The sequence below is a fragment of the Mobula hypostoma genome, chromosome 1, assembly GCF_963921235.1.
Source record: "Mobula hypostoma chromosome 1, sMobHyp1.1, whole genome shotgun sequence".
Lineage (NCBI taxonomy): Eukaryota > Metazoa > Chordata > Chondrichthyes > Myliobatiformes > Myliobatidae > Mobula > Mobula hypostoma.
The window spans coordinates 107,474,703-107,535,650 of NC_086097.1; the positions used below are offsets into that span (position 1 = coordinate 107,474,703).

General features: G+C 49.8%; 1 pseudogene; it reads left to right on the forward strand.

The window, feature by feature from the left end:
• The first annotated feature begins 20,072 nt into the window (after positions 1 to 20,072).
• LOC134342593 (basic proline-rich protein-like) lies at positions 20,073 to 60,704 on the forward strand (annotated as a pseudogene).
• Positions 60,705 to 60,948: the final 244 nt, after the last annotated feature.

A 60,948-nucleotide genomic window follows, 5' to 3' on the forward strand; every position in this document is an offset into this window, starting at 1 on the left:
TGTCTTAATTTTGTCTGGGTTCTTCACTCACTACTGTAATATCTTCATTCTGTCTGGGTTCTTCATTGACTACTGTAATTCTTCATCTTGTCTGGGTTCTTCACTCACTACTGTAACTTGTTCTCGTCTCCTTGCATCATCACTGGGACACTGTGACACTAAAAGATGGGTTGATCTATCAAGTTCAAGTTCATTTTTTGTCATTTAACCATACAGATGTATACCACCAAACAAAGCAATGTTCCTCCAGTCCAAAGTGCACAACATAGTACAGATAACTCACACACATAAAGTAATATTACCACAAATAATAGGAACCACCAGGTTCAAGACAATTACTGCCCCTCAACCATCGGGCTCTTGAACAAAAGAGTTCTATTGAGATGTTCTCACACCCAATGACCTCACTTTAAGGACTCTTTATCTTGTTATTTCATGCTCTTGTTATTTATTGCTATTTATTTATATTTGCAGTTTGTTGTCTTCTGCACTCTGGTTGATCTTTCAATGATCCTGTTATAGTTACTATTGTATAGATTTGCTGAGTATGCCCACAGAAAAAAAGAACCTCAAGGTTGTATGTGGTGACATATATGTACTCAGATAATAAAATTTACTTTGCACTTTGAAGCCTGTGACGCAAATGCAGCATATTACTCATTCATTTATTTGTTAAACTGGGTACCATGATAGCGTAGCGGTTTGTGCAATGCTATTGCAGCTCGGGGTGTCGGAGTTCGTCATCTGTAGGGAGACTGTACATACTCCCCATGGAATTCATGGGTTTTCCCAGGGTGCTCCAGTTTCCTCCCACAATCCAAAGACAGACTGATAAGTAGGCAAATTGGTCATTGTAAGTTGTCTCATGATTAAGTTAGGGTTAATTTGGGGGTTACTGGGCAGTGCAGCTCAAAGAACCAGATGACCTATCCTGTGCTGTATCTCAATAAATAAGTAAAATAAATACATAATGAAAAGTAAGCAGTATAATGCCATTGGCTCTTCATTTGTGATGAGAGCTGGGAGGTGGCAGTGAGTTCAATAGTCTAATGAAGAAGCTGATTCCCATCCTTACAGTTCCTGTCTATAGTACTACCTGGCCTGCCTGGTGGTAGGGGTCAATATGACTGTTGGACAGATCAGACGGGTCATTGAAAATGCTAAGGGCCCTAGATGCACAGAGCTCCTGATAAATATCTCTGATGGATGATCCTGGTCACTTATGCTGCCTGAACTAGGGAATGACTTGGGAGAGGAGAATATGGCAGAATTCCAGATCTACTACTATGGAATGCCAAAGAGAAAAAAACACCACACCATTAAGTGCATGTTAGCTTGAAATGGTGTTACTGTTCTCATATCCGTGCGCACCATTCTGAACAAACCCTCAAACACATAAATTCTTATTCCAAAAATAAACTTTATTCACAAAAATGTATAACAAGAAATACAAAAAACAATGTAAACCCACATGATGAAATACAGTATAACATCAATGTTGAGTTTAATGATATTAAAAAGGCATGGGGTAAGATCCACATGCCACCAGTTTAAAAGAAGAGAAAGAAGACTGTTAACATGAGAATTACAACGCGTTAGCTGAGCAAGTGAAAAGGGAAAAGGAAAACTGTGACAAATTATGAATCAGTGTGACACATGCACTAAAAAGTCTTAAGAGTAGATTTGTGCATTAACTGAGTGAGGGAACAACAGAATAAGTGTAATCAGATTGAAATGCACTGTGTGACACTCAGGGACAAACTGAAGCAGTATAACATAGCAAGGACCTCAGAGAGGCGGTCCTGTCCCTGGTCCTCCTTATCTTGACACACTCCCTACATTGGTCAATAATCTGAAGCAGTGCCACCATGTGACCTCGGAGGCACTCCAGGATGGACATGATACAGACTCTACTAAACCCTTGAGTAGCTCAAGTGAAGGTGTTTGTCACAACTTGCCCCAGCAAGTGAAGCCACACAGATGGATTCTATGAAAGGAGGCAGATGCTTTCTTACCAGCCATTTGAACTGGGTAAAAATCGATAAATGGTCCAAAAATCGAAAAATGGTCCATACCGTTCCGACTGAATGGAAGTGCACTGAGAACGGTAAGTGTAAAGGAATTGGGTGCTTACTGTTCTGGCTAACAACAGATGGTTCAATCCGGGGTATATTACGATCGAGGAACGTGTTTGCAGACTGGGTATTGAACTTTTTACTGTTGGACTTCGGCCACATTCCACCGTAATACAACACTTGGCGGCACGGGAGGTCGTTCCTGCCTGTGGCCATCGAACGTGCAGCTCCTCCCATGGAAGGTCAGACACCCTGAGCCAATAGACTGGTCCTGGACTTATTTTCCATCTGGCATAGTTTGCATTTTGGTGTTTGATTGTTGGGGTTTTTTGTATTGCTACATTTATGCTCTATTCTTGGTTGGTGCGGCTGTAACGAAACGAAATTTCTCTCAGGATTAATAAAGTATAACTATCTATCTATCTATCTATCAAAGAGGTCTGGTGTTCTAAAAAACAAAATTCAGAGATGAAGGGTGAATTTTAAAGTACTGTATTAAGAACTTATACAGCCTTTCACCATATGATGACATTCAGATTCGGGCTACTATGTTGTCTCCTTGGCAAATGAGACAGTTAATGTGAACAACAAATTTGGCTATGTGATAGCAGTCTTAACTCAAGAACATGGAGATCAACAGCATCCCATTGGCCACTACTCCGCTGTATTGGAGGGGTCGTGACTGTCTCGTGACAGCACTGCCCATTTACCTGGTCGAAAGACGCACCACCTGCCAATCAAGGTTTGATCCCTCCTTGCCCATCAATGTACACCTAACCATTGGCCCTTTAATTAGCCTTGTACTTGACCTTGGGTAATTGGCCTTTGTAATCAGCTTGACCCTGCTGGCACCAAGAGCCATTGGCTTCCCTGTGAATCACCTGGGCTGGGCTCATCAGCCCTGCCGCACTATAAGGGAAGCCACGTGTGCTTGACCCTCTCTCTTTTTTGCTACCTCCGAGGTACCACCCTGCCGTTGGTGAGTTGTGCATTGAATAGGGTTAGGGGTGTCGGTATCATCCCTAATATCTTAAGAGCCGTGCCCGCACAGAGTCAAGGGTGTTGGGTGTCGTAGTGACTTTTCCCTTGGTTGTGTGTGTGTGTGTACTTTGTCCCTTTACGATTTTATTAATTGTCCGCGTGTGTTTTACTGCTGATTTAGATTTAGATTATGAAGACACGCAGTCCTCTTTTATTGTCATTTAGTAATGCATGCATTAAGAAATGATACAATATTTCCTCCGCTGTGATATCACAAAACACAGGACAGACCAAGACTGAAAAAACTAACAAAACCACATAATTATAACATATAGTTACGACAGTGCAACAATACCATAACTTGATGAAGAACAGTCTATGGCACAGTAAAAGAGTTCAAAGTCTCTCAAATGTCCCACATCTCCCGCAAACGGGAGAGGAAAGAAAACTCTCCCAGCCATGCCTGACCACATTCTGATTCTGAGTCGTCCGAAAACTTCGAGCCTCCAATCAGCCCTCCGACACCGAGTACCAAGCGCCATCTCTATCCGAACGATTTGACCTCAATCTCGGTCGCCAGCAGCAGGCAAAGTCAGGGATTTTGAGGCCTTCCCTCCGGAAGATTCCCGATTGCGCAGTAACAGCAGCAGCGAACTGGCGTTTCAGAAGTTTCTCCAGATGTTCCTCTGTGCTTTCACGTCTGTCTCCATCAAATCAGAATTGTCCATGGCCCCTATTTAACGGAAACAATATCATTTTCACCGGAGGGCTGGGCGCGCGTGTGTGTGTGTGTTGCTTCTGTTGCCATTTTCCCACGTTTGCCTTCTGTAAATAAAATTCTTTACTACCAAGACTGTGTCCAGAGTTCTCGCCTTTGAGACCTATCGAATCTGTTTCCTCACTGACAACATCCGCCAAATAGGATAATGTAGCCCAATAAGATGGGGGTCTGTGTTTGTGAGCAGGGCAAGCAACAGTCTGGCAGTCATAGCTGTTTCTAGCATTGTGCTCAATCAGGTTTTGAACGTCTGATGTTCTTGCTCAGTACACCTTACTGGCAATGAATAGTGCCTATCAAATAACAGCTGCTCAGTGGTCCAAATGGTCACTATTCTTGAGTCACCTCACATCGTCCTCCAGCCACTAGTCCAGTGAATCCAGTTACACTGTTTCTCTTGGACATGGAGGACTATGATTACCATAACTGTGCAAGAATTATATAATGCCATGAAGATGCAAACCACCAGAAAGAGATGTCTCCAATCCACATCCAGCTCTGATTCTGTTCACTGATGACTCCTCAACAATTGTGGGGGGATGGAGTCAGAATGGCTAAATAGGCATTGATTCTGAAACTGGAGTACTGGTATCAAGAAGTATTGCTCCTGGTACCTCTGCCCAACAGGCAGAGTTAAAAGCCCTGTAAGATGGCAGAAGGAAACCCAGCTAACATTCATATGGATTCTCAATTTTGGCTTTGTTCATATCTTTGGAAACATATGGAGGCAAAAAAGATTTCTTAAGGCTGTGAGAACCTCAATCAAGAATGGCCAAACATTTGAAAACCATGGAAATGCAGCAAGAAGTAGCAAAAAAGGTGACACAGAAAGAAGCAAAGGAAGCTAAAGAAATGAAAGAATTACAAGTACGAGGATAAAATGAAGTGAACCCTTCAGGCGAAGTTATGGAAACACATTTGAACTCTCTTTTACAGAAAAACATACAGGATAATTGAAAGATGAAAGCTCAATGCTCCAAGATTCAAGATTGTTTAATATCATTTCCATACACAAGTGCAAAGAAGAATGAAATAATTGTTACTCTGGATCCAATGCAGCACAAAAAAAATGCCAAAAATAAAGAACATAATAATAATGAAAATCACAATAAATATAAATACATAAGATAGATTATATACATAGATTGATTATATGTCCCTAAAGTGATGCTAGGTTCTACATAAGGCAATTGGCGAGAAGTAATAAAGTAGTGGTGGAGTTTGTGGGTGAAAGCCTCACTATTTGGGAAAAAACATCTGTTTTCTGAGTCTGGTAGTCTGGGTGTGGACGCTATGTAGCCTCGTTCCTGATGGGAGTGGGACAAACAGTCCATGAGAAAGGTGGGTAGGATTCTTCATGATGTTACTGGTTCTTTTCTGTATCTATGTCCTTGATGGTGGGTAGGCTGGTGCAGTAATGCATTGGGCAGTTCTGACTACATATTGTAGAGCCTTCCTGTCTGCCACAGTGCATTTTCTGTACCAAGCAGTAATGCAGCTTGTCAGGATGTTCTCTACTGTGTATCTGTAGAATGATGTGAGTGTGGATGTGCAAAGTCAGCCTCCTCAGAAAGTAAAGCTGTCTGTGAACTTTCTAGACTTTGTAGGATGTGTTCTGGGACCATGAGAGGTTGTGTGTGATGTGCACTCCCAGAAGTTTGAAACTGCTGTACCGCTAATGTAACAGGGAGTGTGAGTGGTGCAAATTCTGGTCAATAACCATTTTCTTTGTCTTGTTGGCATTAAGGAACAGGGTTTTGCCTGGCACCTGGCCTCAAGCTCTTCCACCTCTTCTCTGTAGATGTCCCATTGTTATTGGTGATGAACCCCCTCGTCATTGACAATATGATTACTCAAGTGTTTAGCCATGCAGTCATAATAATACTTTATTGATCTGGAGTGGGAAATTCTTCATGTGTGAGAAGAGTGTACAGCAGTGGGCTCAGCACACATCCCTGGGGGGAGGGACACCCTTGATGAGGATGATGGGGAGGGAGGAGCATGTGTGCATTCTGACTATCAGAGGTCTGTTGGTTAGGAAGTCCATCGCACAGTTGCAGAGTAGTGTATTTAGACCCAGGAGTAGTAGTTTGTTCACTAAAGTCTGTGGGACAATAGAGTTGAATGCTGAACTGAAATCCAGAAGCAGCATTCTGACTTGGGTGTCCTTGTTTTCGAGATGTGTCAGGGACAGGTACAAGACAGATGCTAAGGATGATAGTGACTGATTTGAAGCATTTGGGGACAGTGGCCTGGGTGAGTGAAGTGTTGAGGATGTTCGTGAATATCTCAGTAGGCTGGTGTGCATACTCCCAGAATACTCAGCCTGTCGGCCTGTGATGTTGTCTGGCCAGACTTCCTTACAGGGGTTGACTTTCTGCAGACAGGGCTGCTCACCTGGCCAACACTGTGTTGCATGCCTCGATGCGTGCATAAGAGTTGCTTACAGCATGACCATACACTTCCCTACACTGCCACTTCTTTGCTCATTCACCTGTCTAACTCCTTGTGCAGACTCCCTGCTTTCACAACACTACCTGCCCTTCACATCATCCAAACCTATCTGGACAAATGAATGGAATCACTGAATAATGACTGACTTAAGTTTCATGAAGAGGGCATACTATGGCCTATTGTCCTTCCCAAGGCATCAACGCTAAATTAAACCCATTTAAGGTGGTCATCAACCATCAGGCTCTTGAATAAAAGGGAATAATTACATTCGCTTGCCCCATCACTAAAATGTTCCTACAACCAATGATCTCACTTTAGGGACTCTTTCTCATTGCTTATCTCATGTTCTCAATGTTTATTACTATTTATTTATATTTGCATTTACACAGTTTGTTGCCTTCTGCACTCTGGCTGATCTTTCATTGATCCTGTTATAGTTACTATTCCATAGATTTGCTGAGTATGCCCGCAAGAAAATGAATCACAGGGTTGCATATGGTGACATGTGTGTACTTTGCTGATAAAATTTACTTTGAACTTTAACAGGAGTACCCATGTCATCACCTGGAGCTATAGATCTCAGAGAGGCTGACTTACACTTACGACAGTCATTTTAGTTTACTATTGTGTGAAACTAACACAAACTTTTCAGTCTGCTTCTCAGCAGGTTTCTGCTACTTGGAGTGATCCAGCAGCAGGAGGATACACCCTGATTCCTAGTGAGTAGGTCCTGATCGAGAAAGCACATAAGGAGCCATTGGCAGCTTGGTGGGAAGGACCAAGTGCTGTTGATTATTGATTCAGCAGTAAAGGATGAAGGCAAAAGTAAGTGAATACATGCTAGCCACTGCAAGGGAACTGACGAAGGCAACAAGCTACAGTGAGCAAAGCACCGATCAGTTGTGGAACGAAGTCGTGAAGTACTGGATTTATTGTTTATTCCAGTGTTGTTGTACAGGTCCTATGAAAAGTATTCACCCAAAAGTTTTCATGTTTTATTGTTTTACAACATTGAATCAAAGTGGATTTAATTTGGCTTTTTTTTGACACTGATCAACAGGAAAAGACTCTTTCATGTCAAAGTGAAAACAGATCTCTACAAAGTGAGCTAAATTAATCACAAATCTAAAACATAAAATAATTGATTGTATAAGAATTCACCCCCTTCAGGTCAGTATTTAGTAGATGCACCTTTGGCAGCAAATACAGTCTAGAATCTGTGTGGATAAATCTCTGTCAGATTTGCACATCTGGACACTCAAATTTTTCCCCATTCTTCTTTGCAAAACTGCTCAAACTCTGTCAGATTGCATGGGGATCACGAGTGAACAGCCCTTTTCAAGTCCAGCCACAAATTCTCCATTGGATTGAGGCCTGGACTCTGTCTTGGCGACTCCGGGACATTAACATTGTTGTTTTTAAGCCATTCCTGTGTAGTTTTGGCTTTATGCTTGGGGTCATTGTCTTGTTGTAAAACAAATCTTCTCCCAAGTAGCAGTTCATTTGCAGACTGCATTGGGTTTTCCTCCAGGATTTCCCTGTATTTTGCTGCATTCATTTTACCCTCTACCTTGACAAGCTTTCCAGGGTCTGCTGCAGTGAAGCATCCCCACAGCATGATGCAGCCACCATCATGCTTCACAGTAGGGCTGGTGTGTTTTTGATGATGTGCGGTGTTTGGCTTACGCCAAACATAGTGTTTAGTCTGATGCCAACAAGCTCAATTTTGGTTTCATCAGACCATAGAACCTTGTTCCATCTGACACCAGATTCTCCCACATGCCTTCTGGCAAACTCTGGCTGAGATTTCATGTGTTTTTTTTTTCAACAGTGGCTTTCTCTTTGCCACTCTCCCATAAAGCTAGGACTGGTGAAGCACCTGGGCAACAGTAGTTACATGCTCATTCTCTCCCATCTCAGCCACTGAAGTTGTTAACGCCTCCAGAGTTGTCATAGGTCTTTTGGTGGCCTCCCTCACTTCTTGCACCATCACTCAGTTTTTGAGAACAGCCTGCTCTAGGTAGATTTAAAGCTGTGCCATATTAGATTAGATTAGATTATGAGGACACACAGTCCTCTTTTATTGTCATTTAGTAATACATGCATTAAGAAATGATACAATGTTTCTCCAGAATGATATCACAGAAACACAAGACAAACTGACTAAAAAACTGACAAAAACCACATAATTATAACATATACTTACAACAGTGCATAGCAATACCATAATTTGATAAAGAACAGACCATGGGCACGGTAAAAAGTCTCAAAGTCTCTCGAAAGTCCCATCATCTCATGCAGACGGTGAACCTCCAGCTCTGCAAACTTGCCGATGCAGCATCCCGGAAGCTTCCGACCACAGTCCGACTCCGAGTCCATCCGAAAACCCCAAGCCTCCGTCCAGCTCTCCGACACCGAGCACTGAGCACCATCTCTGCCGAGCGCTTCAACCCTGGCCCAGGCAACAGGCAATAGACAAAGCCAAGGATTTGGGGACTTCCCCTCTGGAGATTCTCCATTGCAGTAGCAGCAGCAGCGAAGCGGGCATTTCAGAAGTTTATCCAGGTGTTCCTCCGTGCTTCTCATGGCTGTCTCCATCAAATCAGGATTGTGCACGGCCCCTAGTTAACACATACAATATCATTTGGAATGGCCGCACAGGCTGCATCGCACCGCCATCTTCTCCTCCCTCCCTATTCTTTCCATTTCTTGATGATTGACTTAACTGTACAAGGGATATTCAGTGACTTGGAAATTTTCTTGTATCCATCTCCTGACATGTGCTTTTCAATAACATGTTCTCGGAGTTGCTTTGAGTGTTCTTTTTCCTTCACGGTGTAGTTTTTGCCAGGATACTGATGCATCAGCATTTGGACCTTCCAGATTCGGGTGTATTGTTGCTACAATCTACTGAAACACCTTGACTGTGCGCAGGTGATCTCCATTTAACTAATTATGTGAGTTCTAAAACCAACTGGCTGCACCAGTGATGATTTGGTATGTCATATTAAAGGGGGAGTATTTGTGCAATCAATAATTTTCTGTTTTATATTTGTAATTAATTTGTATCACTTTGTAGAGATCTATTTTCACTTTGATATGAAAGTGTCCTTTTCTGCTGATCGGTGTCAAAAAAGCCAAATTTAATCCACTGTAATTCAATGTTGTAAAACAATAAAACACGAAGACTTCCAAGGTTGTGGGGTGGGCTAAATACTTTTTATAGGCACTGTATTTCTACCGGCTTTAGAAAGAGTAGGCAATGACACTACTGGCGCCTTGCAGAAAGTGACAACAGAAATGGCTGCAACGCATGAGATGGTACTTCAAAATCATATGGCATTAGATCTTCTCATAACAGTTAAGGGGGGAATGTGCAATAATAGGGAAGGAGGTTGTACTTACATACCTGTTGAGTGTGATGACATACAGTAACCGATATGGCTGATCATATTTGTAAAGAAGTAGCTAAGATACATCAATCTGATGGACGGGATTTTTTTTGACTGGATTGAATGAAATCTAGGAAATTGCAGTTAATCAAAATTACAAGTTATAATATTTGCCCTGGTGTGCCTTATCATAATTTACATCTTAATTACTTGTATAAGGGCCATCATTAATAGAGCTGCTCAAACTCATGTGGGTGTATCGACTCAGTGTACATCTATTAATACTTATAAGCATGATCCATCTAAATATGACATAATTGTATGAATACTCTTTGATGCTTTCATAATGCTGTTATTTTAAAATGTTTGCAGATCTGGCTGGTAAGGCAAGAAGACACAAATTCCCCTTATGTGTTTCAAAACTTTGTTTTTGAAGACAGAATTGAGGAAGTATTAAAATACTTACCTAGATATGCATGGGCCCCTCTCACTCTGCCTATTCAGTGGTACTGTTCACGATCCAGCCCATCAGTGAGGCCCCAGGAAATTGCCCCGAGCCCTGACTGCTCTACTTTCATACCCACGCTACTGATATAAAATACTGTGGTAGGTGGACCAATACATTGGCACAGGTTCAAACCAATGAACTAATCACCACTTGCCACCATTCTTCATGAGTCTCACGTGACTTTCACGTTCTCAAGGTCATATTCTCATGGTGATCAAGACATTTGACATGCACAAAGATGAATCCTTTACAATACATCCTGCTCCTTAAATGTTGCAAACCTGTTGCATCTAGCCTGCAGGCTTTAATACAACCCCCACAGATGCCCCACCATATTACAAGCAAATTGCAAAGCTACTAAGCATAAAAGAAAAATTGCTATAGTAATACACCAGTGCCTGCCAGCCTCTGAGCGCTCCAAAAGGTCACTAATTCCCTCCCGGTGTGACACAGGTGCCTCCTTTCTCTGCAAGCAAATAATCCAATGACATTGTATTCTGCAGGGTGACTGTTCTAGCAGCCACCACTTCTACCAACAGTCAAGTCAGTGCATCTAGTGCATTTGTCTGCTCTAGAGCTGAAGCTGTCTCATTGGCTAATGCCTCCATTACAAATACCATTTTCCTGGACAGCCTAGACATTTCATAGGCAGGGAAAGCTATCATCCAATATATTTCTGCCTCCATGATAGCTCTTTGTTGGTGCCCTGTCCCATAAGCTGCCTGTTTGGTCAGATCATCGATATGATACATTTACAGCACAACATAACCTAGGTAGCCAAGGGTAAACCCAAGAGTCGCACACCAAGTAAGTGCTGTTCAAAATTGTTGCATTCGTCCCCCATTGGAATTCCGTGTATAGATTCTGCTCCCAGTCACCATCTCCCACCGGTTGATTGCATTTTTTAGCATTGTACAGCCTGCACTAGCATTCCATACCTTTCCTTACTGGGTGGGGAATTACATTAATGGCAGGGACTGTCGGGTTGGACTGGTTGTAACTGGGGAAGCACACCCCTTAAAGTATTGATTGTCTTTTGCTGTCCCATTAACAGAATTCTTAGGCAGAAAATAGATGCACAGACTATCAAAACATAACGATCACTTAAAGGTTGCAGGCAGTAATGATCAAATAGTTAATTCAGTCAGGGTTTTTCTCCCTACTGGTTTCTTGGTTTGGTGGTACCTTTGGCTTAACATGTGATACATGGACTCAGGGTGGCTTCCCTTGGATTGGACCTAGAGAATGGGTTAGCAATACTTCAGATAGGCCTTTCCAACAGGGCTCAGCACAATTCTTTTGTCAGCCGGATCTCACTAATACACACCAATACACCTGCTGTTGGCTGGTGGGTATGGCACGCTGCAGTCATCTTGATTCTCTTGCATTCAAACACCTGTGATTGGAATTTTCAAGAGTTGTTTAAGTGCTAAACAATACTGCAATATGCACTTTATCCAAAAAGTGAGAACAATTATCACTTGAGATCTTCTCTGGGATTCCAAATCTAGAAATAAATTGTCATAATAAAAGCCTAGGAACATTGATAGCATCACTTCTATGAGTTGGATAGGCTTCTAACCATTGAGAAAGCAAACATATATTAACAATTGAATAGTTAAAACTTTTTGACAATTGAATTGAATTGACTTTATTACCTACATCCTTCATATGCATGAGAAGTAAAAATCTTTATGCTATGTCTTCGTCTAAGTGTGCAATGGGTAATTTATAGTAATTTATAATGAATATTATGTACAACAGGATAGTCAATATAACATAGAAATACAGTTACGTCAGCATGAGCTAATCAGTCTGTTGGCCTGGTGGAAGAAGCTGTCCCGGAGCCTCTTGGTTCTGGCTTTTATGCTGCGGTTTCTCGGATGGTAGAAACTTGAACAGTTTGTGGTTGGGGTGACTCTGGTCCCCAATGATCCTTCAGGCCCTTTTTACATACCTGTCTTTAAAAATGTCCCTAGTAGTGTGAAGTTTACAACTACAGATGCACTGGGCTGTCCGCACCACTCTCTGCAGAGTCCTGCGATTAAGGGAGGTGCAGTTCCCATACCTGGCAGTGATGCAGCCAGTCAGGATGGTCTCAATTGTGCCCCTAAAGGAAGTTCTTAGGATCTGGAGCCCATACAGAACAACTTCAACTGTCTGAGGTGAAAGAGGCACTGTTATGCCTTTTCCACCACAGAGCTGGTGTGTACAAACCACGTGAGATTCTTGTTTATGCTGAGGAATTTAAAGCTGTTCACCCTCTCAACCCCACATCCATTGATGTCAATAGAGGCTAGACTGTCTTCATTTCTCCTGTAGTCCACAACCAGCTCCTTTGTTTTTGTGACATTGAGGGAGAGGTTGTTTTTTTGACACCACTGTATCAGGATGGTGACTTCTTTTCTGTAGGCTGCCTCTTTATTACTTGAGATCAGGCCAATCAGTGTAGTGTTGTCACCAAATTTAATTAGCAGATTGGAGCTGTGGGTGGCAACACAGTCCTGGGTATACAGAGAGTAAAGGAGGGGGCTGAGGGACACCTGTGTTGAGGATCAGACAGGCAGAGGTGAGGGAGCCCACTCTTACCATCTGCCAGTGATCTGACAGGTAGTCCAGGATTGGCTACACAAGGCAGCGTGAAAGCCGAGGTCTTTGAGCTTCTTTTCGAGCCTGGAAGGAACTATGGTGTTGAATGCTGGACTGTAGTCCAAGTACAGCATTCTCACATTGGCATCCTTCTTCTCCAGATTTGTAAGGATGTTGTATAGAGCAGTGGCTATTGCGTCATCTGTTGATCAGTTGTATCGGTAGGTGAATTGTAGGGGGTCCAGTGTGGGTGGTAGCAAGCTGCAGATGTAGTCCTTGACCAGCCTATCAAAGCATTTGCTTATTATTGAGGTGAGTGCGACAGGATGCCAGTCATTCAGACATGTTACCTTGGTCTTTTTTTAGGTACAGGAACAACGTTGGATGCTTTGAAGCCGGAAGGCACGCTACACTGGGAGAGGGAGAGATTAAAAATGCCTGTAAACACATCCGCCAGTTGTGTCGCGCACATCCTGAGTACTCACCCTGGGACGCTGTCTGGTCCCGCAGCCTTGCAACTATCCACTCGTTGGAAACACCTGCGTACTTCAGCCTCAGAGATGACCAGGCTGCAGGTTGCATTGGTAGCTCTCCTCAGGGGCTCAGTATTGGTGACATCGAATCAAGCATAAAAAACTTAGCTCATCTAGGAGAGAGGCAGCGATATTGGAAACTCCACTGTGTTTCGCTTTGAAATCTATGATGATGTGCAAACGTTGCAATCAGCTGCATTTGTTCGTGGAGAGTTGCGTGTGGATCTTGTCCCTGTATTGTTGTTTCGCTGCCTTAATAACTTTGCACAGATCGTAGCTATATTTCTTGAGTTCCTGCTGATTACCAGCAATGTAAGCTCTGTGTTGTGCGGTAAATGCTGCTCTCACGGAACTGTTGATCCAGGTTTTCTGGTTTGGATAGATCCTGACCAATTTCTGGGGGACAACTTCCTCAATGAACTTCTGGATGAAACTCGTGACCCTATCCGTGAACTCGGAGACATCCTCATCATGGAAGGCATTCCAGTCGATGTCATCAAAGCAGTCCTGAAGCATGGAGACCGGTTATTTGGACTAACAGTGGACAGTTTTAACAATGGCCGCCTCTTGTTTCAGCTTCTGCCTGTACTTGAGTAGCAGCAAGATGGAGGAGTGATCCAATGGGAGCAAAGGAGCGCTTTGTAAGCATTGTGGAAGGGAGAGTAGCAGTGGTCGAGTATGCTATCTCCACGTGTGCTCATCTGGATGTGTTGACAAAACTTTGGAGAGACTTTAGACAGTGATGCTCTATTAAAGTCACCGGTGACGATAAAGGTAGCCTTCAGAATGCTGATGGTCTCGTACAGTTCCTTGAGAGCCTGGACAGTATCAGCCTACTGTGATAATAACAGTACAAATGGCCTCCAAGAGAAGGGTCCAGCAAGTGGCAGGTACTGGGGTGTTTTCCTGGGATGATGTCTCTGGCAGATCACACAGTTCACCACCACTTTCCCTGTTATAGCTGGGAATCTTGACTCATCCCACTCATTTCTGATGATACCTCTCCTTGACATCTCGCACAGTGTGGTTTAGTCCAAAAGTCTTGTTCAGAGGTTTGACAGTTTGGGAAACATAGAAGCAAATCATCCACATACTGAAGCAGCATAGAGGAGTTTTGTAAGATCTAATTGCACTCTTAAAGAGCTTGGCAGACATCATTTGTTTAATATTTAATGCTTAATGTTTAATGTCATTTCCAATACATAAACGTAAAGGAGAACAAAATAATTGTTACTCCAGATCCGATGCAGCACAAAAGTAACACACTAAGATAAAAAAACACATTAATAAAAAATAATAAATATAAATACATAAGAAAGCTTATATACAGCAGACACACATCAAAGTTGCTGGTGAACGCAGCAGGCCAGGCAGCATCTCTAGGAAGAGGTACAGTTGACGATTCAGGCCGAGACCCTTTGCCAGGACTTTGATTTGTGTTGCTTGAATTTCCAGCATCTGCAGAATTCCTGTTGTTTATATACAGCAGATTCTGGTTAATTAGGGCACATTAGGACCAGTTTATTTTGACGCAATTTAGCAGCTGCCCAAATCAGCTAATGTTGTATGGAAATAGTTAAAAAGATATTAAAAAAAGCTAAGAAAAATAGAGGTACTAGGCTATGGGTAAGCCTAGTAATTTCTAAGGTAGGGACAAGTTTGGCACAACTTTGTGGGCCAAAAGGCTTGTATTGTACTGTAGGTTTTCTATGTTTCTATGTATAAAAAAGACAAACTACCATTTAGCTGAGTAAGAAATTATGTATTTAGATAAAATACAGAACAAATTGGAACACTACCAATGGTGATTGTCCGTTGTATCCAACAATGGCAGGAAAACTGTACAGGAGAGGTTTTAAAGTGGAAAAATCATTACTCTGGGGCAGTTCCACTCTCTCAACCTTGAAACTCCAGGTCCATTGGGATGAGTAAACCTCACAAGTGGGGTCTTCCTTGGTCTCAGTGGATGGCCATGGCTTCTGTGTCTCGTCATGCCCTTCGTCTTGATAAAACATTGCTACTCATTCTGCCTGAGCTGACTTGCATGCTAGGACATGCATGTCCCTATCTCACCGGGATATGAGACTCACTGGCTACCCTCACCTTGTTTAGCCTGCCTGTCAAAAAGGTGTACTGGTGTCTGCCTGCTGTCGTATGCAAACAGCTACAGGTGAGAGCTGAATATCTGATAACATTCAAGATGTTTGTCAATACCTTCAAATTCTTTGTACAGTCGGCCCTCCGTATCCGCGGGGGTTTGGTTCCGGGACCCCTCGCGGATACCAAATTCCGTGGATGCTCAAGTCCCTTATATAAAATGGCGTAGTATTTGCATATAACCTACGTACATCCACCCGTATACTTTAAATCATCTCTAGGTTACTTATAATACCTAATACAATGTAAATAGTTGTTATACTGTATTGTTTAGGGAATAATGATAAGAAAGAAAAGTCTGTACATGTTCAGTACAGACACAACTATCGTAGCTCTTCTGGGAACGTGCCGATTCTCCCGTGATCTTTAAGTTCTTGAGGCTGTAGCGCTTTACATAGCTAGCCAGCCATCCCTTAATAGCCTTAAACTCATCCCTCTTGTTCACAACACAAGTAGCAAATGAACAATGCTCAAACGACGAGTGCTGGAGAGAGAACTGTTTTTTTTCATCCCGATCCACGATTGGTTGAATTCGCGGATGTGGAACCCACAGATATGGAGGGTCGACTGTAGTTCCTAACTGGTAGTTTCCTTTTCACACCCGGCCTTTCCAGCATTGCCAGGTCAGAATGCTTGAAACAGCAGTGAGCAGAACTGTTTCGAATTGTCTTACTGCTTATTTCTCACCACCAGTGACAAAAATGACTGCTTTTTAACACACAAGTAACTGACGTTATTTAAAAACAGTTCACCCTAAGCACAGTGCAGGGTCTGACAGCCACAAGTCTTGCGTGTGACTAATGCTAGTTAGAAAATGTTCAGTAATAGTCTCCTGCCCCAATTAAGTGGCATATTGTCCCAAATAATTTAAGGGAATCTCAGCTACTTTCTCAATTTATTTTTGCTCTTTAAGAGTTGTCCCAAATAAGTGACTGCCCCAATTAACTGGTGGTCCAATCCACTGTATATACATTGATTGTTTGTCCACAAAGTGACGCTAGGCACAGGTATGTCTATACATAAGGTGACTGACAGGAAATAATAAAGTGGTGGTTGAGGGGTGTAGAGGGGTGGGTTAGTGAGTGGAGGTGTTGATCAGCCTTACTGCTTCCGGAAATTAACTATTTCTGAGTGGTGGTCCGGGTGTGGATGCAACGTAGCTTCCTCCCTGATGGGGTGGGACAAACAGTCCATGAGTGAGCAGTGTGGGTGAGATCCTTCATAATGTTACTAGCCCTTTCTGTATATCTGTCCTTGATGGCAGGGAGGCTGGTGCTGGTGATGCGCTGGGCAGTTTTGACTCCCTGCTGTAGAGCCTTCCTCTCCCCTGCAGTGCAGTCTCTGTATCATGCAGTGAAGCAGCATTTTGCCCCACATTGTTACCTCCTTTCACCCATAGAGTCTCTTTCAGATCCGAGAAGTTGAATGGGAAGTATGATTGTGGACTTTTTCAGACTTGTGATTTTTATATTCTGTGTTTTTTCTCGCCTGTTCCTTTTCTGTTTTGCTGTGCAAGGAGAGGATGCTTGGGGGTTGATGTTCTGTTAGTTTTTTGTGCAGGGGAGGTTTTTTTTGGGGGGGAGTCAATGTTCCTGTTCCATTTTGTGTGGGGGAAGAGGGGTTGATGAACGGATGCCGTTCTGTTTTTGTTGGGGGGTGGTGGGATTGATGTTTCTCTCTGAAACACTTTCATGTTTTTTCTTTGTTTCATGGCTATCTGGAGAAGAGAACTTTCAGAGTTGTATATAGAAAGATAGAAAACCTACAGCACAATACAATGCTGTGTTGAGCATGTACTTACTTAGAAATTTCCTTGCGTTACCCATAGCCCTCTACTTTTCTAAGCTCCATGTACCTATCCAGGAGATATCGAAACATATACGGAAACATGCTTTGATAATAAATTAACCTTTGAACCATTGAGCCTTTTTCAAATTGTGGAAAAGATGATTCCTGTATCAACCAGGAAATCTAATTGTTCATTTACAGTCAGGGGAATAACAGGTTCAGAAACCTTTAGAACAGGTAGAACTGTAATTGTACAAGTTTTTTTTTCAGTAGAGCTTGTGAAAAGGTTATTTAAAGTACTGTGTAGTCTGAGGTGTTGGTGGCGGTGGAGGTGGAAACTGACTTATCAAAGTTGCCTTGGTGCTCAGGGCATCTTCAAGCCCAATGGCCAGGGTGTCTGTTAGCAAAACACATCCCTCATGGACCCTTTAATCCCTAACATGTCCACCGCCCCATCTTCAGTTTGTTGATGTGAATCACGGAACTGTAAAATCCATACATTTATCATTATGTGTATCATTATCTAAATAGTGAACTATGGCGTTCAAATCAAAAATAACCAGTCATAAGTGGGTTCCATGAGCCAAGCAGACAATGCTAAAACTAGGTTTAGGGTGAGATTATAAACAGAATGATAAGCCAAAATGTGTTAGTTAGTTGAATATAAAACAGTACCACAAGTTAAAGCAACATTCGAACTTTTTTGGACAGCTGTCGCAAATTTTTCTAAACAATATTGTGATACTTTGGGAGGGGCGTGGTCGACAGCCCGCCCCTGCATTTCTAATAACTAGGACTGTTTATTGTTCTTGTGTTAAAATGCTTTTGTAGGATTATGGTGGGAAGTTCCAATTCATTTATTGTTACATTTTAACTTGGGTTATATAGTTATTCGTTTGTATATTTGTGGGTCACCCTGACTGTAACCGGGGTGTGTGATGGTCACCTCCCCCATCTGGAGAGACTGGTTGGGTTCACTCTCCGGGTCATGGTGCCCGTCTGTTCTGTGTTTATCACAATTAAAAAAAATCAAACGGTTGTTGAGTTCAGCGAGCTTCCTCGTCTGTTGTTATGAACCAAATGCTCGCCACATTGGTGTCAGGAATGGAATGCGGGAGATTGAACAGCTACGACGTCGGACAGAGAGCCTTAAACCCGGGTAATAAGACGAGGGACCGAGCAGTATGTCTCCCCACACACCCACGGGCAGGGCTCAAGCAGACGAGATCCGGAGGGAGGACCTGGGAACCGAGCATTGTGCCTTCCCAGGGAGCCCCAATGGAGCGAGTGTACCCAGGCTCCCCAACCCGGGGGACAGAGCGGAACCTCACCTGGCGCATGGCACAACGGGTGGAGCCCCACCGAGACAGCGGTGCACCGTGCCCCGGCACTGGAACGAGATGCCCTGTGGGCCCTCCTCGACCTAACGCCGGCGGAGCTGCGTGACTACGGGGCCCTCGTAGTGGTGTTGGAGCGGCGTTTCGAGCAGAGGCCGTTGGCGGAAGCAATGAGGGAAGAACTGTGGAGCAGACGGCGCCGTATGGGAGGAAGCCTGGGGGCACTAGCAGCTGATCTCCGCCACTGTGCTCGGCATGGCCACCCCGGCCCTAGTTCCCTCCCGCGGCCCAGGAAGAACTTTCCCTCCACGCCTTTGTAAAGGCGCTGACGCCAAAGCACCTTCGGCAGCATGTTCGCCTGACGTCGCCATCATCACTGGACGAGGCGGAGAGGGAGGGCAGAAGCAATTTTAGTCTCTCAAGGTGTTTCAGCGTCGCCCCCCACCAGCGAGCCCGGGCTTGTGTCACCGAGGCTGAGGAGGAAAGTGACGAGGAGGAGCCCGTGAGACAAGTCCGACTAGCGCCGCGGGCTATGAAATGATCTCTGCTACCGGTGCGGTGAGGTCGGTCATTTGGCCCGGGACGACCCCGCCCCGGCACCACGCCACAGCTCAGAAGCAGCAGAACCCCTCCGGGCGGGCCGTTTGGGTGAAGAGCAAGGCTTACACGTTGATGCCTGCGTGCTGGAGGGCATCAGGTGCCGTATGTTGGTGGACACGGGGTCAACCATCACTACCATCTGTCCCGGTGTCCTCCCCAGCACGGACCAGCCATCCCCGCCTCGGTGGACAACGGCAGCGGTCCGTGACTGTGCGGCGATGCGAGGGAAGAAGAGGTTGTGCATCGCAGTGGACACGAGGTGTGACTCGCCGACATCCGAGAGTCCTGAATCATCGGCCTGGACCTGCTGTCCCACTAGAGGCCCGTGTGGATGTGTCCGGGGCAACACTCTACCTCGGTGCTGAAACCGTGGCTCTCCGGCAGGGCAGCTCCGGGAAGCAGTCCCAGTGGGAGCAGTAACCACACCGGTTTCACAGCAGCCCGGGGCAGGGCAGCACACCCGGCAGCGGCCCAACGCAACACCGCTGAACCAGGAGCAAGTGACGGTGACGCCGGCGACCACCTCCCCACCACGGACCAGCAGTGCGCAGCGAACAGGTGAGCGATCCGATGTTGGCCCGGGTGAGGGAATGGCTGAGTGTGGGACGACGGCCGGAGTGGGCATAGGTCTCTGCCCTGGACCCAGAGACCAAAGCCCTGTACTCGCAGTGGGGAACGCTGGAGGTCCCCGACGGATTGCTGTTCAGGTGGTGACAGTTGTCCGATGGTGACCGACATCTCCTGCAGCTGGTCTCCCAGGGGTTCTGCGTCATGGTGCTGCTGTCGGTGGACGGGCTGGTGGGGCCCGGCCATTTCGGGGTCACAAAGACGCTGGGGCAGGCTGCATGAACGCTTCTACTGGCCTGGGTACAGGCAGGACATGGAGCTGTTCGTGCGCTGCTGCGACGCTTCCAGGTTCCAGAAGGGGCTGGGCCACCGGTCTAGGGTGCCAATGCAGCAGTTCATGGTGGGAGCTCCAGTATGGGTCTGCTGCCCCTCCCGGAAGAAGGGACTATCCCCCGGGCTTGGAAGCCACTGGAAGGGGCCGGGAGAGGAGCTCGACCGCATCTCCGATGTGGTATATCGGGTGCTGTTGCCTGAGCGGCAGAAGGCAGTCGTGCTGCACCGGGACCGACTGGTAGCGTGTCAGCCCTTGGCCACCACTAACCCGGCGAGGCTGAAGGAAGGAAGTGATACTGGGTGTCCTGCCTCTTGCCTCACACAAACAGGCGGCAGTGTCGACACCCACCGGAACTTTAGGACTTTGTTGTGGACTCTGGGGTTGCCTTTCTGGGGCAGTGTGATCCCTGGGGGGAGGGCATAGTCGACAGCCCGCCCCTGCATTTCTAGTGACCAGTACTGTTTATTGTTCTTGTGTACTTTCGCGGGATTAATGTGGGAAGTTCCGATTCATTTATTGTTACATTTTAGCAGTTGTCCCTTGTATACAGGTTTCATAGAAACATAGAAACATAGAAAATAGGTGCAGGAGTAGGCCATTCGGCCCTTCGAGCCTGCACCGCCATTTATTATGATCATGGCTGATCATCCAACTCAGAACCCCGCCCCAGCCTTCCCTCCATACCCCCTGACCCCTTTAGCCACAAGGGCCATATCTAACTCCCTCTTAAACATAGCCAATGAACTGGCCTCAACAGTTTGCTGTGGCAGAGAATTCCACAGATTCACCACTCTCTGTGTGAAGAAGTTTTTCCTAATCTCGGTCCTAAAAGGCTTCCCCTCTATCCTCAAACTGTGGCCCCTCGTTCTGGACCTCCCCAACATCGGGAACAATCTTCCCGCATCTAGCCTGTCCAATCCCTTTAGGATCTTATACGTTTCAATCAGATCCCCCCTCAATCTTCTAAATTCCAATGAGTACAAGCCCAGTTCATCCAGTCTTTCTTCATATGAAAGACCTGCCATCCCAGGAATCAATCTGGTGAACCTTCTTTGTACTCCCTCTATGGCAAAGATGTCTTTCCTCAGATTAGGGGACCAAAACTGCACACAATACTCCAGGTGTGGTCTCACCAAGGCCTTGTACAACTGCAGTAGTACCTCCCTGCTCCTGTACTCGAATCCTCTCGCTATAAATGCCAGCATACCGTTCGCCTTTTTCATCGCCTGCTGTACCTGCATGCCCACTTTCAATGACTGGTGTATAATGACACCCAGGTCTCGTTGCACCTTCCCTTTTCCTAATCGGCCACCATTCAGATAATAATCTGTTTTCCTATTTTTGCCACCAAAGTGGATAACTTCACATTTATCCACATTAAATTGCATCTGCCATGAGTTTGCCCACTCACCCAACCTATCCAAGTCACCCTGCATCCTCGCCATCCGAAGGTAGAGCGTTCCTATGAAACGGTTCGTAAGCCGGAATGCCGTAAAGCGAAGAAGCAATTGCCATTTATTTATATGGGAAAATTTTGAGAGCGTTCGCAGACCCAAAAATAACCTACCAAATCATGCCAAATAACGCATAAAACCTAAAATAACAGTAACATATAGTAAAAGCAGGAATGGTATGATAAATACACAGCCTATATAAAGTAGAAATACTTTTCTACAATCATTGCTGCACTGTCCACCGTAGTGAAAATCTAACGCAAGCGCTCTCCAGTAACCTTTAAGCTATAAAGCTGCCAAATCATACCAAATAACACGTAAAAATACACAGCCGATATAAAGTAGAAATAATATATGTACAGTGTAGTATCACTTACAGGAATCGGGAAGACAGCGCAGAGCACACTGATGATGGTGTGTTAGGCTGAGTTGTCGGAGGTTGGGGTGGCGCAGTGGTTCCCACCCTCCGGGCCACCGACCGATACTGATCTGCGAAGCATGCACAGGTACAGTGGTAGCCGGGAAGCATCCAGCACATTTTTAAGAAAAAAAATGAAACAAACATGCTAATTAATTAGATTGCATCGACTCTGATCTGGGCTGACAATTACGTGCAGGGCAGCACCTAATTAATTAGCATGTTTATTTTGGCTTTTTTCTTAAAGATGTGCTGTGTGTCTCCCGGCTACCACTGCATTTTCCACGAATCGGTATCTGTCCGTGGCCTGGGGGTTGGGGTGGTGGGACCCTGGGGTATCATCTCATCGTCAATCAGGGCAGGCAGCTCATCTTCTCCTATCTCTGCCTGCCTTGATATCGAAGGTCGAGGTTCATCGTCTGATGTGGAAGGCTTGAGAAACGACAGTACAGTATGCTTGACTGCTGAGCCTCACGCATTTTTCTATCATACAGTTCTTTGTAAGGTTTCAAACCATCTAAACGGACGTACCCTTGCAGAATTAAAGTCGTACTTTATCATTACTCATTCGGTTTCGATTGTTATCCTTTCCTCTTCCAATTGCATCAGCTCTTCATCCATCAGTTCTTGGTCATGGGACGCCAAAACCTCTTCAACATCATCTTCGTCAGCTTCCACAAGCCAAACTCACTTTGTCCTTACTTCATTCACCACGATTGAAATGCTTAATTATGTCTAGTTTTACGCTAAGTGTAACACCGTTATGAGCTCTTTTAGGCTTTTCTGATACCTTAGAACTCATCTTGCAAACGGCTGCTCATAGGCACGTGTTTAAGCAATGCCGGCGAGAATGCAGTTCTGAATCTGGGAGAGAGCTGCCTTTTATTGCACGCTGATTTTTTTTCCGTGCACTGCCTTTTTTCATAAGTGAAAACACCTTCTGTTAGCGGAAACAGGGAACTAATGTCGGTCTTTCGTAACAGCGAGGTTTTGTAAAGCGAATGTTCGAAAAGCAGAGGACACCTGTATTTGTGGGTCACCCTGACTGTAACCGGGGTGTGTGATGGTCACCTCCCCCGTCTGGAGATGCGAGGGGATGGGGGAGATAGGTGAACCCGGGTGGGTTCACTCTCCCAGTCACGGTGCCTGTCTGTTTGGTGTTCATTGCAATAAAATGGTTGTTGACTTCAACGAGCTTCCTCGTCTGTCATTCTTGCTCTCTCTCTCTCTCTCTGCTCCCTCTATCTCGCTGTATTTATCTACTCTGTCTGTCTCACTCTGTCTGGTCTCCTCTCTCTGTCTTGCTCTCCCCCCACCCTCCCTGTCTCCACCCCCCCCCCGCTATCTATCTAGCTCCTCTTCTCTCTCTATCACCCCATCTCTCTATCCCACTCATTCCTCTCTATACCCCCACTCCTCTCTCTATCGCCACCTCTGTCATGCATGCGCGAGCGCACACACACACACGCGCACACACACACACAGACACACATGCGTACATCCGTCTCTCGCGTGCCCCCATCTTACCCCTCCCCATCACACCCCACACTCTCCCTCTACCCCCACATGCTCCCCCTACCCCCCACAATCTCTCCCTATCTCCCCCTATAGCCCCCCACACCCCCCTCTAGCCCATCAACATTCCCTCTAGTCCCCCGCACACTCCCCCTATCTCTCCATCGCCCCGCTCTCTCCCCATCCCCCTGCACTCTCCCCATCTCCCCATCCCCCTGCACTCTCCCCATCTCCCCCATTCCCCTGCACTCTCCCCATCTCCCCCATTCCCCCCACACTCTCCCCATCTCCCCCATCCCCAGCTGACTCCCCATCCCCGTACTCTCCCCTATCTCCCCCAACCCCCCCGCACTCTCCCCCTATCTGCCCCATCCCCTGCACTATTCTCTATCTCCCCATCACCCTGCACTCTCTCCTATCTCCCCATCCCCCCGCACTCTCCCCCATCTCCCGCGCACACTCCCCCTATCTCCCCCATCCCCCGCACCTACCCCCATCTCTCCCATCCCCCCGCACTTTCCCTTATCTCCCCCATCTCCCGCACACTCCCCCTATCACCCCCATCCCCCCGCACTATCCCCTATCTCCCCCATTCCCCCTCTTTCCCCATCTCCCCATTCCCCCTCTTTCCCCATCTCCCCATTCCCCCGCACTCCACCTATCTTCCCCATCCCCCCGCACTCTCCCCTATCTCCCCCATCCCCACACTTTCCCCATCCTCCCGCACTCTCCCCATCTGCCCCATCCCCCTGCACTCTCCCCTATCTCCCCATCCCCCTGCACTCTCCCCTATCTCCTCATTCCCCCCGTTCTCTCCCCCTATCTCTCCCATCACCCCCACACTCTCCCTTATCTCCCCCATCACCCCGCACTCTCCCCTATCTCCCCCATTGCCCCGCACTCTCCCCTATCTCCCCCATCGCCCCGCACTCTCCCCTATCTCCCCCATCGCCCCGCACTCTCCCCTATCTCCCTCATCCCCCTGCACTCTCCCCTATCTCCTCATTCCCCCGTTCTGTCCCCCCTATCTCTCCCATCCCCCGCACTCTCCACATCTCCCCATCCCCCCGCACTCTCCACTATCTCCCCCATCCCCTGCACTCTCCCCATATCCCCATCCCCCGCATTCTCCCCAAATCCCCATCCCCCGCATTCTCCCCATATCCACATCCCCCGCATTCTCCCCATAACCCCATCCCCCGCACTCTCCCCGTCTCCCCATCCCCCCGCACTCCCCCGTCTCCCCCATCCCCCGCACTCCCCCGTCTCCCCCATCCCCCGCACTCCCCGTCTCCCCCATCCCCCCGCACTCACCATCTCCCCCATCCCCCGCACTCCCCCTGTCTCCCCATCCCCCGCACTCCCCCTGTCTCCCCATCCCCCGCACTCACCGTCTCCCCCATCCCCCGCACTCCCCATCTCCCCCATCCCCCGCACTCCCCATCTCCCCCATCCCCCGCACTTTCCCTTATCTCCCCCATCTCCCGCACACTCCCCCTATCACCCCCATCCCCCCGCACTATCCCCTATCTCCCCCATCCACCCTCTTTCCACATCTCCCCATTCCCCCTCTTTCCCCATTCCCCCGCACTCCACCTATCTTCCCCATCCCCCCGCACTCTCCCCTATATCCCCATCCCCACACTTTCCCCATCCTCCCGCACTCTCCCCATCTGCCCCATCCCCCTGCACTCTCCCCTATCTCCCCATCCCCCTGCACTCTCCCCTATCTCCTCATTCCCCCCGTTCTCTCCCCCTATCTCTCCCATCACCCCCACACTCTCCCTTATCTCCCCCACCCCCCCGCACTCTCCCCATCTCCCCGCACTCTCTCCTATCTCCCCCATCGCCCCGCACTCTCCCCTATCTCCCCCATCGCCCCGCACTCTCCCCTATCTCCCTCATCCCCCTGCACTCTCCCCTATCTCCCCATCCCCACACTTTCCCCATCCTCCCGCACTCTCCCCATCTGCCCCATCCCCCTGCACTCTCCCCTATCTCCCCATCCCCCTGCACTCTCCCCTATCTCCTCATTCCCCCCGTTCTCTCCCCCTATCTCTCCCATCACCCCCACACTCTCCCTTATCTCCCCCACCCCCCCGCACTCTCCCCATCTCCCCGCACTCTCCCCTATCTCCCCCATCGCCCCGCACTCTCCCCTATCTCCCCCATCGCCCCGCACTCTCCCCTATCTCCCTCATCCCCCTGCACTCTCCCCTATCTCCTCATTCCCCCGTTCTGTCCCCCCTATCTCTCCCATCCCCCGCACTCTCCCCATCTCCCCATCCCCCCGCACTCTCCACTATCTCCCCCATCCCCTGCACTCTCCCCATATCCCCATCCCCCGCATTCTCCCCAAATCCCCATCCCCCGCATTCTCCCCAAATCCCCATCCCCCGCATTCTCCCCAAATCCCCATCCCCCGCATTCTCCCCAAATCCCCATCCCCCGCATTCTCCCCATATCCACATCCCCCGCACTCTCCCCATCTCCCCCATCCCCCGCACTCCCCGTCTCCCCCATCCCCCGCACTCCCCGTCTCCCCCATCCCCCGCACTCCCCGTCTCCCCCATCCCCCGCACTCCCCGTCTCCCCCATCCCCCGCACTCCCCGTCTCCCCCATCCCCCGCACTCCCCCTGTCTCCCCCATCCCCCGCACTCTCCCCTATCTCCCCATCCCCCGCACTCTCCCCTATCTCCCCACCCCCCGAACTCTCCCCATCACCCCCATTCCCCGCACTCTCCCCTATCTCCCCCATCCTCACTGCACTCTCCCCATCCCCCTGCAGTCACCCCTATCTGCCCCATCTCCCCGCACTCTCACTTATCTCCCCGAACCTCCCCGCACTCTCCCCCTATCTGCCCCATCCCCCCGCACTCTCCCCTTTCTCCCACATCCCCCCGCACTCTCCCCTTTCTCCCCATCCCCCCGCACACTCCCCTATCTCCCCCATCCCCCCATCTAGCCCCCCTGCACTCTCCCCTTATCTCCCCATCCCCTCCACACTCCCTTTTTAGCCCCCCTGCACTCTTCCCCATCCCCCGCACTCTCCCCTATCTCCCCCAACCCCCGCACTCTCCCCTATCTCCCCCATCCCCCGCACTATCCCCTATCTCTCCCATTCCCCGAACTCTCTCCCATATCTCCCCATCCCCCCTCTAGCCCCCGCACTCTCCCCCTATCTTCCCCATCCCCTGCACTCTCCCCATCTCCCCATCACCCCACCTAGCCCCCCTGCACTCTCCCCTTATCTCCCCATCCCCTCCACACTCCCCTTTTAGCCCCCCTGCGCTCTTCCCCAGCCCCCCTGCGCTCTTCCCCATCCCCCGCACTCTCCCCTATCTCCCCCAACCCCCGCACTCTCTCCTATCTCCCCCATCCCCCGCACTATCCCCTATCTCTCCCATTCCCCGAACTCTCTCCCATATTTCCCCATCCCCCCTCTAGCCCCTGCACTCTCCCCCTATCTTCCCCATCCCCTGCACTCTCCCCATCTCCCCCATCACCCCATCTAGCCCCCCTGCACTCTCCCCTTATCTCCCCATCCCCTCCACACTCCCTTTTTAGCCCCCCTGCGCTCTTCCCCAGCCCCCCTGCGCTCTTCCCCATCCCACGCACTCTCCCCTATCTCCCCCCATCCCACGCACTCTCCCCTATCTCCCCCCATCCCCCGCACTCTCCCCATCTCCCCATCCCCTGCACTCTCCCCATCTCCCCATCCCCCGCACTCTCCCCTATCTCCCCCATCCTCCCGCACTCTCCCCTATCTCCCCATCCCCCGAACTCTCCCCATCTCCCCATCCTCCCCGCATTCTCCCCATCTCCCCATCCCCCCGCACTCTCCCCTATCTCCCCCATCCCCCTACTCTCTCCCATTTCTCCCCCATCCCCCCTCTAGCCCCCCGCACTCTCCCCTATCTTCCCCATCCCCTGCACTCTCCCCTATCTTCCCCATCAGCCCATCTAGCCCCCCTGCACTCTCCCCTCCACACTCCCCATCCCCTCCACACTCCCCCTCTAGCCCCCCCTGCACTTTCCCCCAGCCCCCCCGCACTTTCCCCCAGCCCCCCCGCACTTTCCCCCAGCCCCCCCGCACTTTCCCCCAGCCCCCCCGCACTTTCCCCCAGCCCCCCCGCACTGTCCCTCCAGCCCCCCCGCACTGTCCCTCCAGCCCCCCCGCACTGTCCCTCCAGCCCCCCCGCACTGTCCCTCCAGCCCCCCCGCACTGTCCCTCCAGCCCCCCCGCACTGTCCCTCCAGCCCCCCCGCACTGTCCCTCCAGCCCCCCCGCACTGTCCCTCCAGCCCCCCCCGCACTGTCCCTCCAGCCCCCCCCGCACTGTCCCTCCAGCCCCCCCCGCACTGTCCCTCCAGCCCCCCCCGCACTGTTCCAGCCCCCCCCGCACTATCCCTCCAGCCCCCCCGCACTATCCCTCCAGCCCCCCCGCACTATCCCTCCAGCCCCCCCCGCACTATCCCTCCAGCCCCCCCCGCACTATCCCTCCAGCCCCCCCCGCACTATCCCTCCAGCCCCCCCCGCACTATCCCTCCAGCCCCCCCCGCACTATCCCTCCAGCCCCCCCCGCACTATCCCTCCAGCCCCCCCCGCACTGTCCCTCCAGCCCCCCCCGCACCGTCCCTCCAGCCCCCCCGCACCGTCCCCCCAGCCCCCCCCCGCACCGTCCCCCCAGCCCCCCCCGCACCGTCCCCCCAGCCCCCCCCGCACCGTCCCTCCAGCCCCCCCCGCACCGTCCCTCCAGCCCCCCCCGCACCGTCCCTCCAGCCCCCCCGCACCGTCCCTCCAGCCCCCCCGCACTCTTCCCTCCAGCCCCCCCGCACTCTTCCCTCCAGCCCCCCCGCACTCTTCCCTCCAGCCCCCCCGCACTCTTCCCCCAGCCCCCCGCACTCTCCCCCATCCCCCCGCATTCTCCCCTAGCTCCCCCATCCCCCCCCGCTCTCTCCCCTATCTCCTCATTCCCCCGTTCTCTCTCCCTATCTCTCCCATCCCCCGCACTCCCCTCATCTCCCCATCACCCTGCACTCTCCCGTATCTCCCCTATCCCCCGTACTCTCCCCTATCTCCCTCTCCCCCTCCGCACTCTCCCCATCCCCCGCACTCTCCCCATCCCCCGCACTCTCCCCATCCCCCGCACTCTCCCCATCCCCCGCACTCTCCCCATCCCCCGCACTCTCCCCATCCCCCGCACTCTCCCCATCCCCCGCACTCTCCCCATCCCCCGCACTCTCCCCATCCCCCGCACTCTCCCCATCCCCCGCACTCTCCCCATCCCCCGCACTCTCCCCATCACCCCGCACTCTCCCCATCTCCCCATCACCCCGCACTCTCCCCAACTCCCCATCACCCCGCACTCTCCCCTATCTCCCCATCCCCCGCACTCTCCCCTATCTCCCCCATCCCCCGCACTCTCCCCTATCTCCCCCATCCCCCTGCACTCTCCCCTATCTCCTCATTCCCCCGTTCTCTCCCCCTATCTCCCCATCTCCCCGCACTCTCCCCTATCTCCCCCATCACACCGCACTCTCCCCTATCTCCCCATCCCCCTGTACTCTCCCCTATCTCCCCCATCCCCCGCACTCTCCCCTATCTCTCCCATCCCCCGCACTCTCCCCTATCTCCCCCATCCCCCTGCACTCTCCGCTATCTCCCCATCCCCCTGCACTCTCCCCACCCCCCCTCTCCCCTATCCTCCCCGCACTCTCCCCTATCTCCTCATTCCCCCGCACTCTCCCTTATCTCCCCCATCCCCCCACTCTCCCTATCTCCCTCATCCCCCCGCACACTCCCCATCTCCCCATCCCCAGCTGTCTCCCCATCCCCCGCACTCCCCCTATCTCCCCCATCGCCCGCACTCTCCCCATCACCCCCATTCCCCGCACTCTCCCCTATCTCCCCCATCCTCCCTGCACTCTCCCCATCCCCCTGCACTCTCCCCTATCTGCCCCATCCCCCCACACTCTCCCTTATCTCCCCCAACCCCCCCCCGCACTCTCCCCCTAACTGCCCCATCCCCCCGCACTATCCCCCATCTCCCCATCCCCCCGCACTATCCCCCATCTCCCCATCCCCCCGCGCTCTCCCTGTCCCACCGCACACTCCCCCTATCTTCCCCATTCCCCGCACTCTCCCCTTTCTCATCCATCACCCCGCACTCTCTCCTATCTCCCCCATCTCCCCATCCCCTCGCACACTCCCCATCTCCTCAATCCCCCTGCACTCTCCCTATCTCCCCCATCCCCCCGCACTCTCCCCATCTCCCCGCACTCTCCCTTATCTCCTCCATTCCTCCGCACTCTCCCTTATCTCCTCCATCCCCCCGCACACTCCCCCATCTCCCCCATCCCCCCGCACACTCCCCCATCCCCCCAGACTGACCCCTATCTCCCCCATTCCCCGCACTCTCCCCATCACCCCCATTCCCCGCACTCTCCCCTATCTCCCCCATCCTCCCTGCACTCTCCCCTATCTGCCCCATCCCCCTACACTCTCCCTTATCTCCCCCAACCCCCCCCCGCACTCTCCCCCATCTCCCCCGCACACTCCCCTTATCTCCCCCATCCCCCGCGCTCTCCCCGTCCCCCCGCACACTCCCCCTATCTTCCCCATCCCCCGCACTCTCCCCTTTCTCATCCATCACCCCGCACTCTCCCCTTTCTCATCCATCACCCCGCACTCACTCCTATCTCCCCCATCCCCCCGCACTCTCCCCCATCTCCCCATCCCCCTGCACACTCCCCATCTCCCCAATCCCCCCGCACTCTCCCTATCTCCCCAATCCCCCTGCACTCTCCCCATCCCCCCGCACTCTCCCCATCCCCCCGCACTCTCCCTTATCTCCTCCATCCCCCCGCACACTCCTCCATCTCCCCCATCCCCCCACACTGACCCCTATCTCCCCATCCCCCGCACTCTCCCCATCACCCCCATTCCCCGCACTCTCCCCTATCTCCCCCATCCTCCCTGCACTCTCCCCTATCTGCCCCATCCCCGCCGCACTCTCCCCCATCTGCCCCATCCCCCCCGCACTCTCCCCCATCTCCCCCATCCCCCGCACTCTCCCTTATCTCCCCCATCACCCCGCACTCTCCCCTTTCTCATCCATTACCCCGCACTCTCTTCTATCTCCCCCATCCCCCCGCACTCTCCCCATCCCCCCGCACTCTCCCTTATCTCCTCCATCCCCCTGCACACTCCCCCATCTCCCCCATCCCCCTGCACACTCCCCCATCTCCCCCATCCCCCCACACTGTCCCCTATCTCCCCCATCCCCCGCACTCTCCCCTATCTCCCGCACTCTCCCCCATCTCCCGCACTCTCCCCCATCTCCCGCACTCTCCCCCATCTCCCGCACTCTCCCTCATCTCCCGCACTCTCCCTCATCTCCCGCACTCTCCCTCATCTCCCGCACTCTCCCTCATCTCCCGCACTCTCCCTCATCTCCCGCACTCTCCCTCATCTCCCGCACTCTCCCCTATCTCCCCATCCCCCCGCACTCTCCCCTATCTCCCCCATCCCCCCGCACTCTCCCAGATCCCCCCACACTCTTACCTCTCTCCCCCATCTTCCTGCACTCTCCCCTCTCTCCCCGATCCCCCCGCACTCTCCCTTATCTCCCCCATCCCCCCACACACTCCCCCTATCTCCCCCATCCCCCCACGCACTCGCCCTTATCTCCCCATCTCCTGCACTCTCCCCTATCTCCCCATCCCCCCGCACTCTCCCCCATCTCCCCCATCCCCCTCTCTCCCCTATCCTCCCCGCACTCTCCCCATCTGCCCATCCCCCAGCACTCTACCCTATCTCCCTATCCTCCCCGCACTCTCCCCATCTGCCCATCCCCCAGCACTCTACCCTATCTCCCCATCCCCCTGTAGTATCCCCTATCTCTCCCATTCCCCGAACTCTCTCCCATATCTCCCCCATCCCCCCTCTAGCCCCCGCACTCTCTCCCTATCTTCCCCGTCCCCTGCACTCTCCCTTATGTCCCCCATCACCCCTTCTAGCCCCCCTGCACTCTCCCCTATCTCCCCAGCCCCCCCCGCACTCTCCCCCCAGCCCCCCCCGCACTGTCCCCCCAGCCCCCCCGTCCCCCCAGCCCCCCCGCACTGTCCCCCCAGCCGCTCCACACTCTCCCCCAGCAACCCCGGACTCTCCCCCTAGCCCCCGGCACACTCTCTTTCTACCCCTCTCTACCTTCTCTGTCTTTCTGTCTACTCTATCTCCCCTCTCTCTTCCCTCTGTGTGTGTCTCTGTGTCTCTCTGTCTCACTTTCACTCTCTCTACTCTCTCTCTCTGTATCTCTCTAGCTCCTTCCTCTGTCTCTCTCTCCCGCACTCTCCCCCTATCTCCCCCATCCTCTCTGCACTCTCCCCTATCTCCCCCATCCTCTCTGCACTCTCCCCATCTCCCCATCCCCCCGCACTCTCCCCATCTCCCCATCCCCCCGCACTCTCCCCATCTCCCTGCACTCTCCCTTATCTCCCCCATCCCCCCTCTCTCTCCTATCTTCCCCGCACTCTCCCCTTTCTCCCCCACCCCCCCGCACTCTCCCCATCTCCCTGCACTCTCCCTTATCTCCCCCATCCCCCCTCTCTCTCCTATCCTCCCCGCACTCTCCCCTTTCTCCCCCATCCCCCCGCACTATCCCCTATCTCTCCCATTGCCCGAACTCTCTCCCATATCTCCCCCATCCCCCTCTAGCCCCCGCACTCTCCCCCTATCTTCCCCATCCCCTGCACTCTCCCCATCTCCCCCATCACCCCATCTAGCCCTCCTGCACTCTCCCCTTATCTCCCCATCCCCTCCACACTCCCCTTTTAGCCCCCCTGCGCTCTTCCCCAGCCCCCTGCACTCTTCCCCATCCCCTGCACTCTCCCCTATTCCCCCCATCCCCTGCACTCTCCCCTATTCCCCCCATCCCCCGCACTCTCCCCATCTCCCCCAACCCCCGCACTCTCCCCTATCTCCCCCACCCCCCCGCACTATCCCCTATCTCTCCCATTCCCCGAACTCTCTCCCATATCTCCCCCACCCCCCCGCGCTCTCCCCCACCCCCCCGCACTCTTTCCCACCCCCCGCACTATCCCCATCTCCCCATCCCCCATCCCCCACACTCTCTCCTATCTCCACCATCCCCCTGCACTCTCCCCCATCCCCCGCACTCTCCCCTTTCTCATCCATCACCCCGCACTCTCCCTATCTCCCCCATTCCCCTGCACTCTCCCCTATCTCCCCATACCCCGCACTCTCCCCTATCTCCCCCATCCCCCTGCACTCTCCCAGATCCCCCCGCACTCTCCCCTCTCTCCCCCATCTCCCTGCACTCTCCCCCATCCCCCCGGACTCTCCCTTATCTCCCCCATCCCCCCACACACTCCCCCTATATCCCCCATCCCCCCGCACTCTCCCCTATCTCCCGCACTCTCCCCTATCTCCCGCACTCTCCCCTATCTCCCGCACTCTCCCCTATCTCCCGCACTCTCCCCTATCTCCCGCACTCTCCCCATCTCCCGCACTCTCCCCATCTCCCGCACTCTCCCCATCTCCCGCACTCTCCCCCATCTCCCCCATCCCCCCGCACTCTCCCCTATCTCCCCCATCCCCCCGCACTCTCCCCTATCTCCCCCATCCCCCCGCACTCTCCCAGATCCCCCCCGCACTCTCCCATCTCTCCCCCATCTTCCTGCACTCTCCCCTCTCGCCCCCATCCCCCCGCACTCTCCCTTATCTCCCCTATCCCCCCGCACTCTCCCCCTATCTCCCCCATCCCCCCACACACTCTCCCTTATCTCCCCATCTCCTGCACTATCCCCTATCTGCCGCACTCTCCCCCTATCTCCCCATCCCCCCGCACTCTCCCCTATCTCCCCCATCCCCCCGCACTCTCCCCTATCTCCCCCATCCCCCCGCACTCACCCCTATCTCCCCCATCCCCCCGCACTCACCCCTATCTCCCCCCGCACTCACCCCTATCTCCCCCATCCCCCCGCACTCTCCCCTATCTCCCCCATCCCCCGCACTCTCCCTTATCTCCCCCATCCTCCCGCACTCTCCCCATCCCCCCACACTCTCCCCCATCTCCCCCATCCCCCTCTCTCCCCTATCCTCCCCGCACTCTCCCCATCTGCCCATCCCCCAGCACTCTACCCTATCTCCCCCATCCCCCTGTAGTATCCCCTATCTCTCCCATTCCCCGAACTCTCTCCCATATCTCCCCCATCCCCCCTCTAGCCCCCGCACTCTCCCCCTATCTTCCCCGTCCCCTGCACTCTCCCCCTATCTCCCCAGCCCCCCCGCACTGTCCCCTCAGCCGCCCCACACTCTCCCCCAGCAACCCCGGACTCTCCCCCTAGCCCCCCGCACACTCTCTCTCTACCCCTCTCTACCTTCTCTGTCTTTCTGTCTACTCTATCTCCCCTCTCTCTTCCCTCTGTGTGTGTCTCTGTGTCTCTCTGTCTCACTTTCACTCTCTCTACTCTCTCTCTGTATCTCTCTATCTCCTTCCTCTGTCTCTCTCTCCCGCACTCTCCCCATCTCCCCCATCCTCTCTGCATTCTCCCCTATCTCCCCCATCCTCTCTGCACTCTCCCCATCTCCCCATCCCCCCGCTCTCTTCCCATCTCCCCATCCCCCTGCACTCTCCCTTATCTCCCCATCCCCCTGCACTCTCCCCATCCCCCCATCTCACCCATCCCCCCTGCACTCTCCCCAACTCCCCCATCCCCCTGCACTCTCAGCATCTCCCCCATCTCCCGCACTCTCCCCATCTCCCACATCCCACCCGCACTCTCCCCCTATCTCCCCCATCCCTCACTCTCTCCCCATCCCCCCGCACTCTCCCCTATCTCATCCATCCCCCCACACTATCCGCCTATCTCCCCCATCCCCCCGCTCTCTCCCCATCCCCCTGCACTCTCCCTTATCTCCCCATCCCCCTGCACTCTCCCCATCCCCCCTATCTCACCCATCCCCCCTGCACTCTCCCCAACTCCCCCATCCCCCTGCACTCTCAGCATCTCCCCAACCCCCGCACTCTCCCCTATCTCGCCCATCCTCCCCGCACTCTCCCCTATCTCGCCCATCCTCCCCGCACTCTCCCCTATCTCCCCCATCCCCCCGCACTCTCCCCTATCTCCCCCATCAGCCCATCTAGCCCCCCGCACTCTCCCCCTATCTCCCCATCCCCTCCACACTCCCCCTCTAGCCCTTCTGCACTTCCCCCAGCCCCCCCGCAGTGTCCCTCCAGCCCCCCCACACTCTCCCCCAGCCCCACGCACTCTCCCCCTAGCCCCCCAGCACTCTCTCTCTCTACCCCCTCTACCTTCTCTGTCTCTCTGTCTACTCTATCTCCTCTCTCTCTATCTTCCCTCTAGCCCCCACTCTCCCTCCACCCCCTACTCTCCCTCTACCCCCACATGCTACCACTACCCCCCACAATCTCTCCCTATCTTCCCCTCTAGCCCCCCGCACACTCCCCCTATTTCACCCATCCCCCCGCAAACTCTCCCCTATCTCACCCATCCCCCCTGCACTCTCCCCAACTCCCCCATCCCCCTGCACTCTCAGCATCTCCCACATCCCACCCGCACTCTCCCCCTATCTCCCCCATCCCTCAATCTCTCCCCATCCCCCGCACTCTCCCCTATCTCATCCACCCCCCCACACTATCCGCCTATCTCCCCCATCCTCCCCGCACTCTCCTCTATCTTCCCCATCCCCTGCACTCTCCCCTATCTTCCCCATCAGCCCATCTAGCCCCCCTGCACTCTCCCCCATTTCCCCATCCCCTCCACACTCCCCCTCTAGCTCCCCTGCACTTCCCCCAGCCCCCCGCACTCTTCCCCCAGCCCCCCGCACTCTTCCCCCAGCCCCCCGCACTCTTCCCCCAGCCCCTCCACACTCTCCCCCTAGCCCCCCAGCACTCTCTCTCTCTACCCCTCTCTACCTTCTCTGTCTCTCTGTCTACTCTATCTCCTCTCTCTCTATCTCCCCTCTACCCCCCCACTCTCCCTCTGCCCCCCACTCTCCCTCTACCCCCACACGCTACCCCTAACCCCCACAATCTCTCCCTATCTCCCCCTATAGCTCCCCGCACCCCCTCTAGCCCCTCAACGTTCCCTCTCTAGTCCCCCACACACTCCCCCTATCTCCCCATCCCCCTGATCTCTCCCCCATCCCCTGCACTCTCCCCTATCTCACCCATCCCCCCTGCACTCTCCTTGGATTAGTAAGTATGCAGATGATACTAAGATAAGTGGCCTTGTGGATAATGAAGTAGGTTTTCAAACCTTGCAGAGAGATTTAGGCCGGTTAGAAGAGTGGGCTGAAAGATGGCAGATGGAGTTTAATGCTGATAAATGTGAGGTGCTACATTTTGGTAGGACTAATCAAAATAGGACATACATGGTAAATGTAGGGCATTGAAGAATGCTGTAGAACATTGGGATCTAGGAATAATGGTGCATAGTTCCCTGAAGGTGGAATCTCATGTGGATAGGGTGGTGAAGAAAGCTTTGGTATGGTGGCCTTTATAAATCAGAGCATTGAGTATAGGAGTTGGGATGTAATGTTGAAATTGTATAAGGCATTGGTGAGGCCAAATTTGGAGTATTGTGTACAGTGCTGGTCACCGAATTATAGGAAAGATGTTAATAAAATTGAGAGAGTACAGAGGAGGTTTGCCAAAATGTTGCCTGGGTTTCATCTCCTAAGTTACAGAGAAAGGTTGAACAAGTTAGGTCTTTATTCTTTGGAGCGTAGAAGGTTGAGAGGGGTCTTGATAGAGGTGTTTAAAATTATGAGGGGGAATGATAAGGAGACATGGATAGGCTTTTTCCATTGAGAGAGGGGGAGATTCAAAGAAGAGGACATGAGTTGAGAGTTAAAGGGCAAAAGTTTAGGGGTAACATGAAGGGGAACTTCTTTACTCAGAGAGTGGTGGCTGTGTGGAATGAGCTTCCAGCAGAAGTGGTTGAGGCAGGTTCGATGTTGTCATTTAAAGTTAAATTGGATAGATATATGGACAGGAAGGGAATGGAAGGTTATGGACTGAGTGCAGGCCGGTGGGACTAGGTGAAAGTTGGAGTTTGACATGGACTAGAAGGGCCAAGATGGCCTGTTTCCGTGTTGTAATTGTTATATGGTTATATGGTTAAATGGGTCTTCCAAATGGACAATGACAATAAACGCAAGCATACCTCTAAAGTTGTGGCAAAATTTTTTAAGGACAACAAAGTCAAGATATTGGAGTGGCCATCACAAAGCCCTGACCTCAATCTCTTGTCCTGTATTTCCCCCGCTAAGGTAGAGCATTTCCATGAAACCTTTTGTGCTGAAATGGCGTAAAGCAAAGGAGCAATTACCATTAATTTATATGGGAAAAATTTTTGAGCATTCCCAGACCCAAAAAATGACCTACCAAATCATAGCAAATAACACATAAAACCTAAAATAACTCTCACATATAATAAAAGCATTAATGATACGATAATTACACAGCCTATATAAAGTAGAAATAATGTATGTACAGTGTAGTCGGGAAGATTAAGCCAAAACCAATTTATGAAAAAAAATAGGCACATACGCACATGCGCATGTCACATATGCGAATGTCACGCATGCGCACACAGATGCCCGTGCAAAGCTTCATGCCCATGGTAGTCTTTTTTGGGGTAAACACAAAGAGTCCAGTCAACACACACAAAAATTGCTGGTGACCGCAGCAGGCCAGGCAGCATCTATAGGAAGAGGCACAGTCGACGTTTCGGGCCGGGACCCTTCGTCAGGATTTGTCTGCTACTTTTGTCCCTTATTTGGGAGTGAGAAAGTTGGCAACCTTAACTCTAAAAGATATGTTGAAGTGAGTTTAACCCTACTTGAACCCCCCTCCCCGGGTTGGTCGGTCCGCAAGAATATTGTCAATATTAAACCGGTCCGCGGTGCAAAAAGGGTTGGGGACCCCTGTCCTAACTGACCTAAGACAGGGAATGTTTCTAGGATTAAATGTCAGGAATTGTGAAAAACTGAGTTTAAATATATTTGGTTAAGGTGTATGTAAACTTCTGACTTCAACTGTACCTCACTTGGAAGATAAATGCCTTTTGTGATGTTACGTACCCCATAACTGGGTTGCCAAACCAGCAGAAATGGACCACTTTGTTGGAGTCTGGATTACTGGAACTAAGAAAGTTTTATTAAAGAAAGAAGTAACACAGTACTCTAAACGTAAGGATATAAATGCAACGGGTTAGCAATGATAAAACACAGATGTACACAGAACTAGGATAATAGGAATCAATCAAGCTCCATAGCAGTCTAGGGGTAAAATGATCAGTTTCAAGTGACGCGCAGTTCAGTTCAATTCAGTTCGCAGTAATGGCTATTGTGCCGTTGGGGAGAGAGGGAGAGAGAGAGAGCGAATGATATTCAAATCGGATTCAAGCACACCTTTGATATTCCTTGCAGTTAGCTTTTGAGCGAGCCCTTTGTAATGTCTTCTGAGGTCACCGACTGTGACCCCTCCGTTCCAGATATGATCGTTCTTCCGCGGTGAACCCGGCACCCAGGCAAGGGCGGACACACACACCAGGTTTCCGCTGATCGTACCTTTCCACCCTGTGCGTCTATGGTCGGTCCCGCGACCAGACCTCCAAAACTCCCACCAACTTATGGGGGGGGGCTCAAAGCACTTCCAGGGTCTTGTTATCTCGTGGTGTCATGGTGTGCCCTTTGCCTTAGCGAACCTGTTCCTTCTAAACCCCTGCTGGGGTATCGCCTGTCCATCAAACTTCAAACAGTTCAGGTTCAAAGCAACCAGTCTGACAATACTCGGAACTGTGTCTCTTTTCGTTAATCTCTCTCATCTCTCATATTAGCATTTTGAATGTTTCCCCATTGTCTCTTTTATCGGCATCAATCTTCTGATAACTTGGTCTTTTGTCACACCCCTACCCTTCAAAGGATTTTTACCGGGGTAAAAATTATAGGCATGAATACACTATTAGATACACACAAATATACATGTTCGTCAGCTATTTGGCTAATACAGAGAACTTTAAGTTGTCAACACCTTGACAGACAGTCAGCAATCACATTTTCCGTTCCTTTTATATGTGTTATTTTAATAATCCTCTAAGACCAGGCTCCAACTTAGCAATCTTTTGTTTTTATCTTTCATAGTGGCCAAAAACACTAATGAGTTGTGATCAGTGGTTTTCGTCCCGGACACAGATAACAAAGGTCGTCCCACACCAACTTAGCATTCTTTGGCAAGGGCTTAGTAAGAGGGTGGGTAATATCCGCAAAATAAGTTTTTGCAAAACTTCCGATAGTACCCCACCATCTCCAAGAACCTTCTCAGGGCTCTCTTGTCTGTCGGGGTGGGGACTTCAGAGATAGCCCGCACCTTAGCTTGCATCGGAGCCAGCTGCCCCTATCCTTCCACAAATCCCATATTAGTGACTTTTGCGTGGCCGAATTCACTTTTTGCGAGGTTCACTGTCAGGCTGGCTTCAAACAGCCGTTTAAACAGCGCCACACTGTGCTCCTCCCACGTGTCACTCCAGACCATTACATGGCCAATATACGCTTCTGCGTTCTTTAGCCCTTTTGTCACTGAATTAATCATCCTATAGGAGCTCACTAGGCTGACCTGATGTGACGACAACACCATATCCTGGCTCTTTGCATCGCCTCTGGACATCCGGACATACGTGTGTGTGCCGTTTAATTAGCTCTCTTAGCGGGTCGCTTTGTTCAGGGATTAAGGGAGAGACCTTATCAGCAAAGCTGGCCAAAACAATAGACTCCTCCCATCTGGTCGACACCATACTTATCTTTTCAAAATGGGTTTTCCCCTTATCAGGTGGCACCCTAGCCTCATTAATTTCCGTGATAACACCGACTAGGTTTGTTCACCTATCGTGGCAAGCTGTTAGCATACCAAAAGCCTGTAACTGTGTTCGCTCACGTCTACAATAGTCAATAACATCCTTCCTCCTGTGTGGCCAGTAGATTCCGCCGACTGTTTTCCTCCCCCCAAAATGTCCACCGAGGGGTATCTTGTGGGCCAGGTTAAGAATCTCATCCCCATAAATTTTGGCACCACCCCCCATTCCTCATCTGCAGGCACGGTACTTGGTCTCCATTTCTTCCTTAGCATTCCCTCCTCCACACAATAGCCCACTGGCTCCGTTTTTAATTCTGCTTTGGAGAGAGCTGTCTCCGTCAAAACCATCAGCTCCTCGTCTCGCTCCTGTGCCTGTACAAATTCCTTCCTTGCTAATGATAAATCCACCTTAATTTCCGTTTCACTATGCTGCTCCTCACTTTCTAACCCCTTCTGATACAAGGCTGGTAAAAACGTCTCAGCCAAAGTTATATTCACTTCGGCAGCCTTTCTGGACATGCGCCGAGTCACTGCGCAAACGGGATAAACCTGAGAGTCCATGGGCGGGGCCTCAATGCTGGCAGACAGGCCTGTCAATCTTACTGCTGGGTACACCTCTCCGCCGGCGAGGTCATTACCGAGTAAGACCTCCACGTCTTTCATCGGTAGTTCGGGCCTCACCCCGATCGTGACCGATCCAGAGACCAAGTCGCTTTTTAGGTGTATCTGGTGCAAAGGTACTGCTTCAGTTCCTTTTCCAATGCCTTTTATGACCCTGACCTCCCCAGTCTGAGTCTCTGAACTAAAGTCTAACACAATCTTTAATATGAATGACTGACAAGCTCCAGTGTCTCTCCAGATCCGTACTGGAACTGGGTTTAACCCCTCCTTCACCAACACCAATCCGGCCGAGATAAACTTCTCGCACCCTTCCTGAACTTTATCAGACCTCTTCTCTCCTAGCGGTTTGCTTACCAGCTCAGTACAGCCAGTCGGAACCGTTGTTTTCCCTTTTCCTGTCTCCTTCTTTGGGGCAAAGCACCTGGACACAAAGTGTCCGACTTTCCCACAATTATAGCATACGACCCCAGGAGACTTCCTACCAAACTGCTCCCTGTCTACCTTATCCTTCTCACTAGTCCCCGGCTTACTTTCTGACTTTTCTGGCGGACTCTCCCCGCCGTCCTGACTACCCTTCTGGTAGCCTTTACTCGGGGTAAACTTCGTTTTATGTGTCAACGCGTACTCATCCGCTAATTTAGCAGTTGCGGCTAAAGTGTCTGCCTCTTTATCGTCTAGGTAGGGTCTCATAACTTCAGGGACACAACCTTTAAACTGCTTAATCAGGATGAGCCGTAGCAGTCTGTCATAATCCCCATTGACCCCTTTTGAGGCGCACCAACGCTCACAATATGTCTGCAGCTCACGGGCAAACTCTAAACACGTGCGGCCCCACTGCTTCCTCGCATTCCGGAACCTCTGCCGGTATGCCTCCAGGACCAACTCATAAATCCTGAGTATGGCCTCTTTCACCACCTCATACCTCTGGGCATCTTCTGCAGACAAAGCCGAGTAAACTTGTTGGGCTTTTCCTTTAAGTACACTCTGAAGCAAAACAGCCCACTTATCCCTCGGCCAGTCCTGACTTGCAGCAACTTTTTCAAAATGGAGAAAGTACCGATCAACATCGGTCTCGTCAAATGGGGGAACCAGCCTAACCTCCTGGGTCGCCCTGAACCCTCCACCTTGGTTCGGCATGGGCCCCTGCGCTGCCATCATCTTTAACTTCTCCAGCTCAAATTCCCTTTCCCTCTGTTTCTCCAACTGCCTCTCTTCTCGCTCCAAACTGCCTCTCTCTCTCTTTCTCCTGCCATTCTAACTGCTTCTCTCTCTCTTGCCATTCTAACTGTTTCTCTCTGTCTTGCCGTTCTAACTGTTTCTCTTCATGTTCTAGCTGTCTTACCCGGAACTTGTGCTCGAGTCTCAATTTTTCCATCTGCACCTGTACTGCGTCTCCACCAGGTTTTCCAATAGATATCACCTCCAGCTCCCCTTGGGGAAACACACCTTTAGATACATAATGCTCTATGATAGCTCTGTGCATCTCCTCTCTCCTCACTGTCGACTTCCCCTTAAAAAGATTCAACCGTTTGGCCCCAGCTGCCAATTCTGATTTCCTGGCATCCTCTAATGCTTCCAAGGTCGGTGCCTTTAGAAATTCCTCAATCTCCATTTCTGCTGTTTGCCTTTTCTTTCTTTTGGAAATGTTAACCCAATCAATTTACCCCGTCTCAAATTTAGCGTTCAAAATCCCGGATGAGAACCCCACTTATGTTACGTACCCCGTAACTGGGTTGCCAAACCAGCAGAAATGGACCACTTAGTTGGAGTCTGGATTACTGGAACTAAGAAAGTTTTATTAAAGAAATAAGTAACACAGTATTCTAAACTTAAGGATATAAATGCAACGGGTTAGCAATGATAAAACACCTGTACACAGAACTAGGATAATAGGAATCAATCAAGCTCTATCGCAGTCTAGGGGTAAAATGATCAGTCTCAAGTAACACAGAGTTCAGTTCAGTTTAGTTCAGTTCGCAGTAATCGCTGTTGTGCCGTTGGGGAGAGAGAGAGAGCGAATGATGATACTCAAATCGGATTCAAACAGACCTTTGATATTCCTCGCAGTTAGCTTTCGGGCGAGCCCTTTGTAATGTCTTCTGAGGTCACCGACTATGACCCCTCCGTTCTGGATACGATTGTTCTTCTGCGGTGAACCCGGCACCCAGGCAAGGGCGGACACACACACCAGGTTCCCGCCGATCGTACCTTTCCACCCTGTGCGTCTATGGTCGGTCCCGCGACCAGACCTCCAAAACTCCCACCAACTTGTTGGGGGGGGCACAACGCACTTCCAGGGTCTCGTTATCTCGTGGTGTTGTGGTGTGCCCCTTGCCTTAGCGAACCTGTTCCTTTTATCCCCCTGCTGGGGTATCGCCTGTCCATCAAACTTCAAACAGTTTAGGTTCAAAGCAACCGGTCTGACAATACTCGGAACTGTGTCTCTTTTCGTTAATCTCTCTCATCTCTCATATTAGCATTTTGAATGTTTCACCATTGTCTCTTTTATCGGCATCAATCTTCAGATAACTTAGTCTTTTGTCACAGTGAGAGGAGAAAATGGCGGCGCGACACAGCGCGCTGCCACTCTAGTGATAAATATCTGTTATTTGTCAAGTAGGGTGCCATGCACAATTCTGATTTGATGGAGAGAGACGTGAGAGCATTGAGGAACATCTGGTGAAACTTCTGAAATGCCTGTTCCTCTGCCGCTGCTACTGTGTGATCCAAAATCTCCGGAGAGGAAGGCCCCGAATCCTCAGCTTTGCTTGTTGCTCAGCGGTTGGGGTGGGGTCGAAGCGCTCGGCAGAGATGGTGCTCGGTGTCAGAGGGCTGGTCGGAGGCTCGAAGTTTTCGGATGAACTCAGAGTCGGACTATGGTCGGGTGCTTCCAGGATGCTGCATCGGCAAGTTTGCGGCGCTGGAGGCTCATGGTAGGGAGAGTTTCTCCCTGCTACCATCTGTGAGAGATGTTGGGGCTATTGGGACTTTCAGACTTTTTTTTAACCGTGCCCATGGTCTGCTCTTATCAAATTATAGTATTGTTGTAACTATATGTTAGAATTATGTGGTTTTAGTTTTGGTCTGTCCTGTGTTTCTGTGATATCATTCTGGAGGAACATTGTACCATTTTTTAATGCATGCATTTCTAAATGACAATAACGAGGACTGACTGTCCTCATAATCTAATCTAAATGCACTTTCAAGTTGAATACAAGAAGGTAGAATACCGTATTTAGTTTCCACATCACCTGAACTCAACCTCTGAAGCTTTACTGGGTAAATCATTGGCTTTAGGGTCTTGGACTAAAGAAGAGGGAAAATCTTTGCCAGAGCTGTAGCCTCCCAGTAAGTCTGTTATGTTTGTCAGATGATAAAATGGGATTGATTTGGCCAATTAAAACAAAAAATGGCAGATGCTAGAAACTTGAAATAACCCAAACTTAAAACCGTGGTGATAATCAAGTGGAGTATTTTCAGCACTTGGTTTACATATATCTTTGTAAAATTGGTTTATAGTTTGAATGGACAGATTTACAAATCACTAAAGGCAACTTGGATGAGGTGACAAAAGGGAACCGGGGCTGATAGAATGAAAAAGTAATGAGGGGGAAATGGACTCTGAGCACCCTGTGAGGTAGCCAAAAAGAGGTAACTGTAAGTAGTATCATAGAAAATAGGTGCAGGAGTAGGCCATTCGGCCCTTCGAGCCTGCACCGCCATTCAGTATGATCGTGGCTGATCATCCAACTCAGAACCCTGTACCAGCCTTCCCTCCATACCCCCGATCCCTTTAGCCACAAGGGCCATATCTAACTCCCTCTTAAATATAGCCAATGAATTGGCCTCAACTGATTCCTGTGGCAGAGAATTCCACAGATTCACCACTCTCTGTGTGAAGAAGTTTTTCCTAATCTCGGTCCTAAAAGGCTTCCCCTGTATCCTCAATCTGTGACCCCTTGTTCTGGACTTCCCCAACATCGGGAACAATCTTCCTGCATCCAGCCTGTCCAATCCCTTTAGGATTTTATACGTTTCAATCAGATCCCCGCCCTCAATCTTCTAAATTCCAGCGAGTATAAGCCTAGTTCATCCAGTCTTTCATCATATGAAAGTCCTGCCATCCCAGGAATCGATCTGGTGAACCTTCTTTGTACTCCCTCTATGGCAAGGATGTCTTTCCTCAGATTAGGGGACCAAAACTGCACACAATACTCCAGGTGTGATCTCACCAAGGCCTTGTACAACTGCAGTAGTACCTCCCTGCTCCTGTACTCGAATCCTCTTGCTATAAATGCCAGCATACCATTAGCCTTTTTCACTGCCTGCTGTACCTGCATGCCCACTTTCAATGACTGGTGTATAATGACACCCAGGTCTTGTTGCACCTCCCCTTTTCCTAACCGGCCACCATTCAGGTAATAATCTGTTTTCCTGTTTTTGCCACCAAAGTGGATAACTTCACATTTATCCACATTAAATTGCATCTGCCATGAATTTGCCCACTCACCTAAACTATCCAAGTCACCCTGCATCCTCTTTACATCCTCCTCACAGTTAACACTGCCGCCCAGCTTCGTGTCATCTGCAAACTTGGAGATGCTGCATTTAATTCCCTCATCCAAGTCATTAATATATATTGTAAACAACTGGGGTCCCAACACTGAGCCTTGCGGTACCCCACTAGTCACTGCCTGCCATTCTGAAAAGGTCTCGTTTATTCCCACTCTTTGCTTCCTGTCTGCTAACCAATTCTCTATCCACATCAATACCTTACCCCCAATACCGTGTGCTTTAAGTTTGCACACTAATCTCCTGTGTGGGACCTTGTCAAAAGCCTTTTGAAAATCCAAATATACCACATCCACTGGTTCTCCGCTATCCACTCTACTAGTTACATCCTCAAAGAATTCTATGAGATTTGTCAGACATGATTTTCCTTTCACAAAGCCATGCTGACTTTGTCCAGTGATTTCACCGCTTTCCAAATGTGCTGTTATCACATCTTTGATAACTGACTCTAGCAGTTTCCCCACCACCGATGTTAGGCCAACCGGTCTATAATTCCCTGGTTTCTCTCTCCCTCCTTTTTTAAGAAGTGGGGTTACATTAGCCAACCTCCAATCCTCAGGAACTAATCCGGAATCTAAAGAGTTTTGAAAAATTATCACTAATGCATCCACTATTTCTTGGGCTACTTCCTTAAGCACTCTGGGATGCAGACCATCTGGCCCTGGGGATTTATCTGCCTTTAATCCCTTCAATTTACCGAACACCACTTCCCTACTAACATGTATTTCCCTCAGTTCCTCCATCTCACTGGACCCTCTGTCCCCTACTATTTCCGGAAGATTATTTATGTCCGCCTTAGTGAAGACAGAACCAAAGTAATTATTCAATTGGTCTGCCATGTCCTTGCTCCCCATAATCAATTCACCTGTTTCTGTCTGTAGGGGACCTACATTTGTCTTAACCAATCTTTTTCTTTTCACATATCTGTAAAAGCTTTTACAGTCAGTTTTTATGTTCCCTGCCAGTTTTCTCTCATAATCTTTTTTCCCCTTCCTAATTAAGCCCTTTGTCCTCCTCTGCTGAACTCTGAATTTCTCCCAGTCCTCAGGTGGAGCCACTTTTTCTGGCTAATTTGTATGCTTCTTCTTTGGAATTGATACTATCCCTAATTTCCCTTGTCAGCCACGGGTGCACTACCTTGATTTATTCTTTTGCCAAACTGGGATGAGCAATTCTTGAAGTTCATCCATGCAACCTTTAAATGCTTGCCATTGCGTATCCACCGTCAACCCTTTAAGTGTCATTTGCCAGTCTATCTTAGCTAATTCACGTCTCATACCTTCAAAGTTACCCTTCTTTAAGTTCAGAACCTTTGTTTCTGAATTAACTATGTCACTCTCCATCTTAATGAAGAATTCCACCATATTATGGTCACTCTTACCCAAGGGGCCTCTCACGACAAGATTGCTAATTAACCCTTCCTCATTGCTCAAAACCCAGTCTAGAATAGCCTGCTCTCTAGTTGGTTTCTCGACATGTTGGTTCAAAAAATCATCCCGCATACATTCCAAGAAATCCTCTTCCTCAGCGTCCTTACCAATTTGGTTCACCCAATCTACATGTAGATTGAAGTCACCCATTATAACTGCTGTTCCTTTATTGCACACATTTCTAATTTCCTGTTTAATACCACCCTCAACCTCACTACTACTGTTAGGTAGCCTGTACAGAACTCCCACCAGCGTTTTCTGCCCCTCAGTGTTATGCAGCTCTACCCATATCGATTCCACATCTTCCCGGCTTATGTCCTTCCTTTCTATTGTGTTAATCTCCTCTCTAACCAGCAACGCCACCCCACCTCCTTTTCTTTCATGTCTATCCCTCCTGAATGTTGAATATCCCTGAATGTTGAGCTCCCATCCTTGGTCACCCTGGAGCCATGTCTCTGTGATCCCAACTATATCATATTCATTAATAACAATCTGCACTTTTAATTCATCCACCTTGTTAGTAAATGCTTCCTCTGTAAAATGATTACCTGGCATTGCTTTATGCCAGTTCTCTCTTTCTATTTTAAAGAAGCATAATTATGGTATTTATTTATTCATAGGATTTAAGCATTACTGACAATAAGTTTTTTTCCTGAATGTTGCTGAAGCCATTTCTTACAGTAATCTCTAGTAATGTCTTTCTTTTTGGATGGCAACAGTAGTAGCCAGCTATTGCAGTCCAACAGATGTTCAGTAACTAATTGTAATGATCAGTGCCTTGGGAAGCCACTGCCTCGTTGTGTTAATCCCTGATAGAAACTGTTTCATCCTGGCAGTCTATTTCTGCTGACTTTCAAGAATGATGCAATTGGAGATCTCCAAAGAGCTGATTTGTCCTTGATTGCTTCATTTTTGATAATGGTCTCTGATACTGCAAGTGATGTCTCATTTCTAGAGCAGCAACTTTGATACATTTGATGAATGCAGAGAGATTAATCTGCCTCTTGGCCAAAGCACACTGACTTACTATATTTCACGGATATTTTTATCAAATGAAGAATAGATTATCCATGTTCACATACCTAAAAGTAAAGTTTGATGTTTGCTGCTTCTGTCTCCTCGTCCAGACAGGTTTCTTTGACCATCACACACTTGTCAAAGTACTGTAAGTTCTAAACATCAAAGAATCTCTTTTTTGAGAGCCTAAATGCAATGAATGAAATTTTCTGAACATTATTGGTGTTCCTGTCTTACAATGGACCAGATGGAACACTATAATTCTTAGATGTGTTCATTAATCTACACATTATTATCCAGAGGTTTAGTTTCCAGGGATCCTTTCGAGATATCCACTTGATCAGCATGAAAAGTGTAATGGCTTATAAGAATGGATGTGGAGTAGACCAATAAGTATCTGTTATACTGCTAGCTCAGTGGTCCCCAACCTCCGGGCCGCGGACCGATACATTGCCGCGAAGAATGCAGCAGTGCAGCAGTGGCTGGGATGCACCCAGCACATCTTTAAGAAAAAAAACAAAATAAACAAGCTAATTAATTTGGTGCTGCCCGGCACGCAAATGTCGGCCCAGATCAGCGGCAACACAATTGGCAATCGCCTCTGGCCTGGGCTGACATTTACGTGCAGGGTGGCACCTAATTAATTAGCTTGTTTATTTTGGCTTTTTTCTTAAAGATGTATCGCGGCAATGTATCGGTCCGCGGCCCGGAGGTTGGGAACCACTGCTAGCTGACACCTACAAGATCAATTACGTTAAGGAATTGTCAGGGCTTCCCTTGTAATGAAAAAAATTGTGCTGGTTGGTTTTTAGCAAAGAGACAGATTTCAGGGGAAGGTTCTTTCGTTGCCAATTGAACCTATGTTTTGATGAAAGTGTTTAGGAACCTCAGAGTAGCATTTTTCACGTGAATATAGTTGCTTCCATGGATAATGATGTCTATTATTTAGAATCTACTGTTATCGGCCTTTTGTGGATATTATTATATTACTTCTCAGCTAAGTCATTTTAGCAGTTTTGATCTCTTTGATGCATATCAAAGAGAGATTGGGTGCTATGGTACTGTAGCGGTTACAGGTGTCCCCCGCTTTTCGAACGTTCGCTTTACGAAGCCTCACTGTTACGAAAGACCTACATCAGTTCCCTGTTTTCCCTAACAGAAGGTGTTTTCACTGTTATGAAAAAAGGCAGCGCGTGGGAAAAGCAGCGCGCAAAAAAAGGAACGCATGAAAAAAACAGTGCACGCCCCAAGCAGCTGCTCTCCTCCGGATTCAGAACGGCATTTCTGGCTGGCATTGCTTTAACACGTACCTGTGAGCATCTGTGCTTTATCTTGATTTATCTTGAGCATCCGTTTGCAAGATGAGTTCTCAGATGTCGGAAAAGCCTCAAAGAGCTCGTACCGGTGTTATACTTAGCGTAAAACTAAACATAATTAAGTGTTTCGATCGTGGTGAACGAAGTAAGGACAAAGTGAGTTTGGCATGTGAAAGTTGACAAAGATGATGTTGAAGAGGTTTTGGCATCCCATGAACAAGAACTGATAGATGAAGAGCTGATGCAATTGGAAGAGGAAAGGATAACAATTGAAACCGAAGCAACTGCGTGAGATTTTCACTGCAATGATAAAGTAAGACTTTAATTTTGAAAGGTTATGTCGGTTTAGGGCATATTTACAAGATGGTTTACAAAGAACTGTATGATAGAAAAATGCGCGAGGCTAAGCAGTCAAGCATACTGTCATTTTTCAAGCCTTCCACATCAGCCACAGCAGACGACGAACCTCGACCTTCGACATCGAAGCAGGCAGACATAGAAGAAGATGACCTGCCCACCCTGATCGACGATGAGAAGACACCCCAGTGTCCCACCACCCCAACCCCCGGGTCGCGGACAGATAACGATTCGTGGAGAATGCAGCGGTAGCCGGGAGGCACCCAGATCGTCCTTAAGAAAAAAGCGGAAATCAACAAGCTAATTAATTAGGTGCCACCTGGCACGTAAATGTCGGCTCAGATCAGAGCCGATTGCGTCGCCTGTGATCTGGGCTGACATTTCCGTGCCGGGCGGCACCTAATTAATTAGCTTGTATATTTCAACTTTTTTTTTAAAGATCTGCTGCGTGTTCCTGGCCACTGCTGAACCCCTGCATGCTTCGCGGATCAGTATTGGTTCGCTGCCCGGAGGGTGGGGACCACTGCACCACCCCAACCTCCGACGACTCAGTCGAACACACCATCATCAGTGGGCTCGGCGCTGTCTTCCTGATTCCCGTAAGTGATACTACACTGTACATACATTATTTCTACTTTATATAGGCTGTGAATTTTTAGGTGTTATTTGGTATGATTTGGCAGCTTCATAGCTTAAAGGTTACTGGAGAGTGTTTTTGCCAAGAGCGCTCGCGTGAGATTTTCGCTATGGAGAACAGTGCAGCAATGATTGTGGAAAAGTATTTCTACTTTATATAGGCTGTGTATTTATCATATCATTCCTGCTTTTACTATATGTTACTGTTATTTCAGGTTTTATGTGTTATTTGGCATAATCTGGTAGGTTATTTTTGGGTCTGCGAATGCTTACAAATTTTTCCCATATAAATAAATGGTAATTGCTTGTTTCCTTGACAACATTCCAGCTTACGAACCATTTCATAGGAAGGCTCTACCTTCGGATGGCGTGGGAAACCTGTATTGTGATATTATTACTGCCTGGGCATTGGAGTTCAGAGTCCATTTCTGATACTAAACACAAAATAATCTGCAGATGCTGGGGTCAAAGCAACACTCACAACATGCTGGAGGAACTCAGCAGGTCGGGCAACATCCGTGGAAATGATGAGTTGACGTTTTGGGCCGGAACTCTTCGTCAGGTCTATAGGGGGAAGGGGCAGAGGCCCTATAAAGAAGGTGGGGGGAGGGTGGGAAGGAGAAGGCTGGTAGGTTCCAGGTGAAAAACCAGTAAGGGGAAAGATGAAGGGGTGGGGGAGGGGAAGCAGGGAGGTGATAGGTGGAAAAGTTGAAGAAGGAATAGGGGAAAACACAATAGGTAGTAGAAGGAGGTGGGACCATGAGGGAGGTGGTAGGCAGCTGGGGAAGGGGCAGAGTGACATAGGGATAGAGGAAGGGAGGGGGAGGGAATTACCAGAAGTTGGAGAATTCTATGTTCATACCAAGGGGCTGGAGACTACCTAGACGGTATATGAGGTGTTGAACATAGAATTCTCGAACTTCCGGTAATTCCCTCCCCCTCCCTTCCCCTATCCCTATGTCACTCTGCCCCCTCCCCCAGCTGCCTACCACCTCCCTCATGGTCCCACCTCCTTCTATTGTGTTTTCCCCTATTCTTTCTTCACCTTTCCTGCCTATCACCTCTCTGCCTCCCTTCCCCCACCCCTTTATCTTTCCCCTTACTGGTTTTTCTCCTGGAACCTACCAGCCTTCTCCTTCCCACCCAACCCCACCTTCTTTATAGGGCCTCTGCCTCTTCCCCCTACAGTCCTGACGAAGGGTTCCGGTCCGAAATGTCAACTCATCGTCTCCACCGATGCTGCCCGACCTGCTGAGTTCCTCCAGCATGTTGTGATTTCTGATACTATCTGTAAGGAGTTTGTACCTCCTCTCCATGGTCTTTCCCCGGTTGTTTTCTCCAGGTGCTGTGGTTTCCTCCCATGGTCCAAAGGTGTACAGGTTAGAAAGTTAATTAGTCATTGTAAATAGTCCTGTGATTACGCTAGGATTAAATAGGTGGGTTGCTAGGCGGTGCGACTCGCCAGGCTGGAAGGCTCTGTTCCATACCGCATCTCTAAATCTGTACCATTCATAGTTTTCCTAACTTCACAGATAGTATTAGAGAGGACTTCCTGGACACAATACATCCAAGTATATGACTGGGTTATTGTTAACAATCACATGGTGCAGAGTATATGGTCAGAGTTTTGAGAGTTTCTAGTAAAATTGTACGCTATTATCACTCCTTGCATTTAGGGCTTAATCTAATATTGATGCCAATATTTGGGTCTTATTTTATGCTTAATTTTTTATGGGAATATTGATTTATAGCACAGGTATCCTACCTGCCCATTATGCTGTTGGCTTTAAGGAGAGCAATGAAGGTCCTCCATCTCTGGTGGTGTTTAGGGCTTCCTTCATCTTGCCAGTAGTTTCCACTTGGTTTTCACAACTCTCAGCCACGCAAGTCCCAGGTGGAGACTCAGGAAAACCATCACACGCAGATGTAGAAAGATTCTTCATTGCTGTTTCCATAAGAGTTTTGTTTTACCATTCAGGGTTGTTAGCCCTGAGATGAACCTCTGAACCTGAGAGGACCAGTGGACCACTCTTAGTCTGTCCTCTACCTTTTAACCTGTTTGGCATGGGTGACCCTACCAAGAGCCAAAGCATAAGGGCCTGATTCCAGCCAACATAGCTCTCCAAGTCTTTAGGGCACACAGATCTCCAAACCACGACAAGGTTGTGGTCCTCTTGGAGGATAGAACAGGTACAGTGTGCATAAAAGTGTTCCTGATGGAGATGATAGTTAGCAATATGTAGCAACTGTTGTAAGAAGAGTGATTGGATTGGTCAGATCTGTTTGCATAGTTTAATCATTGAGGCTACAATCTCAGAATACACACTAAAATGAAAGACATTTAAAACTGACATAGGAAGGAATTCCAGAGAATGCTAAGCCTGTGGAATTAGCTACTTAAGAACACACTGGAGGCCAAGTCATTGAACATACTTAAGGAGGAACCAGATACTACAATGGCAATCAATGCCAATGAGAAAAGACAAGAAAATGGTATTGAGTTAGCTGATGAACCATGATAGTTCAGGCCAAAAGGGTCAAATAACTGAGTCCTACTTTCAATGTTCCTTTGATTCTCCATAATCTCTTCACTTGCAACATAACTGTCAGCTTGAACTTTCATCGTCCTATAAGCATCAGTCAGAAAAGCCTAATTCTGCACATCTCTGAACTGTACAACTCTAACTCTTTTTCTGTATTAGCAAATCCAATTAGTTCATATCAACACACCTTAGCTCCAGGCTACTATTATGAGATTCCAAATTTATTTCCCTGGAAAGATATGTGGATGGCAACCCTAAGACATTAGCTTCCAAGTCGAAACATTTTACATTCAACAACCACATAGTAACACCCTCCCTACATATAATCAGCCGCCACCCCTTCTACTCACCACCACCACCCTGCCCCCCGATGCTGGTTGGCAAAATATCACTGAACACATAGGTAGAAATCAAAATCAGATATTCAGAAGTTTGACCCACAGTACTGTGCCTTTCCTCCAGAAAGGACATGCAGAACTGTACTGCAGTGACTCGCTGCATGCTACACTCCACAGTCAAACCAAGGGAAGCAAGTAGGACACAGACAAAAATAAAGAAACATGCTTAAATAAGACCAACATCTTCACCTCAAGGACAAACCTTTGGTCTTGCTAACGTAAATGCTGTGTAGTAGATGCAGGAAAATTACTGGTGACTATTGGTTCAATTACAACAGAGCCAATGGCAACCAGTGAACCAGAGATCACTGACTTGATCATAAGATATTGAAGCAGAATTTGGCAACTCAGACCATCAAGTCTGCTCTGCCATTCCATCATGGATGATTTATTATCCCTCTCAAGCCTATTCTCCTGTCTTCTCCCCGTAATCTTTGGTACCCAGGCCAACCAAAAACCTACCAACCTTCACTTTAAATATACTCAATGACTTGGCCTCCACAGCCCTCCATGTTAATGAATTAAATAGATTCACCACCCTCTGGCCAAAAAAATTCCTTCTCATCTCTTCTAAATAGACATCCCTCTATTCTGAGGCTGTGCCCTCTGTTCCTCGACTCACCCACTATAGGAAACATCCACTCCACGTCCACTCTATCTAGTCCTTTCAATACTCCGTGGGTTTCAATGTGATCCCCCCACTCCCTCGTTCTTCTAAACTCCAGCAAGAACAGGCCCAGAGCCATCAATTGCCTCTCATATGTGAACAACTTTCATTTTTGGAATCATTCCATGAATGTCCTCTGGACCCGCTCCAATGCCTGCACATCTTTTCTGAGAAAAGTGACCCAGAACAGCTTAGAGTACTCTAAGTGCTGTTTAACCATAGTCATAGTCATACTTTATTGACCCCGGGGGAAATAACCATTGCCTTATAAAGCCTCAACGTCACATTCTTGATCTTATATTTTAGTCCTGCACAAAGCCTTCTGATTTTGCACTTCTGATTTTTGAATTTTCTCCCCATTTATAAAATAGTCTATGCCTTTATTCCTTCTAACAAGTTGCAAGACTATTCACTTCCCTACACTATATTCTATCTGCCACTTTGCCCATTCTCCTAATCTGTGTAAATCCTTGTGCAGACTCCCTGCTTCCTCAACACTACCTGCCCCTCCCCCTATCTTTCTATCATCTGCAAACTTGGCCACAAAGCCATCAATTCCGCCATCCAGATCATTGACATATAACGAGAACTGGTCCCAATACTGACCCCTGCGGAACACTACCAGTCACCGGCAGCTAACTACTATAGACCCTCTTTATTCTGAATCTTTGCCTCCTGCCAGTCAAGCAATCTTCTATCCATCATCTTTCCTGTAAAACCATGGTCCCTTTTCATGTTAAGCCACCTCATGTGTTGCACCTTGTCAAAGGCCTTCTGAAAATCCAAGTGAACAACATCTACTGACTCTCCTTTGTCTATCCTGCCTGTTATTTCCTTAAGGAATGCCAACAGTTTTCTCAGGCAATATTTCACCTGAAGGAAACCATGCTGAATATGGCCTACTTTATCATGCACCTTCAAGAATCCCAAAACCTCTTTCTTAGTAATGGACTCCAACTACTGAATTCAGGCCATCAGGCCTATAATTTTCTTTCTTCTGCCTCGCTCCCTTCTTAAAGAGTGGAGTGACATTTGCAATTTTCCAGTCCTCCAGAACCATTCAAGAGTCTACTGATTCTTGAAAATTCATTACTAATGCCTCCACAATCTCTTCAGCTACCTCCTTCAAAACCCTGAAGTATAGTCCATCTGGCACAGGTGACTTATCTACACTCAGACCTTTCAGTTTCCCAAGCACCTTCTCCCTAGTATTAGCAACTGTCTTCAATTTCTAACATATTGCTAGTGTCTTCCAGTGAATACTGAAGTAAAATACATATTAAGTTCGTCGCCATTCCTTTGTCCCCCATTAATAATTCTCCAGCGTCATTTTTCTGTGGTCCAATAACCACTCTCGTCTCCTTTTTACTCTTTATATATCTCAAAAACTTTTGGTACCCTCCTTGATATTATTAGCTAACTTCCCTTCATATTTCATCTTTTCTTTCCTTATGTTTATTTTGGTTGCGTTCTGTTGTTCTTTAAAAGCTTCCCAATTCTCTTAACTTCGACTTATCTTTGCTATATCTTATGCCCTCTCTTTTGCTCTTATACTGTCTTTGACTTCCTTTGTCAGTCATGGTTGCCTCATTCTCCCATTAGAATACTTATTCATTTTTGGGATATATATACTGTATATATCCTGCGCCTTCTAACTTGCTTCCAGAAATTCCAGACATTGCTGCCTTGCCATAATCTCTGCTAATGTCCCCTTCCAATCAGCTCCTCTCTCATCTCCCTTTACTCCACTGCAATACTGATACATCTGACTTTATCTTCTCCCTCTCAAACTGCAGAGTGAATTCTATCATATTATGATCATCCACCCCTAAGGGTTCCTTTACCTTAAGCTCCCTAATCAATCCAAAATTGCCTTTGCCACTGCAACCACAAGCTCAACCACAAGCCACTGTAAAAATCCATCTCATAGGCATTCTACAAATTCCACCTCTTGGGATCCAGCCTGATTTTCTGGTATGACTATCTGCATATTGAAATCTGTCATGACTATCATAACATTGCCCTTACCTCATGCCTTCTCTACTTCTTGTTGAAATTTCTATCCCACATCCTGGCTACTGGTCGGGGCCTGTATATAACTCCCATCAGGGTCTTTTTACCCTTGCAGTTTCTTAACTGTACCTACAAGGAATCTACCTACGTAACACCCATACCCAATTCTTCTCAACATTTTGCTCCCTCTCATCCAATGTTTCTTCAGTATCTAATCAATCCTAGTCAACTGCTGATCTGTTCCCCTATTCAGTTTCAACTTCTCAATTTCTCTACCAGTAACACCAACTGTACGGTGTGGTCTTTGCCATACAGTAAGTCTTGCTTTCACTGAAATAGAACTTGAAAACCTTTCACTCAAAGGCCAGACTAACGAGGCACTGAAAACAGTCACATTTTAAAAATTGATAACATCATGAAAGCATGAATCACAGCTATAGCTTTTTACATTATTTATACCAGATATTTTCTTAAGTTGAAATCGTATAATATCTGTACTTAGGCCTCTAACTATCTATACTTTAACATCTGTTAATTTTTATTTGATTCTTTATTATAATTAATGAATGTTGTTGTTTTGTTGCATGTCACCACACCTAATTCCTAATACATGTAAATGCATATGGTGAATCAAGTTGATTCTTGATTTGTCAACAATATTGACTTCTCCAATTTAATGGTAGCCATAATTCTGCTCATTTGCAAGACCAAAGATTCAAAGTACATTAATTGTCAAAGTATGTATACAGTATACAACCCTAAGATTCATCTTCCCACAGACAGCTTGAAACAAAGAAAACCACAAAACCCATTCAAAGAAAAATATCAAACCCACAATCATGTCATCGACAAAAAATGACCAAAAATCACATCGAACTACAAAGTCAATAAAAAGTCCAGGAATGTTCAGTTTCAGCTCAGTTCAGTTCAATCTAGCACTCTGTTGTTAATCAACTGCAGGCCGCAGAACCAGTCTGCGCTGATCAAAATCACACAAAATTGCAACAAAGTGAAAAAGCGACCAGAAATCAAAAACACATCATCATCACAGTACAGTTCACAAACTGTGTTGCGTAAACCTTGCCCAAGACCCAAAACTCTGGCACCCATTCTCCAGCAGCAATGTGAGACAGAGAGAGACAGATCAATCAATCTCTAATGCAGGCACCTTCTTCCAGCAGCAATGAGCGAGAGTAAGAGGAACTTGCAGGCAGATGACACTGAACATCTGCTCAACTACTGCTGTTGTCCTCATTGATTTCAATTGTCCTTGACACTTTAATTAGCAAGATTTGTGAGAAATGGGGAAGATTGCAGGCTTCTTGGCCTACAGGCCACACACTTCGCTCAAAACCTCTCCGAACTCCCTTGGAGTTAGCAAAGCGCAGGTTGCTCAATCGGCCTAAAAACACACCATCAAAATGTAGATCACAGTCTCCAATAGTAGATGAATCATATTTGAAAGAAGTAGTAGCAAAGGAAGTAAAAGAAGTAATTTCATGAACTGTCTGAAGGACATCACTTTCAGTTGCATTATTCGTTAGCGCCATCTTCTCCATTGCCTCGATTTGTAAACACTATTAACTTCTCCAATTCAAAGGCAGCCATAAATGTGCTCTTTCACAAAACCAAGGATGTTCCATGTTCATTGTCCCACCTATTACAAAGTATCACAAAAAATCTGAAAAATATATTTGTATAAGACGGTTGTTTGAATACTGAGCAGCAATTCAGTCTGCTGCAGGTACTTCCCTCAGTTGGAAACATGGATTAATAAAGGTTTTGCTTATTTTCTCAAGAAAAAAAAATGAATTAGATATCTAACTTCCGCACCTGGGTTTCTTATCTGTCAATAGATAGTGTGAGATGGTAGAATTGTCAGGACAGAGCTGGGCAAAATAGTTGCTTGGCTGTTATAATTTATGGTATCTGATCACTTCTGAATCAATCCATTACACATAGGGATACTGATATTTAGCGACAGTTCAACATTCAGATTTCCTAATGACACTATAACATTGAAATTGCGAAATATGATAGCAACAAAGTTATAAGGCAAACTGGATTATGATCTGAGTTAAGTTTTCCTAAACTTTACAAACTAATTAAATATTCTTGAATTGAATCCGGAGTGGCCACTTTATTAGGTATACATGCACCTGATCATTATTGCAAACATCTAATTAGCCAATCATGAGGCAGCAGCTCAGGGCATAAAGCATGCAGACATGGTGAAGAGGTTCAGTTGTTGTTCAGGCCAAACATTAAAATGGGGAAGAATTGTGATCTCAGTGACTTTGACCATGGAATGATCATTGGTGCCAGTCAGGGTGGTTTGAGTATCTCAGAAACTGCTGATCTCCTGGGATTTTCATGCAAACAGTCTCTGGAGTTTACAGAGAATGGTGTGAGAAACAAAAAAAGAACATTCAGTGAGCAGCAGTTCTGTCAGCAAAAATGCCTCGTTAATGAGAGAGGTCAGAGGAGAAATAGCCAGACTAGTTCAAGCTAACAGGAAGGCGACAGTAACTCGGATAGCCATGTGTTGAAATAATGGTGTGCAGAAAAGCATCTCTGAATGCACAATATCTTGAGCCTTGAAGTGGATGGGCTGCAGCAGCAGAAGACCACAAACATACACTCAATGACCACTTTATTAGGTACAGGAGGTAGCTAATAAAGTGGCCACTGAGTGTAAATTATCCTACAAACTGATGAAAAAATTGACCTGTGCAAAAAACTATACAAACTCAAGACTGCACCTATAACCTCCAGACTAATTCTAAGAAAAAAAAGGTCCACAAAAATAAGGTAGAATTTCTAATTCTAATTAATTTCTTCCAGAAATGAAAAATAGGATTACCATTTGTGGGGGTAGGAGATCACAAATATTAAACAACAGCAGAGCAGGGAAAATAGGATGCTGGTTTTCTTCAGCAATAAGCTGCACTAAATTCTAATAAACAACTACACAGATGGAGATGAAAAGCGCAGTTCCAACATTATAACTTTATTATTCAAAGCAATTTAAATGAGCTACCAACAGCATCTCAATGATAAACTCAATCTGGAGAGCCTTGCAATACTAAGTGTCTTACACAATCTATATGCCCCAAAACTAGAGATAACACAACCTGATAGATAAACCCATTTCTACACAAATTCCATTTGTAGTTGTGTGGGTGACAGCCCATACCAAAATGCTACTAGTTTGTTTGCTGTACTAGGAATACATCCTTTCTCCCTTTCCACTTAGGATTCACAGTAACTGTAATGCATTTACTTTCATGCCTAAATAACCATGTCATCTTTTGCCCTCACTAACCAATTCAGACCTCGGGTTTCTGATGTCACAAATGAAGAAACCAATTCTTTTTTGAAAAATGAATACTAATTCAAAATTATGGTAAACTTATTTTTTCAAAGAATTCTCTGCAAAGTTGATCATTGTGCCCCAATAACAATCTCCGACACAGTTCTATACAGAAAAAAACTGCAATTGAAATCCCCAAACCCCTCCACCACAGAAAAAACAGCACGAACAACAACACTAACCTCCTCCCTCAGAAAAAAACAGCTATAACAATCCCCAACCCCTCCCCTCAGAAAAAAACAGCAATAACTATCCCTGACCCTCTCCCCCACAGAATAAAAGAGCAATAACAATCTCTGACCCCCTCCCCACTGAAAAAATAGCAACAATATAATCTGCAATACAATCACTCAGAGACAACAGCAACACATCCACAATCGCTTTCCCACAGAAAAAAATGTGACCAACCCCTTCAAATGCAAAAAAGAACAGCGACAGCCCCCACGACCCCCCCCAGCCCCCACCACCCCCCAGCCCCCACGACCCCCCCAGCCCCCACGACCCCCCCAGCCCCCACCACCCCCCCAGCCCCTACGACCCCCCCAGCCCCTACGACCCCCCCAGCCCCCACCACCCCCCCCAGCCCCCACCACCCCCCCAGCCCCCACGAACCCCCCCAGCCCCCACGAACCCCCCCAGCCCCCACCACCCCCCCCAGCCGCCACCACCCCCCCCAGCCCCCACCCCCCCCAGCCCCCACCACCCCCCCAGCCCCCACGACCCCCCCCAGCCCCCACGAACCCCCCCCAGCCCCCACGACCCCCCCAGCCCCCACGACCCCCCCCAGCCCCCACCACCCCCCCCAGCCCCCACCACCCCCCCAGCCCCCACGAACCCCCCCAGCCCCCACCACCCCCCCCAGCCCCCACGACCTCCCCAGCCCCCACGACCCCCCCAGCCCCCACGAACCCCCCAGCCCCTACGACCCCCCCCAGCCCCCACCACCCCCCCAGCCCCCACGACCCCCCCAGCCCCCACGACCCCCCCAGCCCCTACGACCCCCCCCAGCCCCCACCACCCCCCCCAGCCCCCACCACCCCCCCAGCCCCCACCACCCCCCCCAGCCCCCACGAACCCCCCCAGCCCCCACCACCCCCCCCAGCCCCCACGACCTCCCCAGCCCCCACGACCCCCCCAGCCCCTACGACCCCCCCCAGCCCCCACCACCCCCCCAGCCCCCACCACCCCCCCAGCCCCCACCACCCCCCCAGCCCCCACCACCCCCCCCAGCCCCTACGACCCCCCCCAGCCCCCACGACCCCCCCAGCCCCTACGACCCCCCCCAGCCCCTACGACCCCCCCCAGCCCCCACCACCCCCCCAGCCCCTACCACCCCCCCAGCCCCCACCACCCCCCCAGCCCCCACGAACCCCCCCCAGCCCCCACGAACCCCCCCAGCCCCCACGACCCCCCCAGCCCCCACGACCCCCCCCAGCCCCCACGACCCCCCCAGCCCCCACCACCCCCCCCAGCCCCCACCACCCCCCCCAGCCCCCACCACCCCCCCCAGCCCCCACGACCCCCCCAGCCCCCACGACCCCCCCAGCCCCCACGACCCCCCCAGCCCCTACGACCCCCCCAGCCCCCACGAACCCCCCCAGCCCCTACGACCCCCCCAGCCCCCACCACCCCCCCAGCCCCTACGACCCCCCCCAGCCCCCACCACCCCCCCCAGCCCCTACGACCCCCCCAGCCCCCACGACCCCCTCCAGCCCCCACCACCCCCCCAGCCCCCACGACCCCCCCCAGCCCCCACCACCCCCCCCAGCCCCCACCACCCCCCCAGCCCCCACGAACCCCCCCAGCCCCCACGAACCCCCCCAGCCCCCACCACCCCCCCAGCCCCCACCACCCCCCCCCAGCCCCCACCCCCCCCAGCCCCCACCCCCCCCAGCCCCCACCACCCCCCCAGCCCCCACCACCCCCCCAGCCCCCACGACCCCCCCCAGCCCCCACCACCCCCCCAGCCCCCACCACCCCCCCAGCCCCCATGAACCCCCCCCAGCCCCCACGACCCCCCCAGCCCCCACGACCCCCCCAGCCCCCACGACCCCCCCAGCCCCCACGACCCCCCCAGCCCCCACCACCCCCCCAGCCCCCACGAACCCCCCCAGCCCCCACCACCCCCCCAAGCCCCCACGACCTCCCCAGCCCCCACGACCTCCCCAGCCCCCACGACCCCCCCAGCCCCCACGAACCCCCCAGCCCCTACGACCCCCCCCAGCCCCCACCACCCCCCCAGCCCCCACGACCCCCCCAGCCCCTACGACCCCCCCCAGCCCCCACCACCCCCCCCAGCCCCCACGACCCCCCCCAGCCCCCACCACCCCCCCAGCCCCCACCACCCCCCCAGCCCCCACCACCCCCCCAGCCCCCACCACCCCCCCAGCCCCCACCACCCCCCAGCCCCTACGACCCCCCCAGCCCCTACGACCCCCCCCAGCCCCCACCACCCCCCCAGCCCCTACGACCCCCCCCAGCCCCCACCACCCCCCCAGCCCCCACGACCCCCCCCAGCCCCTACGACCCCCCCAGCCCCCACGACCCCCCCAGCCCCCACGACCCCCCCAGCCCCCACCACCCCCCCCAGCCCCCACCACCCCCCCAGCCCCCACCACCCC